A 72,089-nucleotide genomic window follows, 5' to 3' on the forward strand; every position below is an offset into this window, starting at 1 on the left:
GCTGTTACTCTGAAACCTATTATTTCAGGTGTTCTAAATCTGGGATGAGAAGGACCTTTATGTATATTTCCACAGATATTTATGGATAACATTGATCACTGACATCTCTTGCCTACAATTTTACTTCAACTGTGTGAAAAGTGTGTATACAAAGCTGTACATATTAGATAAACTGATGCAGTGGACCAAGTTCTGTCCAGTTACATTTAACACTTGAGACATCAGCTCTTCACCTCAGAAGCAGGACATCCACCCATTCTGAGGTTGTGTACAGTTTCTTTCCACTGGTAGCAAGAAGGAGGGGATAGGAAAGTCCTGAGCAGGAGCTCAGTGCAGAATAGAAGAGTGAGACACAGTAACTAAAGATAACAGCATTCCTTATTCTATTAATGTTCCTCATTAAGGTCTTATGTAGACAAGGTGAAAAGCGGTGTTGGAGTGTGTTATTGCATTCTAACTAGCATGTTTGCTGTGTGCACATTAGAGTCCAAACCAGGAATCTATGGACCTGGTGCTTTAAGAGGGACAGTTTCACAAAGTTGAACAGTTATGAGCCAAATCAATTGGGAAAATAATCTAGAGGGGAATTTAGGCTTTAACTCACCCACTTCACTACCTACTAAAGTATACGTTGCTTTGTCTACACTAGACTTTAGAACACCACACCTTTTATCCTACACTAGGCAAAATGTTAGAAGAAAGTGACTGTCAGGCGTGGGGGTGCTCTAATTAATATTTTATCTCATCTGTCATTGCCATGGTGTTTCTGCATATACCGTATAATGGAATGCTATTTCTCCATCGGCATCTGACTGGGTAGCAGAGCCTGCCCACCTAGAATGGGTGACTAAGGAAAGAATGAGGCCCTAACAGCTTACCCGTAGGGTATGTTTACAATGAAGTCAGGGGTGTAATTGCACCACAAGTAGGTGTAGCTGTGCTAGCTTTAATCTAGCTAGAATGCACCCTGGGTAATTTACTCAGGCAGCTAGCCTGCACAGAAGCCTATGCTGCCACAGCTTCACTGCTACTAGTACCCATGCTAAACAGATCAAGCCTAACTCAGGTATATCTATGCATGTTATAATCACACACCCCAGCTAAAGAGTAGACATATCCTAAGTACCGTTATCAGTGGTAGCTAGATTAGAGCTATCACAGTTTGCTTACCTGTGCTACAATTGCACCTAGCGTAGATATACCTTGTGAAGGTGTCTACACTGCTGTGCTCAGAGGTGCACCCCAAAGCATGGGCTGCACCCCAAAGAATGGGCTACACTCTGGCATGTTTATGCAGCAGCTGGGAGACATTACTGCCAGTGCAAATAGACATACATGCCCTAGCTCCCCTCAAGATGGCACCTAAAAATAGCTGGGTGGCCACAGCTGCACACAGGCAGTTAGCCCAAGCTGCCATGAGATGGTACCAGAGGGGGAGTCAGGCAGGACTGCACTCTAGCAGTCTGCTTGAACTAGCATGCTAAAAATAGCAGTGTGGCCACAGCAGCATGGCCAGTGGCTCAGGCTCACTGCCAGAATACAATCCCACCCAACCCCCTTGGGTACATAGTCGCAGCAACTCGGGCTAATTGCGGCACATGACCACATTGCTATTTTTAGGCGCTAGTTCAAACACAGCTAGCACATGTATTTCTAGCCATGTTGGGAATTACATCTCCCAGCTGCTGAGTAGAATGGCCACATGCTAGCCTCTGCTGAAGCCCAACCAGAGTATGAGCCCACAGGGGACTCTAGTTGCTAGTCCATGCTTCTATATCTACACAACTTTTGTTACTCATGCTTGCTAGATTGTACCTGGACTAGCTGTACCTACCTATGCTACAGTGTCACCTTCCATTGCAGTGTAGTCATACCCTGAGGGTCTCACAGACGCTCAGGAACTGGGTGAGACTTTTGGGGCTACCAAAGGTGTTGGGGTGAATTGCTACTACCTGCTCACACCAAGAGAAAGGCCCATCGGCCCCACCCAGAAAAAGCTCCCTAGCTGCTGGCAACACAACCCCCCCACACCAGGCTCCACAAGCCCCACTCATTCCCTCTGTAGGCTACCAATTTACTTAGCCCACTCTGTCACTCATGTACCCAAGCTGCTATCTTCTGCATACCTACCATACGCGCCAATCTGCTGTCTCCACAGAAGCAGTGCAGCCCCAGTTCCATCTCAGGTTTCAGAGTTGTAACTTTGTTAGTCTGTATCAGCAAAAATAATGAGGAGTCCTCGTGGCACCTTCGAGACTAACAAATTTATTTGGGCATAAGCTTTCATGGGCTAAAACCCACTTCATCAGATACATGGAGTGAAAAATACAGTAAGAATATATATTATAGCACATGAAAAGATGGGAGTTGCCTTACCAAGTGGGGGGGGGGGGGGTCAGTGTTAACGAGCCAATTCAATTAAGGTGGAAGTGCCCTGTTCTCAACAGCTGACAAGAAGGGGTGAATAACAAGGGAGGGAGAAAAAAGAAAAGGAGTACTTGTGGCACCTTAGAGACTAACAAATTTTTTGTTAGTCTCTAAGGTGCTACAAGCACTCCTTTTCTTTTTGTGAATATAGACTAACACAGCTGCTACTCTGAAACCTGTCATTATGCAAGGGAGGGGAAATTACTTTTGTAGTGTTAACTCAGTTTAACACTACTTAGCACAAGGCATTCAGACATATCCATAGTAAAACCAAATTAAAGTTTAGCAGAGCTTGAGATAGAAATTCAAAATAAAGACAAGTAAAATAATTTGGAAATATAAGTTTCCAGGTAAAATAAAGCTGTAGCCTATACTGTCTTAAGCAGGAGAGTGATTTGTCAATAAGTATCTCACCTAAATCAGTTCTAAACAGCACTTGTCCACTTGAGGAAGCTGGGATCCACCATTCATGAGACAATCCTCACCAGAAGAGTGACTCTTCTGTTATGGATGGCCACCTCAACCTTTTACAGAGAGGGATTATTGTCCTTCAACCAGGAGTCCCCTATTCAGAGGCTTAGTGGGGTTCTTTTGTCTTTATAAATGCCGAAGCCTGCATCTGGCCCAGACTGTCAACAAACTGGCTCAGTCAACAGATGTCTGTTCTCACATTGATTGGGTCAGCCCTCAGGTGACAGATTTCACTTCCAGCAGAATATCCTACATAACTTAAATTGCTTCCCATACAACTATGCTTCTCATACACCATGATGATGAGCTAGTTCTTATCTTTTGGCAGAGACCCCATATGACACCTGCCCTTCAGTGAAATATTAAGATGGTCAGACACAGGGGTGATGTACTGTCTGTGTCACACTGAGCTTTTGCTAGGAGACTAAGTTAGTTGAGTTCCGTTCCAGCAATTTAGAGGAAAGACTGTCTAACGTAGCTTGCTGTGAAGCACAAGGTTAGATGAGATTTTGTGTGTGTACACAGTCTGTTTTAAAGCTCTCTAATGCTTTGTTCTAACTGCTAACTACAACCTTTAAGAAGGCTGGTTGTGAGTCTCACTGGGCACCAGTTCCTAAAGCAAAGAAACAGGTGCCTGAAATCTTATTGTCCCTGCAGAATGACAGGCAGTTGGTGTAGAGGGGCAGCATACGAGCACCTGATCCAGGAGTGGAAGAGACTCAGGGTGAAATCTTACAATAAGGGCAAAAGGCCTGGCACCTGAGCTGAGTGCCTAGAAAAGGAACAGAGGTGCAGCTAGCCCCACAACTGATTGGGACTTCGTAATTCTTTACTGTTGTTACATAATCATCCCCACTACCTCAGGTGAGCAGATGCCTTTCCCAATCTGCTCTAAAACAAAGCCCAGAGAGCCAAAAACTCACCACCACCCCCTATCCTGGCTGGGGTTTAGTTTTATTAACTAAGAAATCCACGCAGCGCAGTCATATGAAACTTGCTCTAAGCTTGGTTGATCTTAGGGTTAATTACTTTAGGATAGTTCAGTCCACTGCTTTAATCATTTCCATAGATAGCCACTCCCACACCTCTGGGTGGGGCAATAAGCCACCTCCAGTGGTGAGTCAGTAAAACACTTGCTTCATGATCACCTTCTGCTTACTGAGAACCCCACCTTGTTAGCATAGTCAGAGATACTAGCATAATAGGACTTTGGGGCTCCAAGTTCATGAACTGCAGTGCAAAGGTGGGCTCCTATAGAGTCCTAATTAAGTGAAACCGAACAGCAGCAGAACCTGAAGAGAGGGGTTGAAATCTCCAGTTATGATGTTCAGTGCCTAGACACTAAGTAATGAGTACACCCGTGATAATTACATAATGTTTGGAGTGTTGCCATGGTATAGTGTTTTGGTGTTGCCACTTTTGACAAAAGTAATCAGTCAAAACCAAGCATGTTAGACTGGATATGCCTTTTGCTGATGACATACCTTACGTTTTGCCACCAGGGATGTTGTTGCATCCAGGCCCCAGTTCTACTTAAACACTTGTTAAGTATGAGAAGTACGCCACAAGGCTCCCCTACAATTGCTGAGCCTGTAACACTTGAGGAGCCCCATTAAAACTAGCAGCTACAAGAACATACACTGAAATGTTCATAAGCTTTCAGCTCAGAAAGGACCATTATGATCATCTAGCATGACCTCCTGCATAATGCCAGCCATAGAACTATCCCCAGTAGTTTCTACATCAAGCCCAATATTTGCATGGCTTAGGGTTGCCAACTTTCTAATCACACAAAACCGAACACCCTTCTCCAAGGCCCTGCCCCTGCCCTACCCTGCCCCCGGCGCTCGTTCTCCCCCACCCTCACTCATTCGTTCATTTTCACTGGGCTGGGGCAAGGTGTTGGGGTACGGGAGGGGGTGAGGGCTCCAGGGTAGGCCAGAAATGAGGGGTTCAGGGTGCAGGGGGTTGGGGTACAAGAGAGGGTACAGGTTCTGGGCTGGGGGTGCAGGTTCCAGGGTGGGGGGTTTGGGGTGCAGGAGGGGGCTCTAGGCTGGGCGGTGGAGCCAAGGGGTTCGGAGTGTGGGAAGGGGCTCCAGACTGGGGCAGGAGGTTGCCGTGTGGAAGGGGGTATGGGCTCTGGGCTGAGAGTGCAGGTTCCAAGGTATAGCCAGAAATGAGGGGTTCAGGGTGTGGGAGGGGGCTCTGGGCTTGGGCACAGGGTTGGAGTATGGGATGCAGGCTCTGGGAGGGAGTTTGGGTGTGGGAAGGGGCTGGGGCAGGGGTGCAGGCTCTGGGACGGAGTTTGGGTCCAAGCTGGGGCAGGGGATTGGGTTGTGGGAGGAGGTGCAGGGAGCAGGCTCCAGGCAGGGCTTATCTCAGGCAGCTCCCGGAAGTGGCAACATGTTCTTTGGCTCTGGGCAGAGGTATGGCCAGGCAGCTCTGCACAGCGTGCACTGCCTCCACCCGCATGCACCTCCCCGGTGGCTCTCACTGGCCGTGGTTCCCAGCCTCCACATTTATTTGACAAATAAAACTTGCAGAATTTTAAAATATCACGTGCATAATTTTTAATTGTTTTGGCACAGGATGCCCTCAGGAGTCTTTATCTGTGTTTGTACAGTGCTAGCACAGCGGAGCCCTAATCCATACTGGAGTCTGAGCACTATAATTTATGGCACCTTAGAGACTAACCAATTTATTTGAGCATAAGCTTTCGTGAGCTACAGCTCACTTCATCGGATGCATACAATATGCATCCGATGAAGTGAACTGTAGCTCACGAAAGCTTGTGCTCAAATAAATTGGTTAGTCTCTAAGGTGCCACAAGTCCTCCTTTTCTTTTTGCGAATACAGACTAACACGGCTGTTACTCGGAAACTACAATTTATGGCTCTTCTGCTTTGTCAGAGTCTCCGGGCAACTCTGGTTTCATTTGCAATTGACTTACTGGTTTGGGAGGCGCTATTAGCGAGACAGGCACTATGTGAAAGGGGTAGCTTAATCCTTGAGTCCCAGTGTCTTTGTGCTTCAAGGGATCCCTCTGTGCGCCTGTCTCAGTTTACCGGCAGCGCACAACAGACCACGGCACCAGTGCCCTTCAAACCAGCACTAGTGGAGCTGCGGAGATTTCCCTCAAATCCTTAATGTAGATGCAGCCAGTATGTCTTGACGGGGAAATGAAGTGGCCTCTATTCAAAGCGCTGCTAAGGGTGGTTTGAGCTCAACAATCTGCACGTGGACAGCTGACAAAGGGGACGGAGGATATGGTAGCGCAGCAGGAGCGGGAACAGGGGCTCGAGTTAGGAGGGTTCCCATGCTCGGGAATTCCCTTCCTTGTGTCCCGTTCTCATCGCGGATTTTGTTGGGGGAGGAGGGGGTTTAGTAGGTGGTTGAAAGTTTAGGGCCGGGGAACCGACCCCCGACTCCGTCCCCACGTGACTCGGCAGAGGGCTCTCCCCTCACTCCCTCAAACACCCGACGGGAGGCCAGGCCCCGACGCCCCCGTTTGCTCAATGAACGCCCAGAGGGGCGGGATTGTCAGGCCCACTCCCCGCACGCCCAGGCGGGACGCTCTGCGGCACTGCCCGTCCTGCCCGCCCGCCAGCGGGTGGATTTCTCCCCACGCCCACGGCGAGCCGATGTGGGGGGGGACGGGCAGAGGCAGACGGCCCCGGCTCCTCCCGGGGGCGGGAGGCTGCCGCATCCGGGCACCGCGGGAGGTTCTGCGGCGACGCCCCCTGTTCCTGTGGAGGCCCCGCTCCCTTCCCTGCGTTATGTAAGAGGGCGGCGCCGCCATTGGCCGGCGGGATCGGGGCGGCCGGGACCTGCCGGCGTGGGGGAGAGGAGGCGGCGGCGGCGGCGCGCGTGCGCAGTTGGCGGGGCGCTGACTCCTCCATCCTCCTCTTGGGCAGGCGGCGGCCGCGGCTGCTGCGGGGGCCGCACGGAGCCTTTTCCACTGCTCGCTCGCTCGCGCCCGGGCCGGCCGGCCGGCTAGTCCGGGTAAGCGGGGACCTGGCTGGGCAGGGCGCTGCTGTCGGTGGGAGCCGGACCCTTCCCCCGGGCACGAGGGCCGGGGAGGCCCGCAGGCGGCGAGCGGGCCGGGGCTGGCGCTGGCCCCGGGGTGAGGGCGTCTCGTCGGGCCGGGGCCTGCGCCTGGCGGGGGTGGGTGGCCGCGGTCGCTCTCTGCCGGGAGGGCGAGGCCTGAGGTGGTGTCTGGGGGGTATTCCCCGGGACGGCGCCAGGCCTGGCCGGGCCCTGAGGGCTGGGGGAGGCGGCGGCGGCTAACTGCGCACGGGGACGGCGGGGGGAGTTTCTCCCGGGAGAGGAAAGCGGCGGTGCCCGCACGCTGCATTCACGGTGGCTGGACGGTGTCGAAACCTGGCCCTGCAGGTGGACTCCGCGCTCCCGGTCCCTGCCCGCCTGGGCCCCGCGGTCAGGGAGGGCGGCTGAGCGCTGAGTTGTCCCTGTGCCCACGGGCTCCCCTCCCGGCTCGTCCCTTGCAGTCCCGTCCCGGGGGGCTGCGCTCGCTGCTTGGAGCCCGGCAGCCGCTGGCTTCTCCCCGGCCCTCGACTCTTCAGGGTCACCCGGAAGGGGTTGAGGTGCTTGTACGCTGTGCTCCGAGCCGGACTGAATTCTCCGTCTCCAACCAGGCTGCTGCCTGAGGTTGGTTCTGCTTCATCGCAAAGGGTTTGAGCCTAGGGCCCTTGGCGATCTTGCTGGAAACGAAACTGGACAATTTTAACCTATTTGTAGCCTCTGAAAGTTTCAGAGGAAGCAGCTGCTCCTGTCCAGTCTCAGGATATGAACATTCTGCTTCTGGTTTGACTTTCCGGTTTTGGTGACTTGTAATCCTTGTTGTTTTACACGAAAACAACTTCGTATGAGGTGTATTGCAATACCATGGGCGTCAACTGAGTTGTGCTATTTAGCATTTGTATCTTCTAACTTAACTGGGACGGCTTTAATGTTAAGAATCTCTAACAAGCTTTTTAAAGTTTCTTGTATGTCCTGTCATGCAAGTCTGTATTAAATCAAGGTTTTGGGTCAGTTTGCTAGGTTCTTGAAGGGTGTTTCTGTGCTTAAGAAAAAAGGAAAGTTATCATAGTATGTTACTTTAACTCTGACATGTGGAATTGGATTTGTTGTGGCTGAATGTAATTGTTTTAAGCAAACTCTGAAAGTGACAGCATTGTAGTATTCCAAGAGAGTTAGAAATATTTAGCTTGCCACTACACTTAATGTTCAAATTCCGCATATTGGAATTACGCTGTGTAATTTACAGTACTTTAAAACTAAAAGTCTGCCTGGGCCAAATCTGAAAGCCCCATAATTTTCAAAGAAATGCTTTTTTTAGTTAACTAGATAAAAGTAACATCTCCATACTTATGGGCAACCTCAATATAATGAGTCAGTGTGTGCTTGTCTAGTGGCTTTTTTAGCAAACTAATATCAAGGTACTAACTAAAACATATTGTAACACTTTATAATTGGGGTGCAACTGTTAGGAGAAATAACTGAGATTACTAAAACCCACTGTTTCCCACATCTGGATGTTTTTGTTTAAAAGGAATTTTAGTCTCTTCCTATCCTTTGTTTTAAAACAATCTTGACACTAGTATAGAGCAGAATTTAGATTAATGAAGTCTTCTATAATTTCCTAGTTAATTTAAAAGATTTTTATAGTTAACTGAATGTTTAATCTCCCTTGCTTTTGAAACAGGAAGTACACATTCTTCAGTGTTCTCTACATAAATAGTCTGAGGCCCTTGCTGGGATTACTCCTGAGGGAATTCTGCACCAAAACATTTACAATTTCTCACACACTATTTTAAAATTCTGAAAATTTTATTTGTCAGTAAATGTGGAGGTTCCATCATGGCAGTGGGGGGCACAGGCCACTGGCTGCATGGAGGTGGGAGATCACCCTTCACTTGGCAGTGGGGCTGCAGCCCAACCCTGACACAGTGCAAGGGCTGGATCTGTCCCAGAAACACCCTTGGGCCCTGCCCTTCCACACCAGATATGGGCAGGCAGGCTCTGTCCAGTAGGTTCCAAGTGTGGAGGGACTTGGTGTGGGGTGAGAGGGTTCTAGGTGGGACAATCTGCGTGTGGGCAGCTCAGTGGGAGGGTCTGGGTGCCGGGGTGGGTCTCAGCGAGGGGAACCTCAGGATGCAGGGGGTAGGAGGTGGGGGAGAGGGTTCAGGTGCCAGACGTTCTGGGTGTGTGGGGGGATGCAGGGGGTGAGGCTTCGGGGGGAGGGAGGGTCTGGGTATGGGGGCTCTGGGCAGATGGGGGAGCAGGGGAAGGGCAGTGCGGAGCTTCCTGCAGCCATGGGGAGGTTTCTGAGGGTGGGTCTGACCTGGCCCCGTCCGCTCCTTGCAGGGAAAGAGAAAATCCAGTCCTTGCCCAGTCGGGACTAGCAGCTGAGCCCAGCACAGGGTAGGAGCCACTGGCCAGGGTGTCCCTATCTCCCGCACCCCCCACACACGCTGTGGTGATTTACTTCACTGCTGGCTGCTCTGGGCACCCAAAATGACACGCCCACAGTTCTGGGGAGGGGTGCATGACCGCTCTTGGGGCTTCCCTTTGCTTCACTGTCAAAATCTTTTTTTCTGCAGGAGACATGAGTGGCACAGAATTCCCTCAGGAGTATAGCATGTATCAGTGTAATGTTAGCTTCAATTGAAACCACTAATAGTGAAACTGTGACAGGTATTTCTAACATCCTGAAAACTCATTGCTAATATAGTGTTTGTTTATTGCAATAAAATCACTGTAGCTTTTCTTTAAATAGTTTTGGTACAGAAATAGTTAAAACAAGCTCCTTAGATTTTTAAACAAAAATCTGTTTCATGGAAGTTGTTGAACATAAACCTATTGCATTTCTGTATCTTCTTTGTAAGAAAACTTGCATGGAATTTTCACTTCATGCTTTTTTCGTTCACCTTCTGACTTCATAATCCTTTTTTACAGTTGGTAGCTATAGAATAACATGGACTGTAAAAACTTTAGGGCAGGGACTGTCTTTTTATATTCATATAGTGACTAGCACTATGGGAGTGGGTTTCCAGGTACCTCTGCAATACAAATAACCATCAGATTTAAAAACAAAAAAACAAAACTTTAGATGAGGAATTAGCAACTAGAGTAGAAATTTGGAAGCAAGTTTTCCATGAAACATTCCCTGCTCCACTATATAGACTGTCCATTAATCCTATTCCCATGTCTCATAGACATCCTTTCCCTGATGGTGGATGACTTCAGTCCCTGAGGGCAGCTCCTGTCTCCTCCTCTTGTTATTCTGTATGTAGTAGTGGCTTCTGATGGAGGCAGCTAGCCTGGCTCCCTTGGATCTGATTTTATAGTCCTGTGCTCCTTGTAAGGAAGAGCCTGGACACCTGTAAAACAGCTTGCATTAGGGAGAGGCAGCACCATTTACCCAGCTTTCCACAGACCCCTAGCAAGTGCTCCATAGAAACCAGTGATCCATGGACAACAGCTCAGTAATCACTGTCTTGATACCTATGGCCCAATTCAGGTTTCATTTGGAAATGTTTAGGGCTTTATTGCTTAGAAAATCAATTGATTAAACCAAAGTGAGATCTTTAAATCAGAATTTCTTTACCTGGGCAGGAATTAGAAAATAAGTGCATATAAAAGGAAACAAATTGGTTTTACTGTTTATCCACTGAAAATACCTCTCTAAAAGATGGGCTTTGAAGTGTCATTTAGGAGGAAGCTTTAGAATGGAACCTACTAACCACTTTTCATTTAAAAAGTACAGAGGTATCTATGCAAGGAACCTGAACAGAGATGTCCACTTGTCTGCCTCATGTGAATTGAGTAGGCCATATGGAGAGAGCATATGACTCCCTGCTCATAAGGATACCTTCTGAGTTGGTAGCCACAACAGTCTCTTTCTCACTTAGACTAAACATCCTTCTTTGTTTGTAGATATGGCTCGTGGACAGCAGAAGATTCAGTCGCAGCAGAAAAATGCCAAAAAGCAAGCTGGACAGAAAAAGAAACAAGGACATGATCAGAAGGCTGCAGCCAAGGCTGCCTTAATATATACCTGCACTGTCTGTAGGGTAAGGGGGAGCAGAGACAAAGCATTACAGTGGGCAACTCTTCCAGCCTAGAGTAGGACTTTTATAGGAAGAAGTTGTAGAAACCACAACATAAATATTTCAGTGGTAATAGTGGGTTAACTGACTAGTTGCTCCAGGCATATTTGTAGTTTGTGCATATAATATGAAACCCTATTACTTTGGGCTCTAGATATAACCTTAGCTACATAGACAGCTGAGAAAGAGGGAAGATGGCTTCCTGTGGCTACATAAAAGATCAGCACTTTGTAGACCAATGGTTCCAGACTGCTTAATTGCAAGTTTTCATGTTTGCAGTTGGTATATAGTACACGGCTTCTCTAGAGGTCTGAGATCACTTTTCTGTTGTGTATTTTACTTCATCTTTAAATGAAAAGATGCTCCTGCCTTGCCATCATTGGTAGCTGATACTGTTGAGCATGATGCTAAGAGCTGTAGCCAGGGTTTAATAAATAGTTATATATTTCTGCCAGAGTAATTGTCTTGACAAGAGAACCGAAATTTAAGCACCTAATCAGATTCTGACTTTCCTCCTGACTGACTCTCCTGAAGCCTGCCTTTCCTCTTATAGAGTGCATTCATTTAAAGGGCCAGTCCTAGAACAGACCTGTCACTTGTAATAAACTGTAATGGAAAGCTTCCCAATGGAGGACTGCTCACTCAAATGCATGCACCCCCATTCTTTTCTGCAAAATAAGCCAGCTTTCCTACTAATGCAATCAGAAGTTGCAGTCTACACATTTCTAGAAACAATGGGTTGAGAGACTACAAATAACTCTTTGGGCCTCAGTGTACCAGTGAGGCTATAATAAAAATGAATTGGCTTCATAGTTCTATACAAAATAGATATTTATCCTTTGGCTGAGTTTTGAAGGGAGTAGGCTTCCCACCTAATTTATTTGTAAAATCCTAGATTGAATAAACTTGACTTCTGCAAGGAGGTTTCTAATAAAAATGAGCACATATCTTTCAGTGCATTCTTGGCAGGTGGCATAAAACAAATCATTATCACATACATGCTGAAAACAGGAGTTAAAAAGCAGAGGATTGTAGTTAATATAGAGCCAGAGATTCTCTAAAACTAGCATAGTAATGCACAATAGCATCTTGATAGCCTGTCTGCTGGAAGTACTATGGCACTAAGATTGGTGATATAAACATATGTTGCATTCATCAATGAGAAAAGTCAAGCCGTGTGTTGACCTTGGTGAAGAAAATTAAGGTTTGAAATGGGGAGAACAGTTCAGTGTAAAGATTTTACCTAACACTCTTCTGCCATGCATAAAGATAATTTTTTTTTTTAAATCAGACACAAATGCCGGACCCCAAGACCTTCAAACAGCACTTTGAGAGCAAGCATCCTAAGACTCCACTTCCTCCAGAATTGGCTGATGTTCAGGCATAAAATTGTTTACAGGTCATTACATATACTTTTTTAAAACTAAATCTGAGTTGTACTGTTTATCATCATAATGAATTAGCCTTGTTCACTGGCTATCTGAGAATTACTTCATTTTTCTCCAAAGTGAAAGTTAGCTTGAAACTAAAAACATCCTCAATCACTAAGCATGAGAAGCAATTTAATCATTACTACTGCAGCAGCAGGATGCCTGGCCCTTGATTGGACCACTGATACTAACTTAAAGGAAAAAATACAACCCTAGGTGAGAGTCTTGCCCATGGGGTTGATACAAACTAATGAATGCAAAGTATTATTCATGTATTTAGATTAGAAGCATAAATTATTATAAATACTTTTTCAAAGGATACTTTATTTGCTTCTTGCCATAGAAGACTTAATGAAGTTTAGAGATGTTTAGCACATGACCAAATATTTAGGCTTTGTTACACAACATACAAAAATATACTGTTTGGCATGGGTAGAGAAATTATTTATGAAGACACTAATCTTTTGAGAATATTTGCAGGGTAGCTAAACCAATGCCAGAAAAACCCTATAATCAAAAAGCCTTTGGTTCATAATTCAGTATAATTTTTCATTGATTGGAAGCTAAGCAGTAGTTAGAGCAGTGTTGTGCAACAGTTCAGTTTAACTGAATTCTTGTTTGTTTTTTTTATAGGTGAATTCATGGCACCTATTGACTCGTCTACAGTCAGACCTTACATAACAAATCTGCAGCTGCTTTTCTAACAAACTGTTGATCAGCAAAAATGAAGGGGTTACAGAAACATTCATATTTTTATGCTGTTCCCTCTTGAGCTTCATGCAAAGACAATTCTGTGTAAATGTACAGTTGTGCCCTATTTGGAAATCCTGAAAACCAGTCCATACTTGTTATAAACATTTTTTACAATTGTAATTATACTGATGTTCATATTGTGTAAAATAACTCATTTAATAAAGTAGTATTTTGATTTTTACAATATCACAGGTTAAATGCTTGTAGAAGTTCTGTTTCAACTTTCCACATTATCTGCCTTATAAAATCCTAATGAGGACAAAGTGGAATTCTCTCCATCCTGCCAGAAACTTGAGCAGTTTCATTCCACTGAAAGTAATGTGCATTACAATAAGCTGAGCTAAAGCTAACCTAAGAGGGGAAACTGCTTATGTTTACCTTCCAATGTTCTGCCTACTTGAGGTCAGTTACTAAAATTTAATTTCTTGACTCAAGAGGCATAGCGAACTTCTTAGAAGCTGCATTAGAATCATGGGACTTCCTCCTTTTTTGTTCTGTTTGTTAGGGAGCGTCAGTACTACAAGCCATTTAAAACAGGTCTCCTTTGCTGTAAGGGAACTTGTTCCTTCTATTCATGCACTGGAGAGACTCTTGTTAGACAAGTGAACCTTAAAGTTTGGTAGATGGCTGGCAAAGATGAGACACAATAGAATTTAATATTTCTGGACATGCTTATCTGAATAATGTTCACAAATGCTATATCAAGTTAAAGTAACTCTGCTCTTCATTGTAAAATTCAGTTGGAAAGATTGTAAATGCACATGAGCAGTCAGCCACACGTCTCACCCCTCCGCCCTTCAAAGTCTATGGCTGTCTTAGTAGCAACTTTTTTCAAGAAGTGTGCAAAGTAATCAAACTCTAATGATCTACTTATTTGACAACTAACTTAAAATAAGCCTGTTGGAGCCAAATGACTAACCGGAAGTGATGTAGCTAGTTAAACTTAAATCAGTCCTGACTTACCAACATTACCAGGGAAAATTTTAAGCTTTACCTAAAACCCCTAGATGAGAGCACTTGAGGATAGATTTAACCTTCATAAAATGTATCATGGACTGGATTCTAATCTCAGAGCACAAAGTGGGGGGGGGGGAGGGATTAAAAACTGGTATATTTGAATTGTGCTGGAGGGTCTGTGATATAGTAGGCATCCTAAATATATTTGAGGTGGTACTGCCAAAGAACAGACCTTCTGAAATTGGTTAGACATAGGGGAAATGCTATGAATTGCTGAGAAATTGGTTACAACAAACTGCAGCCACGATAACTAATCTCTTATTTCTGACGGACCAAGTAACCCTTGGTACATGTTGAACACATTCTTTGATTTATTGAAATTCACTTGAAATAAGTGGTATTTTTGGTATATCAAGTCAAATACAGCCTCTTTCTATGTCCACTTACTTTCTCTTTTAATGAATTACTTGTGTCAGGCTAGCCTCCCATACTCTTTACTGTAACATTAAGTTGTATCTCTCTGTAAATGTTCACTTTGGCCTAAAGTTTCATTGTAATATACCCACTCTGACATAATCTGTATACCACTGAACTTTTATAGGTACCCTGTTTGCCTGCTGAAAATAATTTAGTACTGCACTAGTACTTACATTAGAATGTAGCCCTTCATTTTTTCTTAATATTAGAAGTTAATTCAATAACTGCATTCTGACAGCCTGACTCCCACAAGACAAGAAATCTGCCTTTCAACTTGGTGCTGAGGGGTACTTAAATGTTCTGATACTGTAATTTCATCAAAAATAAGATTAATATACCCTGAGCAAAATGTTCCTTACATTGATATTTGGTAGTCTGGTCTTACTCAGGAGAAGGCTCTGAGATGCATCCTTACCCTCCCCTCCTCCTCCTCTTCCCCCCCCCCCCCCCCCAAAAAAAGCCCTAAGCTGAAAGACATGTTTTGTTACTTTAATTTACAGATTGTGTAGCAAACATAGTTAATGAGCAAATAAGGTGACTGGAAAGCGGCATCATACTGGTAAGACAAATTAACATACTTTCATAAGAATTTTGTTGCATTTTGAAAACTGTATAACTACATAACCATCAGTTGAAATCGGTAAAGGCCAGGGTGATCTTCAGTTTTATACACTAATAAACTCCCTTTGTACAGCTGAAATACTGTAACATTTTCTAATAAATTGAACCCAAAAGTATGGGGGGAACGCAGGACTAGTGGGGGAATTGTCCTCATTTAGTACTGTCTGCAAATACTCAAATGTATGGATTTAAAGAGTTGTGCGGGGGGGTAAGGAATAGGGGAGTTTCCTCACGTCTAAACTTGTGGATGGCACCCTGTTAACTCTGGCTAAAAAGACACAATTGTGCATTGTACTGTGTCTGATTAAAGAGCAAGTTAAAAAACCTAAAGTGTAAAATGTGATATTTCCTGCCTGTTAAAAGCAAGTGTTCCTGCATTTTTATTAAATGAATTTGATGCTGGCTGGACAGCTCTAAATCTTGAAGCTATCCAGCTACAAAAAGTAGCTGTGGCAGGGCAAACTTCCCACCTTCATCCTGCAAGTCTGACTTGTCTATGCACGGACTGCTATCTCTTTCTCCCCTTTAGAGACCTACCTCTGAGGATGTTGAAGAATCTGCAACAAAAAAAATCAAGGACATGTAAAAATGTAAAATCATGTAAAAATCAAGGATCTGTAACCTTAACAAAGCAATATTTATGTTTTGTGCAATGTTCTGGCAATCTCTCTTTGGAGACTTCCCCATCTCTTAATTCTCCTGTGAAGCAGAATGCTCTTCACTGCAAGATTGACCAAGAGAGTTAGTTATATTTGAAAGTTACATAGTGATGAAGATCTGGGTTCCTCCAAATTTTACTTTTGTTAAAACATAATGCAATATCACTAAAATCATGTTTAAATAAGATATGTAAATTCTATTTACTACATGAGTCAAGTTCTAATGCTGATTGACAAGTTGCAATGTGTTTATCAATTAAAAGTCAAAGCAAAGTAAAGGGTTGAATGCTGACACCATTTAAATCAGAAAGTTCTGACCAGCAAGCTGACTACTTTGTTAAAGAATACAGAGTAAAGGGTCAACTTGCTTTGTCTACTCAGTTCACTACTGCAAAGTGTTTTTGTACTAGAGCCTCCTGGCTAGTTTACCCATTTAGAACCTTTAAGGCATTCTTGCAATGGCTGTACCTTCAACCAAGTGTTGTAGGCTTCTGATTTCAGGTTTACACATTTAGTGTAATTATTACATATTCAGTGGTATCTCCAGAGAGGTCCCATAATTCAGAAAGAATGTTAAAGGCCCTGTCTATGCAGTAGCTGAAGTTTTGTTAGCAACAGCTGTTTTAAAGTGATCTTGATATGTCTACCTGCATTAATAGATAGCTGTGGGGGTTTTGTATTTAAAAAAAAAAAAACAACCTTGGTGCCCAAAATCATCTTTTAAAACTTTTTGATGGGGTTAAAAGCCCACACACAGCTTTTCAAAAGTGATCAGTGATTTTTTTTTGGATGCCTCCATTTTATGGTGTCGAACCTGAGACATCTTAAATATGGGGTCTGATTTTCAAAAGTGTTGAGCACCTATCCTCTAAAAATAAACCTTTCTTTAAAGATATTTCAAAAACATTAGTCCTTGAAAAACTTGGCTAGTGTGAACATGGCTGAAGTGTCTTCCATGTGCCTAGCTGTCCGTGGTGAGCATGTAAATTATCAAGAATTTTGCTTATGCAGAAGATGATCCTAACTATATTGACTTCTAAATTGGCTAAATGTTAGTTATGATGCCGTATTTCCTAATTTGGTCTTCCAGTCTGGACAGACACACACTCTGCTTAAACCATATTAAAAGCAGGCTCTGACCATGCCTTTTAAAAATGTTTCTAACGTAGCTTGGCCCTGTGCAAGGCAGGGAGCCAACGTATGTTTGATACAGATTTAGCTAGAACAATGTTCAGTTCTCTAAAGGTGGATCTCCGAGCCAGTGTAGAGAGGGCTCTAGCGTCAACACACTGCCCTTGAGGTGGTATCGGGTCTAATAAATCAAGCAGCAGAGCAGTTTACGTGACTGCCCTGCCTCTTTCTCCTTGAATGTTTTTTCCACTGTAAGAGGTATTAAAGCCATAAACACTTTACTATGATAAAAATCTATGGCAAATAAAAAAAAGTCAAAGCTGCGAACTTTCTCACAAAGGTTTAAGATATGCTAAGCATTTACTCTACATGCTGGGTATGGCTAAATTTCAACATACGAGGGAGTGTGGCGTTTGAAAGCATTTGCAGGGCAAGAGAATGCATCCTAGACAAGACTGTTCTAATAAATCTGTTGTGCGTTAAGTAACGGTTATGTACTCTCCAACACTGTATAACACTGATTTGTTCAGAATCTGAATTAAACGTGGTTCTGATTCCATTCTCAGTGTATGTCATTGTGACCATATTTCCTGAAATCCCTCCTCTGGCTTTCAAAGCCCTGCATAACCTTACCTCTTCCTACTTATCCATCCTTCTTTCTTTTCACTTGACACCAGTTCCTTCCACACTAGTGACGCCAGCTTCAATATATCACTTGTCTGTCTCCCCACAGTCATCTGTATGCCTTCATCTATGCCACTCCTTAGGCATGAAATGTCTTTCCTAATTGGTCTCCAGGGCTACTACCTTCTTATGCTGAATCTGCCCCATCACTCCGAGAAAGGTCTAGTTCAACCAGGATGCTTATAGCAAATTAACCAAGTAGTAATGTTACGGTTGAGTGGAAATTAGGGTGTAATTTATATAATAAATGCTAATATCAAGATATGGCCAATCATTACCTTCCCCATTTCGTTTCTGTGTTGTGTGTCTCTCTCTTCTACCCTTTGTCTGAGTTGGGCACAAACCAAGCCTTCCTAAGTGTTTTGTTCAGTGCCTAGTACACGGGGAGAACTACTGGAATATAAATTAATGTTAATTATATACCAACTTATTCTCTGCTTGAAAAGAGTAGGGTTTTCTTTTTTAAATCTCTTTAATTCCCAATGTATCTTAAAATACCAGTTGCTGTTATGTCTCTCTCTCTCTCTCTCACACACACACACGGTGTAATAGTCATTTTATGTTTTTGAATAAAACTTTGAAAAGCATGTTTTACTTTGAGGTATTTATGGATCTTAAGGATGAAAAAAAAATTGGGTATCAGTCTTTAACCAAAAGAATAGTTAATTTGTCTACTGGATAAAGTTTTAAAATGTTTGCTAATTTTGTGTTGGCTTGTGGAGTTCTGTATGCAATTATGATAAATTACTATCTGTATTGTGATAACACTTTAGAGACAAGGGTGCCATTGTGCTCTGTGTTGTAACTTGGATCAGATATCTGGGAATGGGTGCCGTGTAAGAACCTGAATAGAATAACTTCCTTATGAATGGAAGTGTGTTTTCTCTCCGTACAGGATTTGAGGATGGCAAAACTCATCTTAGTTGAGGAAGTTTTTATATTATTAAACTAAGAGTGGTTTTGGTTTGCTGAGTTTCTTTAACTATTTTATAGTATTGTAATACTTAGAGTATAAGTATTTATGGTTTGGTTTCTTTTGTAAATGGATTCTGCTGTACTTGTGTTGGCTCTTGTAAATCAGCCATAAAGAGGGTTTCTTTTGAAGAGAGCTAAGAAATATTTTATCCAATGACATGCCTCCATTGAAGAAATACCATGGTTGTTTTTCACTTAAACAATAGCAATATATAGCTCGCTCTTATATCAAATATAATGTAAATCCTTGTAGGGTTACCTGAAAGACTGTGAACACAGCTTTTCAGTTCTGTATTGAGGAAAACCCTTTAACTTCAGCTAGGGTGTCTCCTAACCTTATGCTGTTTGCTTACATTTCTTCCCAAGTAAGAGTTTGATCTTGCACCACTGAAATCAGTGAGTTTTGTCATTGACTTCAGTAGGCGCAGAGTCAGACTTTAATAATACAGTATTCTCTAAACTCTGTGTTGAAGAGAGAATAACTTTTTGAACCATACATCGAGCAACCAGAATTACTGCATGTATTTAAATGGTTCAGCATTTGATAAACACAGACAGGCAATAGCTCTGATACCCTTGTAAAATTTCCATTCCACCTCTCCCCCAACTACTTTGTCAGATTTCTACGAATTAGATGTAATGTCCTCTATTACAAAGATTAATTCAAGCAAGCTCCTTACCCTGAAGAAGACATGAACTGTCATGTTCATGGTACATAAGAGATAAATAGTTGTGCTAATCCCTAGTTTAATATTTACACAATATTGTATGAAACGTGTCTTGGGAAACTGACCTGAGGACACCCATTCTAAATGAACAAGGGCACATCTGGTATATTTCAGAAGCCATAACTCAAAAGATGGAATAAAGGCTTAGACAATTCCTAAATTTGATTTAACTTAATATTCTCTCACGGACTCACTACATGATTTCACAGGGCCCAAGTGTCATGTGTCCTCCCCTAACCCAGTGAGATCTGATTTGAAATTGGGGATGGTAAGAGTCATAGGAGACAGTGAAATTGTCAAATGCAAAATGGTTAATTGCTAAAAGTGATTTGGTTTAAATTTCTATTTTGAGTTATTGTTAGCCTAGCAATGTTTAGTGAGTTTAAAGAGATGCACACAGTCACATATTTAAACACCTACTAATGGGTTATATTAACTTATTGTTGATTTATTTAAGTTCTGAAATGAAAATAGAACAAGGATGAAGGAATTCCTTTTGGACTTTGTTGCTAGTATGTTTTGCTTGTTTAAAAGTGCCATGCACATATCCTCCCTTAAAACCTCTGTCCTTGTGAACACTAATAAGAAAATACATTTGAAAATCTTGGTCAAAGATTTGTGACCAAAATGACTAGTGATTTTGGATATTCCAGTTCTTGAGCATCCAACCTGAGATACTTCAGAAAGTGGGCATTCAGTACCTTTTTGAAATTCTAGTTCCTTTAACATGTCCCAAGTTGGTCACCCATAATTGCTGATCACTCTTGATAATCTTGGCTTTGTGTTTTCATCATTTTAAACAAACCTACAGCTGTTCCATTTAGCTTATGCTCTGCTCTGCAAATACTTTATATTTGTATTATGAAAGAAAATATTTAGTTTCTTTTTGCAGGGTGTCTAGCACAATGGGGCCCTGATCCCTGACTGGGGCCCATCAGCACTACTGCAATACTAATAAGTATGTGTATTTCCTTTATGTAAAATGTTTGCTTTTAAGCTCTTGTAAGAACTCAGGATTGATCAATAATGATGGCCATGATCTAGTCAAGAGACAAAATAAGTGTGTCTCCAAGAGTTTGTGTGTTTTGTGGCACCCACAAAAGATATTTTTCTTAAGGACAGACACAACAAACACCACCTAAAATTTAATCTTAAGGGAGGCAATCAGAAATGCCAACTAAAGAAACAGTAAAACTGCTATTACCTGGCAAACTCTCTGATATCTTAAGTCATAAAACAAAGTAATAAATATTTGAGCCTGCTTCTCTCTCTCCCTCCCTCCCCCGCCCCCCCTCACCCTCTAAAGACAAGCTTCTGTTTTTAAACTTGCACTCACAGTTCTCTTCTTCAGGTACAAATCTAAAATGAATAAGCAAATTAAATGGCATGCACCAACCAAACATAGCCAAAGATTATAAGTGATTTAATAAATGCTGCGGCAAGCCTAGAGGTGCAGGGGCTATAAACTGCCAAGCCTAGAGGTGCTGGGGCTCAGCCCTGGCCCAAATTAAGTACTGCACTGGTGGCATGGAATTGATATTTCAGAAAACAGACTGAAGAGACAAAGTAAAAAATTCAAATTGAGGCAAAGAGCCATTATTGTCAGTAAAGAAACTTTCAAATATGGTTTGACGAGAATTTGTTTCTAAGTGCGTATCCGTGAATTGAATAAGTTACTGGGAGCAGCCTAGAAAGAAATGTGCCAGTGGAGAACAAACACTGTTAATGTGAATCCAGTCAAACCCCTAAGGATATGGCTACATTGCAATACAACTCCCTCAGCTGACTGTGTCAGCTAACTTGAGCTTGCAGGGCTTGGGTCGCAGGGCTATAAAATTGCAGTGTAGATGTTTGGGCTCCAGCTAAAGTCCAGGATCTTGGACCTCATGAGAGAGGAGGGTCCCAAGACCTAGACTCCAGCCTGAGCATCTACATTGCAATCTTATAGCCCTGCAGCCTGAGCCTGAGTCAGCTGACACAGGCCAGCTGCAGGTGTTTGACTACAGTGTAGACATACCCTAAGGGGAGAGTACTCCATCTTCAATGAACTATGAGGAAGAAAATGAATAAAAAATGCTCATTGAAACAGATTTAAGTTCAGAGGAGAATACAAAAGGACAGGAAGGTGAACCATAAATGTAAACTCAGCCAAAGCAAAGACCAGCAACGGGCACAGGAGCCAGAAAGAATCCTTCCCCAGAACATCTCTACAAGGTGTTACTGATTTCAGACCTCAAGCAGGTTACAGAGTCCTGCTTAGTCACTACAATGAACGAGGTTGCCTTTATTCAGTGCTTAATTTATAACGAAAGAGGTGCTGGGGCCCACGCTGGGCAGCTGAGCGCCAAGCTCTGAAGGAAGCAGCAGCTCAGAAGTAAGGGTGGCATGGCATAGTGTATTGCTGCTCGTACTTCTGTGCTGCTGCTGGTGGCGGCGCTGCCTTCACAGCGGGGTGGCCAGAGTGTTGGCTGCTAACCGGGAGCTTAGAGGTGCCAGAGCTCAGCCCTGGCAAGTCCTGGCCCAAAGTAAGCACTGCCTTTATTGGCTGAAAATTGACTTGAAATTGTGCTCCCTGCAGCATTGGTGTGGTGAGCCCTTGTCCGGCTTTCCAAAGGAAAAGGTGTTCTTGCCTTCTTTAAGGGAGGCTTTCCCTTACCATGGGCAGTGGGGGGGATGGGGAGATGTTTACAGAGATGGAGCAGGAAGGAGCTGGAACAGGTCAGGGGCAGGGCACTGTCCTTCCTGCTAACCAGAAGAGTATATGGGGGTTTTTATACCTCGTGCACTTCTGGAAAATCCCTCTTTTACCTGGATCGGGCTAGAGGCTGTCACCCATGAAAACTGTAAAAGGACCAGGTATCCTCATGACTCACTGTGGGTGTTATGCTAGTCGCCCTTTTCTTTGGGAGATGGGAAAGAATTTTTTCCTCACTGCTAGGTTGACCGAGGTGGGGTGGGTTTTTTCCCTTTTCCCACAGCAAGTCTGGGACCTGGAGAGGTGTAACAGGCAGGTTAGTATGTAAAACCCATGGCAGATGTCCAGTGCAGGAACTTGTTGGGAAGAGATATTGTTATTGGATCAAATTAATTGGAAAAGGATTTCAAGGAAAGCATTCCTTCAGGGGTCTCCTATCTCTGATCCAGTTAATGAAAGAGATGAGCTTACACAGAGCTGTTCTTCAATGTACTCAGAGCATCACAGGTAAATAAGAACATAAGAATGGCTGTACTGGGTCAGACCAAAGGTCCATCCAGCCCAGTATCCTGTCTACCGACTGTGACCAATGCCAGGTGCCCCAGAGGGAGTGAACCTAACAGGTAATGATCTAGTGATCTCTCTCCTGCCATCCATCTCCACTCTCTGACAAACAGAGTCTAGGGACACCATTCCTTACCCATCCTGGCTAATAGCCATTAATGGACTTAACCTCCATGAATTTATCTAGTTCTCTTTTAAACCCTGTTATAGTCCTAGCCTTCACAACCTCCTCAGGCAAGGAGTTCCACAGGTTGACTGTGCGCTGAGTGAAGAAGAACTTCCTATCATTTGTTTTAAACCTGTTACCCATTAATTTTATTTGGTGGCCCCTAGTTCTTATGGGAACAAGTAAATAACTTTTCCTTATTCACTTTCTCCACACCACTCATGATTTTATATACCTCTATCATATCCCCCCGTCTCCTCTTTTCCAAGCTGAAAAGTCCTAGCCTCTTTAATTTCTCCTCATATGGGACCCGTTCCAAACCCCTAATCATTTTAGTTGCCCTTTTCTGAACCTTTTCTAATGCCTGTATATCTTTTTTGAGATGAGGGGACCACATCTGTACACAGCATTCAAGATGTGGGTGTATCATCGATTTATATAAGGGCAATAAGATATTCTCCATCTTATTCTCTAGCCCTTCTTTAATAATTCCTAACATCCTGTTTGCTTTTTTGACTGCGCTGTACACTGCATGGACGTCTTCAGAGAACTATCCAAGATGACTCCAAGATCTTTCTCCTGATTAGTTGTAGCTAAATTAGCCCCCATCATATTGTATGTATAGTTGGGGTTATTTTTTCCAATGTGTACTACTTTACATTTATGCACATTAAATTTCATTTGCCATTTTGTTGCCCAATCACTTAGTTTTGTGAGATCTTTTTGAAGTTCTTCACAGTCTGCTTTGGTCTTAACTATCTTGAGCAGTTTAGTATCATCTGCAAACTTTGCCACCTCGCTGTTTAACCCTTTTTCCAGATCATTTATGAATAGGTTGAATAGGATTGGTCCTAGGACTGACTGTTGGGGAACACCACTAGTTACCCCTCTCCATTCTGAAAATTTACCATTTATTCCTACCCTTTGTTCCCTGTCTTTTAACCAGTTCTCAATCCATGAAAGGATCTTCCCTCTTACCCCGTGACAATTTAATTTACGTAAGAGCTTGGTGAGGGACCTTGTCAAAGGCTTTTTGGAAATCTGAGTACACTATGTCCACTGGATCCCCCTTGTCCACATGTTTGTTGACCCCCTCAAAGAACTCTAATAGATTAGTAAAACATGATCTCCCTTTACAGAAACCATGTTGACTTTTGCACAACCATTTATGTTCTTCTATGTGTCTGACAATTTTATTCTTTACTGTTGTTTCAACTAATTTGCCAGGTACTGATGTTAGACTTACCGGTCTGTAATTGCCAGGATCGCCTCTAGAGCCCTTTTTAAATATTGGCATTACATTAGCTATCTTCCAGTCATTGGGCACAGAAGCTGATTTAAAGGACAGGTTAAAAACCATAGTTAATAGTTCCGCAATTTCACATTTGAGTTCTTTCCGAACTCTTGGGTGAATGCCATCTGGTCCCGGGGACTTGTTACTGTTAAGTTTCTCAATTCCAAAACCACCTCTACTGTCACTTGAATCTGTGACAATTCCTCAGGTGTCCTCAGACAATTCCTACAACAGATGGCTCAGGTTTGGGAATCTCCCTAACATCCTCAGCCATGAAGACTGAAGCAAAGAATTCATTTAGTTTCTCCATGATGACTTTATTGTCTTTAAGTGCTCCTTTTGTATCTCGATCGTCCAGGGGCCCCACTGGTTGTTCCAGGGGCTTCCTGCTTCTGATGTACTTAAAAAACATTTTGTTATTACCTTTTGAGTTTTTGGCTAGCTGTTGTTCAAACTCCTTTTTGGCTTTTCTTATTACGTTTTTACATTTAATTTGGCAGTGTTTATGCGCCTTTCTATTTACCTCACTAGGATTTGACTTCCACCTTTAAAAAGATGCCTTTTTATCTCTCACTGCTTCTTTTACATGGTTGTTAAGCCACGGTGGCTCTTTTTTAGTTCTTTTACTGTGTTTTTTAATTTGGGGTATACATTTAAGTTGAGCCTCTATTATGGTGTCTTTGAAAAGTGTCCATGCAGCTTGCAGGGATTTCACTCGAATCATTGTACCTTTTAATTTCTGTTTAACTAACCTCCTCATTTTTGCATAGTTCCCCTTTCTGAAATTAAATGCCAGTGTTGGGCTGTTGAGGTGTTCTTCGCACCACAGGACTGTTAAATGTTATTATATTATGGTCACTATTTCCAAGCGGTCCTGTTATAGTTACCTCTTGGACCAGATCCTGTGCTCCACTCAGGACTAAATCGAGAGTTGCCTCTCCCCTTGTGAATTCCTGTACCAGGTGCTCTAAGAAGCAGTCATTTAAAGTATAGAGAAATTTTGTCTCTGCATTTCGTCCTGAGGTGACATGTACCCAGTCAATATTGGGATAATTGAAATCCCCCACTATTATTGAGTTTTTTATTTTGATAGGTTCTTAATCTCCCTTAGCATTTCATCGTCACTATCACTGTCCTGGTCAGGTGGTCGATAATAGATCCCTACTGTTATATTCTTATTAGAGCATGGCATTACTATCCATAGAGATTCTATGGAACATGTGGATTCATTTAAGATTTTTATTTAATTTGATTCTACGTTTTCTTTCACATATAGTGCCACTCCCCCCCCCCCCCCCCCCCCCCCCGACCTGTCCTGTCCTTCTGATATATTTTGTACCCCGGAATGATTGTGTCCCATTGATTGTCCTCACTCCACCAGGTTTCTGTGATGCCTATTATATCAATATCCTTTAACACGAGGCACTCTAGTTCACCCATCTTATTATTTAGACTTCTAGCATTTGTGTACAAGCACTTTAAAAACTTGTCACTGTTTATTTGTCTGTCCTTTTCTGATGTGTCAGATTCTTTATGTGAATGTTTCTCGTCTGATCTGGCTCATATTTTGTCCTCTTTCATCCCCTCCTCCTGACTAAAACCTAGAGAATCTCTATCAATAGACTCTCCTCTAAGAGAAGTCTCTGTCCGATCCACGTGCGCCTCTGCAGCAATCGGCTTTCCCCCATCTCTTAGTTTAAAAACTGCTCTGCAACCTTTTTAATGTTAAGTGCCAGCAGTCGGGATCCACTTTGGTTTAGATGGAACCCATCCTTCCTGTGTAGGCTCCCCCTATCCCAAAAGTCTCCCCAGTTCCTAATAAATCTAACCCCCTCCTCTCTACACCATTGTCTCATCCACGCATTGAGACTCTGAAGCTCTGCCTGCCTACCTGGCCCTGCGCATGGAACTGGTAGCATTTCTGAGAATGCCACCATAGAGGTCCTGGATTTCAGTCTTTTTCCTAGCAGCCTAAATTTGGCCTCCATGACGTCTCTCCTACCCTTCCCTATGTCATTGGTACTTACGTGTACCACGACCATCGGCTCCTCCCCAGCACTACACATAAGTCTATCTAGATGCCTCCAGAGATTCGCAACCTTTGCACCAGGCAGGCAAGTGGTGGAACAGATTGTTTAGCATAAGTAGTTAGCACATATTTCAAGGGACCATTCAAGGTGAACTGGCCCATTAACATCCCTCTAGTCACAGGGGGGAAAGGAAGGGAGAGGATTACAAGAGGCAGCTGGGGCATGGGGTTGTTAGGACTAGCCTACACTGGCAACGCTAAAGCGCTGCCATGGCGGCGTTTTAACGTGCCTTTTGAGGTCGCAGTGCAGCTCTCCCAGCACTCCAAAAAAAACTACCTCAACGAGGGGTGTAGCTTCCAGGGCTGAGAGCGCGGCTCCCAGCTCTGGGGCACTGTTTACACTGGTGCTTTACAGTGCTGCAACTTGCTGCACTCAGGGGTGTTTTTTCACACCCGTGAGCGAGAAAGTTGCAGCGCTGTTAATTGCCAGTGTAGACAAGCCCTTAATGGGTTATAGATTGTCAGCATTGCTATTCAGTCCATGAGTTTTAGTATCTAGCAAAGCTATGAATTTAAGCTTCAAGGCTCGTCTTTTGAAAGTGTTGTGCAGGTTGCCTTTGAGGATAAGGACTGAGAGGTCACATACAGAGTGATTGTTTTGTGAAAAATGTTCACCCATGGGTGATATGGTGTATTTGTCTTTTATCATTTTTGTGTGTGAGAGAGTTCATTCAAGAGCATAGTGATTGTCTGGTTTCACCCACATAATTATTATTAGGGCATGTAGTGTACTGGATGAGGTACACCACATGATGTGATCGGCATGGATGGGACCCAGGGATCCTGAAAGGTGTGTTGTGGTGGGTGTTGATCATCATAGCATTGGAGCTATGTCTGCAGGTTTTGCATCTGTTGTTCTGGCAGGATCTGGTGCCACTTTGAGTTGGTTTATCCTGGTCTATTGGAAGCTTGCTTCTGATGATGAGCTTGGAGAGGCTGGGGCAGAGGCAGATTAAGCTTTGCTGAGGCCCTGGGCCAGAGCAAGTGGAGGACCCTTCCCCATCCCTTCTGCCTGCAGTCCCACCCCCACTCCCCCCCTTCCACCTGCGGCCCCACCCACAACCCCACCCCTTTCTGCCCCTTCCCTGGGGCCTTCCCAGGGGCCACCCCCCCACCCCACTCTGACACCCCACAACCTGTTTGCTCCTTTCTGCCCCGCCCCCAAGACAGGAGACGCACAGCCTCGGGGCGCAGTGGGGAGTGAGAGCGCCTCCAGTCTTGGGGCTGCAGCGGGGGTCCGGGTGCTGGGACTTCTCCCCCCACCCCCATGTCCCTGTGGGGGACCAGGGCTCTGCCCCCCCCCCCGCACTGCCCTGTGGCTTCTGACAGGGTTGGGGGGTGCAGGACGCATCCCCCACCGCCCCGCGGCTTCTGCCAGGGACGGGGTCAGAGGCCCCTGTGGCTTCCCCTGTCCTGCCCACCCAGCAGCTGTTGCTCCAAGCTTCCACCGCCCGGTGGCAGATTTTTTCCTGAGCCCCTCAGTTGGCGGGGGGCCCTGGGTATGGGCCCCATCAGCCCAGTGGCTAATATGCCACTGGGCTGGGGTGTTGTTTGAAGCCAGAAGAGGGGTTTCAGGAAAGATTTCTTTCAGGATGTGGTCCCCATCCAGCATGGGTTATAATTGTTTAATAAAACCCCATGTGGGTTCCAGTGTGGGGTGTAGGTGACAACCAGGGTTTTTATTTCCACATTGGTCAGAGGGATTTTATTTCCATGTTGAAGCAGATTCTCTCAGGGTAGATGAGTGGCCCGTTCCATGATGCAATCTACTTGTTTGGTGAAGGAGGTTTTAAGTGTGTTAAGGTGCATATCCGACTTTCTGACTGGAGCATATTCTGTGGTATCTGAGTGCCTGGCTGTAGATAACAGATTTCTTGGTGTGTTTAGGGTGGTTACTGGATCTGTAGAGGTAGGTCTGGTGATCTGTGGGTTTCTTGTATATAGTTGTCTGTAGGGTTCCATTGCGGAAACTGATTGTGGTATCCAGGAAATTGATGCTAGTGTGGGAGTATTATAGAGAGATTTTAATAGATGGATGGTGGATGTTGAAGTAGTGGTGGAAAGGGTGAGGGTGTTTAGGTCATCTGCCCAGAAGATGAAAATATCATCAATGTATCTCAGGTTTATCATTGGTTTTGTGATGCTGCCTTCCCCCCACCTCCTTCCACTCCCCACTATGACTGGAGGGGTGTTAATGGGTCACTTCACCTTGACTGGTCCCTTGAAATATGGGATAACTCCTTACACCAAACAATTTGCTCCATCTTGTATTTAACTGTGACACCCTGAGTACGCTTCCCAGACCTGAAGAAGAGCTTGGTGTAAGCTCGAAAGCTCATCTCTATCACTAACAGAAGTTGGTCCAATACAATATATTACCTACCCACCTTGTGTCTCTAATATTCTGGGTCCAATACGGCTACAACAACGCTGCATAAAATCATTTTTGTGCATTCTTAAACTGTTTTAGTTCAACTAAAATAAAGCAGGACTCACCTACTTTTAAACAACTCCTTTTCCCATCAGTCAACTGTATGGAGTATTCCACTTATTAATTTTGGGAATAATTCATTTCTTTGTCACGATTCACCTCGAAAAGAGTGTCCCATACAGAAAATATGTTTTGCTCCAATAGAAGTTGTCATCTCTGCTGAACTCACACACTCTTACTTATATTTGTAGAATAAATTATTAATAGCTGCAAGTGTCCTTGCTTGTCTAAATCCTGATGTTCCCTCAGGCAAAGTGAGAACTTTTGTGGACCAGTAGTGGGGTCACATCCCTGAATTTCTATCACAAGAAACAATTATTAATAATCTGGCCCAGCAGATGTTTGCTTCTCTGGACTATAATTTTAGTAATCTGGGAATATTTTTTGGCCCTCCACACCCTAGCTCATGCAGAAACACTCCATTCATGCCCACCATTCCGTCTCTGGTACCTTTCCTCCCTGGCTGGACCATACAGAAAATCTTTTTTAGGGACAGGGATCCCCAGGGGAAGGTGTGTGGGGGAAGGACTCGGGACAGAACCAGTGGTGGGTGTATGTCTTGTCCCCATGCCATTCTGCCCTTAAGCTTACTGCAGAATGCTTGGGAAAGGTAAGGCTATATAACTGTTTCTGCAATGCACCCCCCAGCCATGGCTGTGAAAGCACCAGCCCTTGAAGGGAGTCCCAGAAGCAGCAATTGGCACACTATCTCCATGCTTAAAACATTCACCATATTGAGCTTTATTGTTTTATAACTGATGACACAACCAACCAACCAAAAACATGGGCCTGGTTCCCTGCTGCATTTATTTAAAATAACTGGCTCTAGAATGAAAGCTTTCATCTCACATTTCAGCTACTAGCCCCTTCAGACTGTGTTTTGCTAAATGTCTAATACAAGTTTAATTGCAGAAAATCAGTACTGCAAACTCCACCTTCTAGCCAACCCATATTTGTTTCTCCACCCTCACAATGCCTCATCTCATTTATTCTCCACTTAATGCTTTCTTTGGGAGGAGATAAGTATTGTACATAAAAGGAAATGAACATGAAAAAACACACAGGCATGAAGCAAAACAAGAACTGGCAATGCACAGTCTGTAAGCGTGACCCAGATTAGTCAGCGTGAGCATTTAGGGCTTGACTCTGCAAACCTTTACACATGAGACTAATTACATGAGTAAAGGTTGCAGGATTTGACCCTTAGTTTTTATCCACCTTGGCAGTAAGCTGAGCTCTTTATTGCAGCCATTGAATTTATTTCTAAAGAACATTTTCTACCCCTCTCTTAGAACCATCTACTGACCATTAGTTCTCCAAACCCTTATAAACAGTTATAAATGTCAGAAGAAATTCAGATGAGTCTTCAAATCTAGCTGTATTATTTATTTTCTATAGTGCGGCTACTTTTTAGCCACTAAGAACCTGATCCTGCAGTCCCTCAAATAAATGAGAGCTTTGCCATGATTATAATTAATATATTCCTTTGTACAGGGCCCAAAAGTTGTCAAAAATGTGTACTAGATGCCTAGATAAGTGTCATGGGAGCAAGATTGCGTTCAACATTCCAAACTACTTGTACAGATGGCTACTTTTGATGTATGTTTGTTCTCCCATTGAGTGTATTACAGACTTTAGCTATCTTTAATCATGACCTTATTTGATAAAGTGATATATTAAATATTAGTTTCTCTTCATTTCCAGAGAGAGCTAAGAGGAAATACTCTCTTAAGCAACTATCAAAATATTACCCCCTCCTTGCTTTTTTAAACTAACCAGCCAATAATCAATTAAATAATTATCACAGCTACAAAAAAGTTAGAACGACAAAGCTTCCAATACTTTAAAAATGTAAATCTGAGTTAAACTGACTCATAAGAATCACATAATTAAATCTAGGAGCCAAAATCTGCTCCCCTGTCTCATCTAAGCAATGCCTTTGATTGAAATGGGACGAATAAGGACAGAATTTGGTTCTGTATTAAGAGTCCACATTTGCAGTGAAATGGAACATGCCGACAGCACAAACGAAAGCACCCTGGGGTAACAGGAAAAGAGCCTAAGCTTGATGCTACAAACTGCACAGGCATAAAAGTACATTTTGTTCCACTATTAAACAAGGAGATTTGGGATCTAATAGTGTCTCTTCCTGTAGCCCTTCCATTTTCTATTCATGATAAAATTGTCCACAATTGTAATTGTTCTGTCCAGCCCTCATAAGCCAAGGAGAATTAATCAAGGTCTACAAAATGTACTCCTCTTAGTTTCAAAGAAACATTCTTTTGTACTCTAAATATCTATTGACATTTGAATCAAAGCACACAAAAGACTCCTGTCCCTGCTATTGTGCAAGCAGTTTTTCAGAAGTTGACAATATAATGAATGGTGCATTTCTCTGTAGACACCCAGAGCCCTCTTATTTTTACCTAACGTTTTTGATTTTTTTTTTTTTGAAAATTAACTCATTTGAGAATGGAAATACTGATCTATGCACTGAAAAGCTGAAACAATTATATTTAAATTGCCTTGACAAGAATGACTGATGGCTTATTAGAATATGGTCCTGGCCAGTTAGGGCCATATTGTCTAGTGCCCTCAGGTCAGGTGTACAATGCCTAGCTACATCAATATGGTTGTATATGGCCCTGGATGCCCATTGCCAATATGTGACTGACTGTCAAAACTTTTAGATCACAAATGGATACCAGCTCCCACCAAAGGCACACTGGGACCTCATCACCGAAATATCCTGTAAAACTTGACAAATCTCATCTACAGTATGCGTCATGTGTTTTCTAACTTGAACTTGATTTGAACTTACTGTTTTCACATGTAGCCAGGTGTGCTTGCATGGGCTGATAAGTAAGTAGTGTGGATTTTGCTTATTTTTAAATCAGTGAAAATAGCAAGTCTAATCAACAATAAATACTTCAAATTTTGCACTATGTAATACTTAGCACTTATACTACCTTTTCATCCATATATTTGAAAGAACTTTACAATGCAAATGAAATAATTATGTCCTTGTCTAGCTTGTTCCTTGCGACCTCCTCCTGATGTTGCCTTATATATTAAAAATGTATAATACACTTGGAGTGAGGTTGAGATGAAAATAGGAGACAGACTTGTTGAACGTCTCTAGGTAAGCATAAAAGGGGTAAAAAAACAAGGGTGATATCATGGTAGGGGTCTACTACAGATCACCTAACCAGGAAGAAGAGGTGGATGAGGCTTTTTTAAACAACTAACAAAATCATCCAAAGCACAGGTCTTGGTGGTGATGGGGAACTTCAACTACCCAGACAAGAAGTGTGTTTTACCTAGACATCTGTTGGTAAAATAACACAGCAGGGCACAGATTATCCAATAAATTCTTGGAATGTATTGGAGACAATTTTTTTATTTCGGAAAGTGGAGAAAGCTACTAGAGGAGAGGCTGTTCTAGATTTGATTTTGACAGATAGGGAGGAACTGGTTGAGAATTTGAAAGTGAAAGGCAGCTTGGATGAAAGTGATCATGAAATGATAGAGTTCATGATTCTAAGGCAGGGGTGGGCAAACTACAGCCCAGGGGCCACATCCAGCCCTCCAGACATTTTAATCCGGCCCTCAAGTTCCCGCTAGGCAGCGGGGTCCAGGGCTTGTCCCGCTTCAGCTGGAGAGAAGGGTCGGGGTTTGGCCCCACTCTGCATGCCTCCCAGAAGCAGTGGAATGTCCCCCCTCCGGCTCCTACACATAGGGACAGCCAGGGGGCTCCGTACGCTGCTCCTGCCCGCAGCTCCCATTGGCTGGGAACTGCAGCCAATGAAAGCTGCAGGGGTGGCACCTGCAGACAAGGCAGCACGCAGAGCCGTCTGGCCTCACCTCCATGTAGGAGCCGCAGGAGGGACATGCTGCTGTTTCTGGGAGCCGCTTGAGGTAAGCGCTGCCCACAGCCTGCCCCTCTGACTCTCTCCCGTCCCCGCCAGCCTTGATCCTCTTCCTGCCCTCTGAACTCCTCAGTCCCAGCCCGGAGCACCCTCCTGCACTCCCAATGATCTCTCGCAGTCCACACTGTTATTGGGCACCGATAAACACCTCAGAGCTATTACGGCCAGACTTGGAAAGTGATCTTTTAAGTTGCACCAAAATTCCAGAATGGACTTTACCCAACTGGCAAGATCGGCCAAATCATTGGCCACCTTACGTGACCTGATTTTTGTTTTTTCATAAGCTATGAGAGTTGCCATTATTCTCGGTGCAAATGCTTCAATTGCTGCAATATTTCCATTGATTTACTTAAAGTGACCACATCTGCAACAGATGACCTACAGCTTCGCTCACACTCCTCAAAAAAATCCACATATCATAGAATCATAGAATATCAGGGTTGGAAGGGACCTCAGGAGGTTATCTAGTCCAACCCCCTGCTCAAAGCAGGACCAATCCCCAATTAAATCATCCCAGCCAGGGCTTTGTCAAGCCTGACTTTAAAAATATCTAAGGAAGGAGATTCCACCACCTCCCTAGGTAACACATTCCAGTGCTTCACCACCCTCCTAGTGAAAAAGTTTTTCCTAATATCCAACCTAAACCTCCCCCACTGCAACTTGAGACCATTACTCCTTGTTCTGTCATCAGCTACCACTGAGAACAGTCTAGATCCATCCTCTTTAGAACCCCCTTTCAGGTAGTTGAAAGCAGCTATCAAATCCCCCCTCATTCTTCTCTTCTGCAGACTAAACAATCCCAGTTCCCTCAGCCTCTCCTCATAAGTCATGTGTTCCAGTCCCCTAATCATTTTTGTTGCCCTCCACTGGACTCTTTCCAATTTTTCCACATCCTTCTTGTAGTGTGGGGCCCAAAACTGGACACAGTATTCCAGATGAGGCCTCACCAATGTCGAATAGAGGGGAACGATCACATTCCTTGATCTGCTGGCATGCCCCTACATATACATCCCAAAATGCCATTGGCCTTCTTGGCAATAAGGGCACACTGTTGACTCATATCCAGCTTCTCGTCCACTGTAACCCCTAGGTCCTTTTCTGCAGAACTGCTGCCGAGCCATTCGGTCCCTAGTCTGTAGCAGTGCATGGGATTCTTCCGTCCTAAGTGCAGGACTCTGATGAGGTTCAATAAGGACAAGTGCAGATTTCTTTTGGCCCAATCCTCTAATTTGTCTAGGGCCGTCTGTATCCTATCCCTACCCTCCAGCGTATATACCTCTCCTCCCAGTTTAGTGTCATCTGCAAACTTGCTGAGGGTGCAATCCACACCATCCTCCAGATCATTTATGAAGATATTGAAGAAAACCGGCCTGATAATCCTGCAGGTGGCTGGTTTGAAAATGGACAGCTTCAAACCAGTTCCACCATGTGATTACTGGGGTAGGTGGAATTGCAGGCACTTCTCCTTTCCCCCCGCAATGATTGATGGAACCATGCTTTGCGGGCAGGGCAGGCAGTGAATGCACATTTTACATCAATGACAAGTTCATTTACTTTTCCAAATGTTTTTCTCCAGGTATCGCCCACTAAGTTGAGAAGATGTGCAGTGCATGTTACATGCACTGCATCCAGAAAAAGCGCTTTGAGGCTTCGTTCCCAGATTTTGTTCATATATGCAGCATTGTCAGTGACAAAGACAATTATTTTATCAAAAGGAATTCCATATTTCTGAATTGTTTCCACCACTTTATGACTCACAATTTATAGTGAACAGTCTCTAAACATATACACTCTATTAGCAAAGACTTAAATTCCAAACTGCCTTCCCCTTGTCGGCTTGAAATGTCTGTAAAAGACAAACAGGGCACTGCCAGGATATTCAATATGTAGCGCCCTTCAGCATCAGTTGTTTCATCTGCTACAGGACTAATTCCAAAACATTGATTCAGCAGTTCGTTCAGCTCACTGACATGTCTTTCAAATTTTTTGGCAAGTATGCTCTTCGAAGATGATCCAAAGTAGGTATAACACCAATGTTTTTAGGGATCTTTCCAGATAGCTTTTCATAGCAGTGTTGTCTAGGACATGTAGTGGAACGTTAGTGGTATAGAAAACCTCTGTAAGTCAGTAAACTTCTGTCCTATGATGCTGCTGTTCTTCGGTCTTTACAGGAAATAGCTCACTCACTGTTCTTTGTAGTTCAGCTTTCTCGCTTGTGCCTGCTTCAAGCTCTTGTGCCTCACGTTTATGCAAAGCACTTTCTGTATGTTTCTCACAGCTTCCTTTTTGTGTGTAATATGCAGGAACATTACATACTGAAAAAAACATCAACCTGCCAATTTCATGAAATGTTCCCTTTGGGTATTGACTGCTTCTCCACTTAGCAGTGGTTTTTGCCACTTTGCTTTTCAGTGTACTTGGCGTCGCCATTTTTTTCTCTCAGCCTGCTAAACCTTATGCACATGCTCCTCGCACATCAATAAGTTTTTTTGTAATTAAACAGTGGCTAAGCAACAACCAGGACCTAGACTGGCCTGGGCCCAGGGCAGAAACTAAGGTGTGGGACAACTCTGCCTCCTGCCACCAGGGGCTGAAGCGGAAGCCCAGCGGCCAGTTTTCACCACGGGCCTGGCCTTCTGCCCATTCTGTTCCCCCGAGACCCCACCCCCCAGCCAGAATGGAAGCTGGATCCCAGCTAGGGTTGCCAACTCTCTACTCACACAAAACCGAACACCCTTGCCCAGCCCCTCCTCCAAGGCCCCACCCCCACTCACTCCATCCCCCCTCCCTCTGTCGCTTGCTCTCCCCACCCTCACTCACTCACTCACTTTCATGGAGCTGACTCAGGGGGTTGGCATGTGGGAAGGGGGTGAGAGCTCCGGCTGGGCGTGTGGGCTCCAGGGTGGGGCCAGAAATGAATAGTTCAGGGTGCAGGGGGCTCTAGGCTGAGGCAGTGGGTTGGGGTGTGGGATGGGGGACTGGCTCTGAGCTGGGGGTGAGGGTTATGGGGTGGAGCCAGAAATGAGGGGTTCAGGATGCAGGAGGGGGCTCTGGGTTGGGGCAGGAGGTTGGGATGCTGGGGTGTGTGTGTGTGAGGGCTCCCTCTGGGGGTGCAGGCTTCGGAGTGGGTCCAGGGATGAGAGATTTGGAGTGCAGGAGGGGGCTCCGGGCTGGGGCTGAGAGGTTCAGAGTATGGGAGGGAGCTCCGGGCTGGGGCAGGGGATGGGGTGGGGGGGTGCAAGGGCTCCGGCTGGGGGTGCAGGTTCTGGGGTGGGGCTGGAGATGAGGGGTTTGGGGTGTAGGAAGGTGCTCCAGGCTGGGACTGAGGGGTTCAGAGGGGATCAGGGCTGGGGCAGGGACTTGGAGCACAGGAGGGGTAAGGGGTGCAGGCTCTAGGGGGCACTTACCTCAGGCGGCTTCCGGAAGCAGCAGCATGTCCCCTCTCTGGCTCCTCCGCGGAGTCGCAGCCAGGTGGCTCTACACCCTGCCCCATCCACAGGTGCTGCCTCCACAACTCCCATTGGCTACGGTTCCCAGCCAATGGGAGCTGTGAAGCTGGCACTTGAGGCAGGGGCAGTGTGTGGAGCCCCTTGGCTGCCCCTATGCCTGGGAGCTGGAAAGGGAACATGCCGCTGCTTCCAGAGCTGCACAGAGCCACAGCAGGCAGGGAGCCTGCCTTCGCCCTGCTGCATCGCCGACCGGACTTTTAACGGCCTGGTCAGCGGGTGTTCTGGTCGAAAACTGGACACCTGGTAACACTAAGCCCAGCCCAGGGAGCCCGGGCTGCTGTGGGGAGCCACGGACTCTCCATGTGCCCTGGGCAGAGTGCCCAGGCCTCCCCACAGCTGCCCGGGCTCCCTGGGCCACTCTTACCTGGACCAGGCTCCAGCTTTTGGCTTGGCCGGGGAGCAGACCCTTGGAGGAAGAGGAGGAGCAGGGGTGGAGCCAGAGAGGGGGTGTGGCCTTGTGCACCCTCCCCCTTTTAGGAAGACTCTGTTGCCCCTGGCTCCCCCTATGCTCTCCAGCACCATCCTTCTCCAGCAGCAGCCAGAGCAGCAACTGGAAGACCTATCCACAGAGCCACAGGTAGGCAGGGAGGGAGGGGGTTGCAGAAGAAGAAAGGATTGTGTCTTGGTTAAGGGGCCTTGAATGTTGCCCAGGAGACCAGGATTCTATCCCTGCCCTGATAAGAGGGCTGGGGGCCGGAAGCTAGAGAAGTCTCTCTCTAGCTCTGGAGAGAGAAGGACCTGGCTGCCTGGGAGAGAAGGTACCTGAGGTAGAGTAGTGCTGGGGAAAGGCAAGAGGAGCTGGGGGGCTCCAGCCTGGGAACTCCCCAGGCTGTAGGCCTTGTGCAAGGCCTAAAAAAGGGTACTGGGGCTACAGAGGTGCAGCCTGGGAATAGGCAGAGGCAGCAGGTCCTAACCCCTTGCCAGTGATAAGTGGCCATTACACTGCAATCTGCCCCAGCGAACGGGGGCTAGATGATGACTGGCAGTAGCCACTGAGGCAAGGTGGGGATAGAGGGTTGGGGGGTCCCCTGGGACGGGAGACCCAGACTGTGGGTACTGCTGGGGCAGAACCCTGAGGTAAAGGGCACCAGAGTCTGGGAGGGACACCGGGCCAGCGGCAGGCGAGACACCAGCCTGCAGAGGGCGTTCCAAAGCTGGAGTTGAGCTAATTCCCTCGACAACTAACAGGAGGCGCCGTGGCGGTGAGTCTCGCTTCACTACAGGGTGGTACAGCTGCGCTGGACGAGCTGCCGGTGTGGGGCCGTCCAACGTTCTGCTCCTTTCACTGCTGCAGCTCCGGAGAGCCCTGCAGTTCAGAAGTCTCTGGGGTGCAGCGGCAGGAGGACAGAGCCCACCCCCACCAGGTAACATGGGATGGAACATGGGGGGGAGTGTGGGGTCCCAGGCTGGGGGCGGGGCAGGGTCACGTGAGGAGTCACGTGGTGGAGGGGTCCCCTCCTTTAGCTGGTGCAGCATACCGGTTAGAAATGAATTCTACTTGCACTGCCTAGAGCCACACATTGAACAATGAAGAGAAAACAATATTGAACAGCTGCACATTAAGTGGGCACCTTTCATTCTGTGCACTGATTGAGGCAGGGGTCCTATGGAAAAGATAGTATGTGATCATGTAGCTGGACTGTATCATAATTCATACAAACAAGGAGGCTGAATTAAGATTACAAAGTAGCCTTAATTATGGCATTTCCCATTTTGAAGGCTTAACTTTGCAGCCCTAATAATGTTGTTTCAATGTAATTTCTGTGGATATGTAGTTTATATAGTAGTTAATTGGTCCTCACATGGTCCCAACAGTGCTTCAGGCTTATGTGCAAAGTTGTGCTCTGTACCTGTCCTCTGGATTAGATTTACTTCTCTGCAAAGGGCTAATAGCTGGTCTTTGCACCACTTAAGTTCTATTACTGCAGAAAGGGAGAAATTCACCCCTGTTGCAGATGGACACAGTAAGGAGTGAATTTCACTGTCTATGCAGTATAAACTCCCACCCTCTGCCACCTGCAGTTTGCGTGGCAGTTTTGTATTGTGAACACATGCCCTCTAGGAAGTGGCCTGCGGCAGCCTTTGCATTCAAGAATTTTGATACAAAATGCTAGTATATTGAAAGGACACTGTCCGATAGCTGACAGTCTTTGTGAGAACAGACTTTCTAGTGGGTTTTCTTGTCCTGCCCGGTTCTGGTTGGGCCATAAATACAAGCCATTGCAGCCTCTCTCCTGGTATTTTTGCACTTGAGATTCCAGCTGGAACTGGCAGGTCAAAGGCATGCTATGTAACAGGTACTACAATATTTGGATGGAGGATCAGATTTAACCAAACATGTAATGTTTGGTTAGCAGGCAGGAGACAAGTTGGTTGGAGGGAATGTGCAGCAGATTTATTAACTAAATGAGCAATCAGTTAAGAGTAAGTCCACTCAGGGTTCTCAAAACATCTAGCTCACACTGGGCATGCTTGTACTTTGATTAGTTTCCTCATATATCCATGTTTTCTTTCTAAACAGCAAGAAAAATATTGCTTTTGGGCTGTAAACATGTATGCAAGTTTCAGCCTCCCAAAATGAGGAGTGTCATAGAGACACTGACATATCCTTACGTAGAGGAGTGCTGCATGGTAATGTAATAAATAATATGCAGCTTACTGAGCTTGACATGACAGATTTCCATTACCATAATGTTGTTGCACTGTGGACAAAATACAGTAGACTCCCTGTTTGAGTGTATAATTAAGGTTTGAATTGAAATTGCTCAGAGATATTGTTTTGGGTGATAAGATGTCAATCTCTTTTTAAGAGATTAATGTAATGGCAATGCCTTTCCCACACAAGGAGCCTGATTCTGATCTCATTTACACCAGTGTAATACAGAAGAAACTCCACTGAGTTACAGTGGTGCAAAAGAGAGGAGAATCAGATCGTAGATCCCTCACACTGCTCAACATTTGTGAAGAGAAAACAGTAATGGTTGTACCTGTAATGTAAGAATTTGCAATCCTTTGTCAGTCTTATTCCACTGATGCTTTCCAAGTCAAAGCAGTCCCTGCGGACCTTTCCTTCCTTTCAGCTCTTGTCAAGCTATAATCTCTTATACTTGGGGAAAGGTTGGACTGGTCCACAGGGTTGCAGGAAAGTGTCCCAGGTCTCTCTCTACTGCCTTGCCCTCCATCAAGCTTGTGAGAAATGAGGCTGCCACCTGCTATAACAGCCTTATCTGTCAGGTAGCAGCAACACCAGCCATCTCCAGCTCTTCTTCCTCCTTCTGCTCCCCTGCTGCTCCCCTCTAGCTCTGCAGTGTGGGGGAGGTAGAAAGAGGGAAGCAGAGTAGAGTGGTGGGAGGAGCAGACAGAGGAATGCTGTGGAGGTGGGACTGCAGAATGTGCAGGGTAGGTGGAAAGAGAGTGAGAGATGAGGAAACAGGAGACAAAAAGAAGAGCTTCAGTGGGAGGAAGGATAGATCCAAAAAGAATCTGGAGGAAGGAGGCAGAGAATAAAAGAGGCAGGGAAAAGAGAAGTTATTTAACAGGGATTAGCACAGTTGCCATTTTTGACCTTTCAGTGGCAGCAATGCTTCTGCAGTGCCTAGAAAGAGAAGTTAGGTGAAGAGAGTGAATGGAGTAAGTGCCCATTGCCTGTCAGAGCTTCATTGACAGGACCAGTGCTGTTCTGGATATCCTGCCCTCTCTTTTATATGAGAAGAAAGCCATGTACAGCAGGGAAACAAGGGCGGAAGGACAAGGGCTCAACTACCCTTGGAAGTCCTCTTCTCTACTTGTTTGGGAGTCCCAGTCTGACACTTTTAGAACTTGGGTATTTAGTCCTTTCTGATGAGATCAAGGAAGCTCTTTGGGGCTCTTCACTAGAATGTGCTATGCTCCAACTACACGCAGTTCTGGTAATTGGGTCCCGATCCTATATTTTGTCTGTTGACCATAGTTCTGAGGTTCCCTCTTGTCTGTGACTTCAAATTGCCCTTAACAACTGTCAGAGTGTTTGATTGCAGTCTCTTCCCACCAGGTTCCTGCAAAGGGAGCAATACTACTCCCCTGTCCTCTGGTGACAGGGCTTTGGAGTGGAATGGAGCCTGGAGCTGGAGCGCGGAGCAGGTGCAGGTTTTTGCCTGGAGCTGGAGCAGAGCTAGAGCACAGCTCCAAAGCCCCGTCTGGTGAAACAATTTCTGAAACAAATTCTTAAAATTTTTATCCTCCCATTTGTGAGCCAATTCTGCTGGGCTGGTTTTGGGGGTTGGCTAGGTTTATGGAAGGACCTTGGGACCAGTTGATAACTTGCTCTTCCACTGCTTGGTGGTGGTTATTTCATCTGGGCAGGTCTCAAAATTGCAGGCATTAATAGCAAATCCACCATACACCATCTTTTATAAGGACAAGGTGGTACACAGGCCTTATCCTAGATTTCTAACAAAGATCATGGGTCTGCTTCTGATCACACTAACACTGGTGTAAATCAGAAGTAACTCCAGTGAAGTTATTGGTGCTACTATGGCTTAAAAACAGGTGTGAGACCAGAATCAGGCTCAGTATCAGATCTTCATTTCAAATGAATCAATCTCTACTTGTATTTTTTCAAAACCCGGTAGTCCTCCAAAGGAAGCCAAGTTGTGCACTCCTGATGTTAAGAGAGCTCACTAGCCCATCATGGCTGCCACACTGTGGCTGGGAAGGTTATTGGTCTTTGATCACATGCAAAGACAAAAGCTTTGCATTAAGAGTGTAAGGCCTGGTCTACACTACAGAGTTAGGTTGACACAAGGCAGCTTATGTTGACCTAATTATGTAAATGTCTACATTAAAATTTTGCTCCCACTGATGTAACTGCCCTGCTATGCTGACTTAACTCCACCTCCACAATGTCAATGTAGTTAGGCTGACGCAGTGTTAGTGTAGACATTGAGTTGCTTACATCTACTGTTACGTCAGTACAAGTTCTCCTGCTGAAGCCACGCACCACCAATACAAGGGGTATAGTGCAGACACACAAGTGATTTAATTACTGCTGCGGCTGTATGTCGACATAACTTAGGTCAACATAATTTTGTAGTGTAGCCAGGCCCTTCTCAGCAATACTAATCCATCCTCTCTCCTTTAATATAGAATTCAAGTTCTAAAAGACTTCTAGAAATAGAGAGGAACTTAGGGGTGGTTACAAGGTCTCAGTCAGTAGGATGTTGGTCATGAGAGAAATACACATGCTCCTTAGTGGTCAGTACTGCTCTGTATTTACATGGCCAGCACTATGTTCCTAATGTGTGGCTCTGTGTTGTCAATGCATTTGGAGAACAAGTGTTACTCTGGGATGCTGCCCCATTTTCTCAATATTCCGGTTAGTTTTCCTCTGTTAATTTGATGTTTTCTTCTTTAGTATTCTTTTGCTGCCAAGAACCATGTCTGTGGTTATTTGAAGAGTTGCACAAAACATTTGCCTTTACCCATTTTACAAGGAGAGGCTGCTCAGCATCAAAAATGACAAAATTCCCCTCTGAGAGAGAGATGGCAGAGCTCAGCTTTGATATTCTGCTCTCAACTAACTTTCCATTGACATCAGTGAGCATTCTGTGCATGAAAGGGGCAAGGTTTCAGAATTGAAGTCTGCCATCCAACTCTGAAAAATGATTTTGCCCTTACTATACTATTGCCAAATATTGTGTTTGGAGTTTTTAATACTGACATTTTGCATTACTAGGCTGGTAGTTGCTATCTCTCTTCCCCCCCACCCCCTGCACCCCGCTGTGGCTGCCTCCTCTGTTCTAGCAAGAAAGCCTTTGAGGGACTTTGATGTAGTGTGATGTATTTAATGATTTAACCTCCTCTCCAAACTCTGCATCAAAAGGCCACAGTCACTGAGTCTCCAGGGTTGTTCTTCACCTTGAAATGTACCAACGTCTAGAATCCTGAAACCTGTATGGATCTCATGTCTTCTTGCTGTAGTACTCTTAAGCATGACCCAATATTCAGTCTGATAAATTAGGACTTGCCCAAGTTCTTATGGGGCCCCTTCAAGCATCAGAACAGTGATTCTTTCACCCTCCACATTATAATGAAAGCCTCTTCTATATTAAGCCTTCCTTTCTCTGAGGGGTCTCTGGAAATCAGAGGCTTCCTAAGGTTGTACTGTTATGAGAGAACTGGATTTAACATAACCTGAACTTGATACAACCGTAGCCATTTTGTGTACCCAACCATCATTAGTTAAAAACGAGAACACCACGTAGTTAGAAAGAAGTTGGCCTTTGTCTGAGTAAAACAGACAAATAGCTGCACAGCTGCAGCTTTGTACAGATTTATTAGAATAAAAGAGTGTGGATAACTGACATTGGATCTGTGTGTCTTATTGTTATGACTAGGAGTTGCTTTGCTGCTAAGTAGCATTACGAGGGTTTTTTTTTTGCTGTTGCTAGGGAAATTGCTTGCCCATTAGAGGTTACTAGAAGTTATGACTATGTGCTTTGTTTTGAGTAACTTATAAAAGATTAGTTGAGAGTGTGCAATTTGGAGCAGTTCAAGGAGGATTTCTAAGAGCTACCAGACTGACATTTTACTCCCCAGAAGCTGGAAGGACGGCTGATCACTGGAAACCTGCTATTGAACACTCGACACTACCTCAGACTTTGGGTAAGTATATCTGGGGTGCTCTAGATTATTGCTGTTGCACATGCACGTATGCTTGAGACTTAATAAAGAAGGAGCTTTGAGTGAAAGCACTCTTGTTTGTACCAATCATTTATCAGAGGAGCTGTGTCCCCCGCTGACTTAATACCTGACATCACCGGAAGACAGAGATTAGTTCTTAGAGTGTTGGGTTCAGATAACCCCGGGTAACAGAGTGTGCACAGGACTTGATCCTATGCTCTTTGACATTAATGGCAAATCTCCCATTTACTTTAATGGTACAGGATCGGTGCCCTAGAGCAACCACATCCCAATGCACTGTGCAAGTTTACATTTTGGTTAATTTAAATGACCAGAGAGGAGTTCCATTAAAATGTTTATCAACTTAGTTTCCATGTTTAAAGATCAGCTGGGGCTATTTGAGCATGAATAGAAAATAGCAAACACTCATTCTACAACCGTGTGGATAACTGATCAGAGCAATGCCCATGGGATGATGGCATGTGTGAGGCAAAACATTTTTTCCAGCAAAATAATTTTGTTGATTTGTCAGAGGTTATTTGCATGTTGTTCCACAAAATAGGAGTAACCCATTGGTATGTATAATATGTGTGTTTTTGTCAAATTACAAACTTCTGTAGATGTTTGAGATACTAGGAGGTGATGCATTTTATAATCGTAACTTAAATGCATTTGAAATTCAGCATTTGTCTTAAATTCCCACATTAACTAACACATTCTCTGTGGCTCACCCAGTTTATATGCTCTATTTAACAATTAGTGATCGCAAACAGCTGTAGCTCCCACCCTGCTCTTTGTGACCCAGGTTATTGGAGCTCCTTTAGTCACAGCACCAAGACAAAAATGTTCATTCTGGGTGCCTAAAGTTTGGCTCCAACATCCATGTTTCGGCACCGATAAAAAGTGGCCCCATTGTCAGAAGTGCTGAGCTCCTGCCTTCAGTGAGATTTTGCTGGTGCTGAGCACCTTTGCTAATATGGCCTCTTTTATTTAGGTGCCTAAATATGTATGTAGGAGCCAGACTTTAGGCACCCACATTTGAACATTTTAGCCTGTGCCTTTATATTAAGATAATATAATGGCTTTATATCTAATAGAATTATATTAAGATAGTGGCTTTATGGATCAAGCCTGGGTAACTCTGCTCAGTACCGACTGGGCTCCTAGAGCCAGATTCTCAGCTGGTAAACGGACATTGCTCCACCATGTAGCTCTGCTGAAGTCAATGGAGCTATGTTAGTCCATACCCTCTGAACACCTAGTTCTAAATCCTTAAAGGTATTTAGGCATCTAGCCACCATTTAGGCACCACTGTCATTTTCAAAGCTATTGCTAAGCTGCCACCTAACCCTGGATGTACCTAAGTTCCCATGGCACCTAAATTTCACTGTCAGCATCAAAAGCGCTGATGCTGCCCCACAGCAGATGAGCTTCTCAGAGTCCTAGCTCAAGCTGAGGCCCCAAAACAAGATCCTCAAACGAGGCAGGGGACAAGGGGGGAGGAGGGGTTGATCCTTTAGGCATGCTCTGAGCCCACATAATGCCCGATACCTAACAGAGCCTGCAGCAAGAGGGCTGAAGCAAGCCACCAATAGGTGTGGGGAGAAGGGCAGCATAGCATCCTCCCAAAAGATAGCCAGGGGTATAGGGAACCGTAGGGCAAGCATGAGAGAGGTATCGAGTGTGAGTAGGAGAAAGAGACAGTTTCGGCTGTTAGTGCATGGGCTGACTAGGTGGCTGGCCTGGCTTAAGTGTCTGATTCCAGGAGAAGATTTACAGCCGAGGATCCCAAGTGAAGGGAGGTGTCTGTCTCTGGCCAGTCATCCAGGTGCACCAAGTCAACTGCTTAGGCCCTTAAACCGCTCTCCATTTCCTGCCCTGCTCCTCAGCATTTCACTCCTGGCTAGCTTAGGTGGCTCCCCCATCCACTGGCTGACAATCCCTTCCTTAGGTGTGTAACCCTTCTGCCCATCAGAGTTGGCAGCAACAAGGGCCGCGTTCAGTATCTAGGGTTTCCATTCCAATAACACAATGCAAAACCAGCTCGAGACCCCACCCAGTGACCTGGGACAAATATATAGCACCCCCACTGGGTGCCTCCAAGAGGCAATACTTCCCCTCTCACAAGCACAGAGTCTGAGTGTAGCAAAAAGCCTTTTAATAACAGAGAAAAACAATGTGACATTATGTTGGGGAAACACCACCAACAGGATTCATAACACCACCCATGAGCAAAAAAACCCCACCCCAAGCAAATTGGGGCGTGTCCTTTCCCTTTGGTTCTTGAGTCCAGCAACCCAAAATCACCCAAAGTTCCAAAAGTCTCTGTCCCTGGTCAGGGCAGCCCCAGAGTTCGAAAGTTTATCTGCAGAGTTTTACCTCCCAACCTGGGTGGAGGTAGGGGGGTGGGAAAGAGGTAAGGGGCACCTGAAGCTGACTGCCCCACAGTTCCATAGGGCTTCACGCCAATCCGCTCCGCGTCCCACAAGCAGCTCCCGCCGTCCCATGAACTGCTCCACAATATATCTTCAAGCTCCCCCACTACTTAACACTCAGTGATTTTAGCTCTAAATCAGTTTAGCTCTTTTGTGATTTCAGCTTGTAGTAGGGGAGCCTCAGTGCTGGTACACCATTAACCCAAAGTGAATTCAGCTCAGCAGCCTGTAACTAGATTCCTAATAGAATCAAAATTAGCTCTGATATTCTACAGTGGCGAGAGGAGGAAGTGCAATTAGCATATAATGCCCTCACCAGGGGGCCCATACTACCAAGTATTAATACCTGTCCCCAACCTCTCTCTCTCTATTCACTGGGTTTTGGAACCCATGACCCTTGCCTAGCAAGTGCTGCTTAGTTGATGGTGAGTCCCTCCATCATAACAAAAGGCCAAGTACAGTTCCACTGTCCTTGATTCCCATAATCAGGGGAATAACAATTTATTCTTCCTGCCCCAATAACAGAGACACTGGGGATCCCACACCAGCCAAAGTGACCATTTGGGCAGCTATGGCCTCATTCTAGGCGGGGTGGGTGTGCCTATGCAAATGAGATTAGACCCTAAAGTTCTTCTCCACAACTTGCCACACCTCACCACCAGATGTCAGGGTGGAGCTCATCCTGACTCTGCTTACAGGTGCCAGCTCTCCCTATGCATTGTATAGGGAGCCTGGGCTCCTACCTCGGGGATGAACATTCACTGGGTTGCAGGGCACTTAAGGGATAGGCATTGCAATGCTAAGCAAAGCAATGCCTAAATACTTCTGTGGATCTGGGCCCGGCTCCCTGCAGTCATGTCTCAGTCAGACATGGGACTCAGAGAAAACACTGGACTGGACTTTTTCAGGTGGCTCCAGAATCCTGCTCAAGGATCTGAAGGACATCTTCCCAGCATTTTATATACACATTTACACACACACACACACACCTGCGAACACTGAGAAAGTGAACATTTCAGCTACATCACATGCTGCTCTGTCAGATTATGTGCAGTCATGTGACAGAACCAGGCTGCCTGACATATTTGTACCACAACTGTTTTCTCAGATGGATACAAGTAGGCCAGTAATTCCTAAAAGGCAGGTATTTTTATATCATTCATGTAGGCCATTTTTCTAACTCATAAAGGAAAATTTTGTAACATAAATGCCTCTACTTAAAACACATTATTATTTATAAGGCCAATTTTGCAGAGTAAGAGATTCTTTTCCCTTCTTGACTGAATAACATTTATGAGAACTATATGTGCGCACAGAGGAAGAAATCCGATGCAAAGACAGATGATATGATTTGCTTTGACTTATTCACACTTTCTGTGCTGTACAATAGAGATTCTTGGGGCAAATTCTGCAGTAATTTACATTCCCATCTAATAGTGGAGCTGAACAGATGTAAGTCAGCACAGAATTTTGGCCTATTTTGACTGATGACAAAAAAAAAATCAAAAAGTGGAATATCATGCAGCTTTGCAAATGAGGCTATGACTATTAACCTTATTGGGAACATGGGACCTCTCCAGGATAAGGATTCATAATCTGAGGCACTTCACATCCCTCTGACATTAAGGCACTGTACAAGCAAAAATTGCATAGCCAGTTCATTAAAGGAGTGACTGATATTCTGGCAAGTCACAGTGAGCGATTGCTCCACCCACTCGGAACGGAGCAAGATCTTCAGACCTTTGCACATGCGTGCCTGCACCTGTATCACTGAACCTCCAGTTCTATAGTTTCTGTAGGCTTCTAAGAAGTGGGAAGTTTGCCACAGAGCTGCTGAGTTCCCCCCATATCTCATGTTTCCTGTCCCACTTGTAACAATTTTGCTACCTTCCACCCTTGTGAAGGTGAGCATCTAGCCCTCTATACTTTTCCTTATTATCTAGCTTTACCTGCACAAATACATACACAGTTTCTCCTGAGTTCCTCCTCTCTGCCCTGGAAGAGAAGTAGATTTCGAGCTCCTCATAGAATCTAGCTTTTTCCCTTTTATTTTCCAGAAAAGGAATCTTTGCTTAATTCCTATAACTCAAGCACTTAAACTAGTGTCTAGTTGAGATTAGGGCACAGATGACGGTGAGCTGGCTGAAGAGCTATCTGAAGTTTAGCCCAGACGAGAGTGAGGTGATGATGGGTTGGGATGAGGAAGCAGCCAGGGGAGATGGTGGAGGTAATATTGATCCTTTTGATGGAAAGAGTACATCTGCCATTATTTACTAGTGGTGCTGTTGAATGATAATATTGCAGCATTAACCCAGAGTCTTTTACTGTCTGTCTGTCCAGGAAGTTGCAACCTTTCCTTTGGATGCATACCTTGCCACTGTTATCCATGCTTTTGTTATCTCACTATTGCATTGGGCTCTGTAACAGCCCATGCTGACCTTTCGGACGTGCTGCAGAAGCTGTTTATGTCATAGGACTTCTGGAGAAGGTTAGGGGTATGTTCAAGATAATAGAAGGGAAAGGAGCTTTTTTGTAGCTGATTCATTGGCTGCCAGAGCTGAGTTAATTTGTTCCTATATTACTGTTTGTTTTTAATTATGCTGTGCGTATTATGCTGTTGGAAGATTAAGTGTCAGAGTACCTATGTACAGCTCTGGTACTATTAGTTAAATCTAAATCTAAATAAATATAGTCCATTATCTGAACTCTCCAATTTAGGATTTGGCCAAATTCATCCCCGTGTAATTCTGCTGCAGTCAATGGAGTTACACTAGCAATTGGCTTCACTGGATTCTTTGTCTCCTTCGCACACTGCTGACTTCATCCCTTTTCCACACTGCCTCTATGCTGGGGAAAAAACCCTCAATTAATATATGCTAAGATTCCTCTCTTCCTTCTAAAAACTGCCAACAACCCCACCTATTCTGGGAAGCATTGAGCCAAGCCCCTTGGGCAAACCGTTTACGTGAGGTGGCATTCTATATAAAGTTAAAGCAGAGTTTCTCCCACGCTTCCTGTTCCTCTTTCCTTAACGCTTCCTTTGTCTCCTAGTCGTGATTCCATGACCTCTCTCCCAGGCATCAGTTCATGCCTTTTTATGCTGCCATCTATACTGCCCTGTGCCCCATCAAGCTACTGCCTTCTCCTTCATATCTCGTCTCACTTCTCAACAGCATTCTTCCTTTCGTCCCCACTCCAGGCCTGTCTGCCTACTCTCGTCCGTGTCTGTATTGAAAATGATGAAACAAATGACCTTATTTGTAACTTATGCTCTCCGAAGAGCAATTTCCTGTTGTGTCCCCTCCTTTCTCGTCTCCCACTCCAATCGGTTTAAGAGCTTGTCTACATGGGAAAGTTATGCCAGCATAAGCTAAATCATAAATTTAAAGCAAAGGAGAGGTTATGCTTTAAGGTTTTTTTTGCATTGTGTTGGTCTGTTAGTTCTGCAATATTCACATGCAGATACTTTATTCTTTATTTCTTTGGATAATGCCTGGCCACCACACTGACTGTTTGGTCCATTCACAGCATTTAGTTAATCCTTGATGTCTTTTATGAATGCAATTTAGGATTTCTCCTTTCATTTCATTTGGAATTATGATGCAATTACCTTTAATCATGAGTCAGTTAGACTTGCTTAATTGTGTACATACTACAAAGTAGTCTCTTACCTTCCTCAGTGTCCTTTAGATACTTGGGCCAGCCAGCCGTAATGTAGCTTAGAACTTCTTTAAGATGTGTGTCTGTGTCAAGGTTATTTGTAGTTGGTGTAGTCTCTTTTCTGACATTGGTCTGTATGCATCCACACACACCTTTATGTCCTCTTTGAGCTCATGGATAGTTCCATGCAATGCTGGGCTCCATGACAGGATTTTTCCCAGGAACATATTTAGCAATTGGTTAAATCACATGAACCTTAGCAATGGACGTTGGCATCTCAGTGGTTCTTGATCCAGATCTTTTCCATTGATGTGGGTTACAAACAGTTTATTGTCTGTTATCACTGTAAAAGAATCCAGTTCATACAGACGTCTGTAAAAGTTCTCACATCTCCGAACGCTTATGTGGTGGGCTGCACTTACCTCCTGAAAACCCCCTTGCCACTTGGGCAATGTGCTTCCATTCTCTTCAGCTCTTGGCACCCCTTGCAGGCTGCTAGGCCAGGCCACACAGTATAATCCCTTCTGGGGTATAACAAACTTAAAACAGAAGCAGTTCCTTGCCCTTCAGGGCCAATTATAAACAAACAGGGGCAGTAGGTTTGTATAATTTGTGGTGGTGCCCAGAACGGGTCAAAGTCCTGCCCTCCCCGCCGCCACACACACCTGCCTAAGGCTCTGGGAGGGAGTTTGGGTGCAGGCTCTGGGCTGGGGTAGGGGGTTGGAGTGCAGGAGAGGCTGCGGGGATGGTCTCTGAGAGGGAGTTTGGATGCAGGGTGCAGGCTCTGGGTTGGGGAAGGGGGTTGGGGTGTGGGATGTGGCGCTTACCTCAGGCGGCTCCCGAAAGTGATCCGCACACCCCTCTGGCAGCGGCTTCTAGGCGGGGCAACTGGGGGGGTCTCCACGTGCCACTGCCCGCAGGCACCGCCCCCACAGCTCCCATTGCCCACAGTTCTCGGCCAATGGGAGCTGCTGAGTTGGCGCTCGGGCGGGGGCAGTGTGTGGGGGGCCCCCCCAGGGGCCGTAGGGCCATTCTGGCTGCTTCTGGGAGTGGTGTGGAGCAAAGCTGGGCAGGAAGCCACCATAGCCCCACTGCGCTGCTGCTTTAAATCACCTGGAGGTGGCAGGCGGGGGTGGGAGAGACCCGGCCCAGAATATTGGTGGAGCTGGGCTGCTGGGCCCTGAATATTCCTGGAGCATGGGCACCACGGGTCCATATAGCTCACCACCCCTGTAAACAAAATAGTTTCTTACCCTTCTGGACTAAATTCCCTCTCTGGAATTGAATCAGCAGGGTTCCTTCTGGGCTCCTGCCACTGACTGTGGCCAGCAATAGGCCCTGGCCTCATGTTATAGCCTATGGAGCCTCACTCCTTTGACTCCAGCCAGGAACTGACTTGCTGAGAGCAGGCTGCTCCCTTTATTTTGGCCTGATGGGTCTTGATTGACTGTTGGTGATTCCCAAAATGGCTGCTCCCGGGATGCCTCTCTAGACAAGTCAGGAGGTCTAAGATTTGCTACTCTTTTCCTCTCAGAGAACTGTTTCCTGGAGCCTTGTGCAGAAGGGCCTCCAGCAGGGGGCTGCAAAGGCCTGGTAACCCTGTCACAGCTTGCCAAGCACTCATTTTCAGTCTGTGCAAATAGTTTTTTCCACTTCTGCAAGTGTGCAAGAGCAAAATATAACTGGCTTCCACACTGATTCATGTTGCTGTAACTATACACTGGAATCTGCCAGAATCCACTCGACACATGCAGCTTGGAGAATACTGTAGGCCCTTCACTTTGGGGAGGAAGTCATCCAGTGTTGGGAGGATATATTTTTCTCTCACAACTGCTTCATTAAGTCTTTTACAATTCACACAGATTTGGATTTTTCCATTTTTCTTTAAAGCCACTTCCACTGTGGCACACTATGCTGTTGGCTCAGAGATTTTTCTTGATTATGCTAATCAGCTCCATTCTCATTAACTCAGTTTTCACTTTATGAAGCAATGGGACAGGAATACTGTGAGGTGTACGTACACTACATGGTTCAGCATTGTCTCTTAAGGTTATTTATACTCGATCTCCTTTCAATATCCAATATCACCAAATACTCTGAATTCTTCCACTTTTCTCACTAGGCCTATCATGGCTGCTACATTGTGGCTGAGAAAGTTGTTGATCTTTGATCGCATATCAAGACAAAAAGGCTCTGAATTAAGAGAGTAAGGTGCGGTCTACACTACAAAGTTAGGTTGACACAAGTCAGTTTACATTGACCTAATTATGTAAATGTCTACACTAAAATTTCACACCTCTGCTGATATAACTGCTCTGCTCTGCTAACTTGATAACTCCACCTCCACAAGAGACAGAGTCAATGTCGATGTAGTTAGGTCAACGTAGTGTTAGGGCATGTCTTCACTAGCAAAGTTAAAGCGCTGCCATGGCAGCGCTTTAACATGGCTGTGTAGTCACGGCACCAGCACTGGGAGAGAGCTCTCCCAGCACTATAAAAACCCACCTCCATGTGGGGAGCAGTTACCAGCACTGGGAGCATGACTCCCAGCCCTGGTACACTGTCTACACTGCCACTTTACAACGCTGAAACTTGCAGCGCTAAGGGGGGGGGGTGTTTTTTCACACCCCTGAGCAAGAAAGTTGCATCACTGTGAAGTGGCAGTGTAGACAAGGCCTTAGTCTAGATGCTGCATTTCTTATATCTGATGTTACTGGCTTTCAGAAGCTGTCCCACAGTGCCCCACACTGATGTGCATCACCAACACAAGGAGCATAGTGTGGACATGCAAAAGCAATTTAATTACTGTGGCTACTGTATGTCGACGTAACTTAGGTCAACATAATTTTGTAGTTTAGACATGCCCTAAACTATTTTTGTGGCCAACGGGCCCTTGCAGTTCAGAATATGTTCCAAGCTAGTTAAGGCTGTGTCAGATTATTTCAGCTCTGGGAGGGGTTGAAAGTGGTAAGTCCCTTCTGAGATGACCATGATGTCTGCTCCTGAGTCAGTTTTAAAATCAATAGTCTTTCCATGAGTATTCAGTTTCATTCTCCAGGCAGGCTCTGTCTCATCACATGTGATAGATCCCAGAAACAATGGCTCTTGGTTGTTTACAAATATAAGTCAGCTCTCTGACTGCTTTACAAATAGCTACAAAAAGTTCATATTTTGTGCATTTATTACATAGAATCATAGAATATCAGGGTTGGAAGGGACCCCAGAAGGTCATCTAGTCCAACCCCCTGCTCGAAGCAGGACCAATTCCCAGTTAAATGATCCCAGCCAGGGCTTTGTCAAGCCTGACCTTAAAAACCTCTAAGGAAGGAGATTCTACCACCTCCCTAGGTAACGCATTCCAGTGTTTCACCACCCTCTTAGTGAAAAAGTTTTTCCTAATATCCAATCTAAGCCTCCCCCATTGCAACTTGAGACCATTACTCCTCGTTCTGTCATCTGCTACCATTGAGAACAGTCTAGAGCCATCCTCTTTGGAACCCCCTTTCAGGTAGTTGAAAGCAGCTATCAAATCCCCCCTCATTCTTCTCTTCTGCAGACTAAACAATCCCAGCTCCCTCAGCCTCTCCTCATAAGTCATGTGCTCTAGACCCCTAATCATTTTTGTTGCCCTTCGCTGGACTCTCTCCAATTTATCCACATCCTTCTTGTAGTGTGGGGCCCAAAACTGGACACAGTACTCCAGATGAGGCCTCACCAGTGTCGAATAGAGGGGAACGATCACGTCCCTTGATCTGCTCGCTATGCCCCTACTTATACATCCCAAAATGCCATTGGCCTTCTTGGCAACAAGGGCACACTGCTGACTCATATCCAGCTTCTCGTCCACCGTCACCCCTAGGTCCTTTTCCGCAGAACTGCTGCCTAGCCATTCAGTCCCTAGTCTGTAGCGGTGCATTGGATTCTTCCATCCTAAGTGCAGGACCCTGCACTTATCCTTATTGAACCTTATCAGATTTCTTTTGGCCCAATCCTCCAATTTGTCTAGGTCCTTCTGTATCCTATCCCTCCCCTCCAGCGTATCTACCACTCCTCCCAGTTTAGTATCATCCGCAAATTTGCTGAGAGTGCAATCCACACCATCCTCCAGATCATTTATGAAGATATTGAACAAAACCGGCCCCAGGACCGACCCCTGGGGCACTCCACTTGACACCGGCTGCCAACTAGACATGGAGCCATTGATCACTACCCGTTGAGCCCGACAATCTAGCCAGCTTTCTACCCACCTTATAGTGCATTCATCCAGCCCATACTTCCTTAACTTGCTGACAAGAATACTGTGGGAGACCGTGTCAAAAGCTTTGCTAAAGTCAAGAAACAATACATCCACTGCTTTCCCTTCATCCACAGAACCAGTAATCTCATCATAAAAGGCGATTAGATTAGTCAGGCATGACCTTCCCTTGGTGAATCCATGCTGACTGTTCCTGATCACTTTCCTCTTGTGTAAGTGCTTCAGGATTGATTCTTTGAGGACCTGCTCCATGATTTTTCCGGGGACTGAGGTGAGGCTGACTGGCCTGTAGTTCCCAGGATCCTCCTTCTTCCCTTTTTTAAAGATTGGCACCACATTAGCCTTTTTCCAGTCATCCGGGACTTCCCCCATTCGCCACGAGTTTTCAAAGATAATGGCCAAGGGCTCTGCAATCACAGCCGCCAATTCCTTCAGCACTCTCGGATGCAACTCGTCCGGCCCCATGGACTTGTGCACGTCCAGCTTTTCTAAATAGTCCCTAACCACCTCTATCTCCACAGAGGGCTGGCCATCTCTTCCCCATTTTGTGATGCCCAGCGCAGCAGTCTGGGAGCTGACCTTGTTAGTGAAAACAGAGGCAAAAAAAGCATTGAGTACATTAGCTTTTTCCACATCCTCTGTCACTAGGTTGCCTCCCTCATTCAGTAAGGGGCCCACACTTTCCTTGGCTTTCTTCTTGTTGCCAACATACCTGAAGAAACCCTTCTTGTTACTCTTGACATCTCTTGCTAGCTGCAGCTCCAGGTGCGATTTGGCCCTCCTGATATCTTTCCTACATGCCCGAGCAATATTTTTATACTCTTCCCTGGTCATATGTCCAACCTTCCACTTCTTGTAAGCTTCTTTTTTATGTTTAAGATCCGCTAGGATTTCACCATTAAGCCAAGCTGGTCGCCTGCCATATTTACTATTCTTTCGACTCATCGGGATGGTTTGTCCCTGTAACCTCAACAGGGATTCCTTGAAATACAGCCAGCTCTCCTGGACTCCCTTCCCCTTCATGTTAGTCCCCCAGGGGATCCTGGCCATCTGTTCCCTGAGGGAGTCGAAGTCTGCTTTCCTGAAGTCCAGGGTCCATATCCTGCTGCTTACCTTTCTTCCCTGCGTCAGGATCCTGAACTCAACCAACTCATGGTCACTGCCTCCCAGATTCCCATCCACTTTTGCTTCCCCCACTAATTCTACCCGGTTTGTGAGCAGCAGGTCAAGAAAAGCGCCCCCCCTAGTTGGCTCCCCTAGCACTTGCGCCAGGAAATTGTCCCCTACGCTTTCCAAAAACTTCCTGGATTGTCTATGCACCGCTGTATTGCTCTCCCAGCAGATATCAGGAAAATTAAAGTCACCCATGAGAATCAGGGCATGTGATCTAGTAGCTTCCGTGAGTTGCCGGAAGAAAGCCTCATCCACCTCATCCCCCTGGTCCGGTGGTCTATAGCAGACTCCCACCACTACATCACTCTTGTTGCACACACTTCTAAACTTAATCCAGAGACACTCAGGTTTTTCCACAGTTTCGTACCGGAGCTCTGAGCAGTCATACTGCTCCCTTACATACAGTGCTACTCCCCCACCTTTTCTGCCCTGCCTGTCCTTCCTGAACAGTTTATAACCATCCATGACTGTACTCCAGTCATGTGAGTTATCCCACCAAGTCTCTGTTATTCCAATCACGTCATAGTTCCTTGACATCACCAGGACCTCCAGTTCTCCCTGCTTGTTTCCAAGGCTTTGTGCATTTGTATATAAGCACTTGAGATAACCTGTTGATCGCCCCTCATTCCCAGTATGAGGCAGGAGCCCTCCCCTCACAGACATTCCTGCCTGTGCTTCCTCCCGGTATCCCGCTTTCCCACTTACCTCAGGGCTTTGGTCTCCTTCCCCCGGTGAACCTAGTTTAAAGCCCTCCTCACTAGGTTAGCCAGCCTGCTGGCAAAGATGCTCTTCCCTCTCTTCGTAAGATGGAGCCCGTCTCTGCCCAGCACTCCTCCTTCATGGAACACCATCCCATGGTCAAAGAATCCAAAGCCTTCTCTCCGACACCACCTGCGTAGCCATTCATTGACTTCCACGATTCGACGGTCCCTACCCAGGCCTTTTCCTTCCACGGGGAGGATGGACGAGAACACCACTTGCGCCTCCAACTCCTTTATCCTTCTTCCCAGAGCCACGTAGTCCGCAGTGATCCGCTCAAGGTCATTCTTGGCAGTATCATTGGTGCCCACGTGGAGAAGCAGGAAGGGGTAGCGATCCGAGGGCTTGATGAGTCTCGGCAGTCTCTCCATCACATCGCGAATCTTAGCCCCTGGCAAGCAGATACATCTTGTATCTTTGGCTGGAAATATATTACTTGGGCCTTGAATTTTCCTACAGCTTATGCATTTAGTCTGAAATGTTTTGCAGTTCCTCATAGCCTCAGTGATCTTATGATGATTATTTTTAGCACTCATGCTATGTCTATCTACAGCTTCTATGTGCTAGCTTCTTGTTTTTCAAGTTTGGCAAGATGCTCTTGGTGTTTCACCAATTCAGACTGATTTGTTCTTTGAATAGCTGTGTGTAGGGTTAAGTCTGTTTTTAATTGTAGTTGCTGCAAAAGATTTTTATCTGCAAGCCTGATGACTAATTGCTGATATTTTCATGTTTTGCGTTTCCAAAAGTCAGTTTTCTAATAATGCTTGCAAAACTGATGAAAATGTCACCATTTTCTCTTGGTTCCTGAATTCTTTGGTGAAAACATGTTCTTTCATAAACCATGTTTCTCTGAAGTATAAAGTATGCATCAAACATAGCCAGAATCCTTTCATAGGCATCTTTGTGACCGTCTCCAGTAAAGCCAAAGGATTTAAAGGTATACTCTGCCTGCTTCCCCATAGCATAAATTAAAGAGCATACCTGAATGTCTCCAGTTTCCTTGTGGAGTTTGTTTGCAGTTTGAAATCTTGCAAAATTTTGTCTCCAGTTTCTCCTTCTGTAGGTCTATGAAAACTGCAGTTCTCTGGGGCATTGACAAGTGACATATAGATGAGATCCTGTAGCCTTTGTTGCCTCTCTCCCTTGCAACTTTTGTTCATAGAATTATAGAATATCAGGGTTGGAAGGGACCTCAGGAGGTCATCTAGTCCAACCCCCTCCTCAAAGCAGGACCGATCCCCAACTAAATCATCCCAGCCAGGGCTTTGTCAAGCCTGACCTTAAAAACCTCAAAGGAAGGAGATTCCACCACCTCCCTAGGTAACGCATTCCAGTGCTTCACCACCCTCCTAGTGAAAAAGATTTTCCTACTATCCAACCTAAACCTCCCCCACTGCAACTTGAGACCACTACTCCTTGTTCTGTCATCTGCTACCACTGAGAACAGTCTAGATCCATCCTCTTTGGAACCCCCTTTTAGGTACTTGAAAGCAGCTATCAAATCCCCCCTCATTCTTCTCTTTTGCAGACTAAATAATCCCAGTTCCCACAGCCTCTCCTCATAAGTCATATGCTCTAGCCCCCTAATTATTTTTGTTGCCCTCCGCTGGACTCTTTCCCATTTTTCCACATCCTTGTTGTAGTGTGGGGCCCAAAATTGGACACAGTACTCCAGATGAGGCCCCACCAATGTCGAATAGAGGGGAACGATCACGTCCCACGATCTGCTGGCAATGCTCCTACTTATACATCCCAAAATGCCATTGGCCTTCTTGGCACAAGGGCACACTGTTGGCTCATATCCAGCTTCTCGTCCACTGTAACCCCTCGGTCCTTTTCTGCAGAACTGAAGTGCCTAGCCACTCGGTCCGTAGTCTGTAGCAGTGCATGGGATTCTTCCGTCTTAAGTGCAGGACTCTGCACTTGTCCTAGTTGAACCTCAGATTTCTTTTGGCCCAGTCCTCTAATTTGTCTAGGTCTCTCTGTATCCTATCCCTACCCTCCAGCATATCTACCACTCCTCCCAGTTTAGTGTCATCTGCAAACTTGCTGAGGGTGCAATCCACACCGTCCTCCAGATCATTAATGAAGATATTGAACAAAACCCTCCCCAGGACCGACCCTTGTTGCTACTTTCTGTTTCTGTTCTCTTCTCCTCTGGGAGTTAGGTTGTCTTTACTTTTGACACCATGTGATGTATCTCTTGCAAAGGAGCTGCTGGGCTACTACAAGCAGGTCAGACTTTTGTACCAGATATGGACTGGCTACAGAGCTTCCTTTATAGATATATATACTAGAATTGTGCCTTCTATGAGATCAGGGGTTCTCAAACTGGGGGAATGTGACCCCTGTGGGGGTCGCAAGGTTATTACTTGCAGGGTCGTGAGCTGTCAGCCTCTACTCCAAACCCCACTTCACCTCCAGCATTTATAGTGTTAAATATAAAAAAAAAGTGTTTTTAATTTATATGTGGGGTTGCACTCATAGGCTTGCTGTTTGAAAGGGGTCACCAATACCAAAGTTTGAGAACCACTGCATGAGATCCTTTAGTGTATTGTCCAGCTCTCGCTATTACACACAGTGCCACCTAATGGCTTAACATTACAATATGGCTTTACATTACATTACAAGAGGTAGGAGCGCTTTGGCCAGAGAGCCAAAGCACACTTCAGTCCTACCCCTTCCAGTGTGTTAAGGTCCAAAAGAAATCACAAACACAACTCAAAACAGCCATCCAACAAACCTTCAGAGGGACCCCACCCTTCTGTTCTGGGTTCATCTCCAGACAGTCTAGGCTTCCACCAATCCCACAGAGTCTAGTCATCCCTTCTAGCAGGAGCTTCTCCAGGCAGAAAGCTAGTTCAGTCTCTGGGCTGCAACCAGGCTTCTCTGCCACCAAGAGAAGCAGAACTCTGCTCTCCTTCATGGTCAGCTCTGAACTGAGCTAAGTCTCCTCCTTTTAATTCCCCTCTCCATGCCTGACATTGGCCACAGGTGTAGGGGGGTGGGGCTGAATGAGTTCAAAGGCTTTCTGTCACACTCCACACTGACAAGGAGAGGGTATCTGTTCCCTCACACCAGGTTATCTGTACTTTCTGCATTGTACAAATGGGATTTCTTTGGTTTTAGTCAAAACTGACATGAAGGACCTCATTTTTATATGCATGTGCAGCAAGTAATAAGCAGGAGCAGGCATGGCCCTAGGGTCTCACTTGATGAGAATCAGGCTCTCTGTGCATGTTAGCGTTGCAATTGGGAACCAAAAGATGGATATTTTATGTTGGACCTACTGTCTTACTCCTTAAGGCTAGCAATGTTGAATATCCTGGAGTGGGACAAACTCTGCAATTGCAAAGGGCAACCCTGGACTCTTTGGTCCAGAGACGCCATTACCCTGCCCCTTGTGTAGTCATTTACAGTAGGGCAAAGTAGGTGTCAGCTGCTCCTATTTTGATCTGGCAGTGTTTTTCACTCACTTTGCACTGTGTAAATGACTACACATAGCGCAGGGCAATAGCAAATTGGACCTTGGGTGGGTCTCCAGTACTACTTTCCCTAGAAATCAGGGAGCTCTTTTTGCAGGATGTGCATGATTTCACTAGTAGTAAGACTTGAATGTATTTTGTTTTTCCATCAACAAAGAACAAACATACATTCAGTCTGGTTAACATTAATTAGTTTAAATAGAAGAAAATATAAATGTAGAGGTCCTATGAGCGAGCACAGTGTGTGTGACTTGCTGTAGCAGCAGCCGTCTTGAACTAACTCCCAGGGAACATCTGTGCAGACAGGCTGGGGCACCATTTTACTCTTAAGGTGCAACATATAGAAAACCACCTTCCAGTTCCATTAACATTCCACCTTGTTCTCCTTTATTAATATCTTGCCCTGTGGGGCAAATTCCACTGAATAACAATGAGTTACTGAGTCCCCAGAACTGCAGTTACATACCCTATAGTAGGTAACACCTGTCACATTTATGGGACTATTCTAGTTGTGTGTCTGAGAGGACCTATAGGCAGAGTTTGTGTCGCCAATGTTTACCTGTTACCTTTGTGGTAACACATTGTGGAAAATGCCTTAGGATATTTATCAAACACTCAGAGGAAGTAAATAAATTAGCTAACAAAGCAGAAATTGGGAACCCGAATTCCTCTAGCTGAAAATGGACCCCTCACCTCCAGGGCTGGCCCCTACCTGGCCAAGGGTCAGGCACATATTCAGCAGGGAAATCACAGTGCGGGGAAGCTCTGCCATTTATATACATTTAACGGCAGGCGGGGGCTAAGGGGAGAGGGAATGGGGGAGGGGAGAAGAGTTCTTTCCAGTGCTTTCAATCTGAAACCAGCACTAAATTCACTTTAAATAATGTCTGCGTGTTTTATGAAAAGAAAATGTAGCACAGGAGATGTCAGTGGAATTGAATAACAGTGCAATAGATGAACCCTGCCAGCGTGAACAGAACAGGTTAGTTTATTCTTTGTATTTCTGTTACTAACCAGCCTGTCTAAGGTATTCATCCCTCTCATCACTGAGGAGCTTGCAGACTCCTTAGAAATAGCTGAGCTAATGGCACCTGGTGGGACACAGTGTATCCAGATGAAAGGGAAACACCTGGCTGACATGCCTTTACAAGTTCCCCATCCCTTTTAGAGGAGGTGAGCACATTTCTTTGCAGATCCGTCTCGGCAGGGGCAATTTAGAGGTGCTTTTGACCAGTTTAAAATGTGTCAGAAGGAGACAATCTCCACCCTTTGCAGAAAATAACCCATTATTTCCTTTCACTGCATTCCAAGGTGGAGGATGGTAGAGCTCTGATCATGAGTTAGCAGTTTCTGGGTTCTGCTGTTAATCTGTGTAACACAAAGGACTCCTGTGGTTGCATATGGCACAAAAAACAGTTTATTAATATCATCAGCATCCTGCTTGTTTTCTCCAGTGGCTATTTCCAACAGTCCTAAGGAGAGAAAACGTACCATACTACAGGGTCTGATTAACAGAAGTGGGCACTGCAAAATGCAGATTTCCCCCCGCCCCCACCCTGTGAATAGAATGCAGTGCAGAAAACACATTAATATCCTTTCCTTCATAAGTGTCTTTTTCTCCCTTTACCCTTTGAGGGGAATGTGAATTCCAAAATAGGGCAGGGCTCAGCAGACCTAAAGATATGTTTCTAGCACACAAAGAAGCAACTTACAACTATTTCCCCTGTTTAAAAAAAAAACCCAAAGCAAACATGGAGGGGCAAATTAATCCTCTGGTGTAACACACCACGGAAACCACTTGGGTTCCATCTTGTCCCCCCATGCATCAGTTGAAAGTTCTATTGTACAAAGCTAGCAGTGCTGCCAGTGGAAAGGTCTAACAGGATGGTCTCTATGTGGGATTTTACTCAACTCTGTTCACTAAGCAAGGTTTGTTGCCATGGTAACAAGCAAATCACATGACAGCCATGCTGCACAGTCTGAAATGTAAGAAAACTTAAAGGAAGGTGCAGGAAGGTTCAGCATAGAGTGTATTGAAGCTCAGTTGAGCCATTCAAGAGTATGTATTGGCCAATAGATTTCTGGTATTTATTAGCTTTCATGCGTTAGGCCTAACTTTGCCCAGAATATTCTTCTTTCATTTGTATCTTCTCTCTAAACATGCTATGAAACATCCAGAATGCAGGAGGCCCAATTTATAGCCTATTCGCAGGCTGCAACAGCATGGACTGTGGTTTAAATCTTCACCATCAACCCAGAGCGAGAGAATGTAACATTTTTGTCAAGCACTTGAATAATCTCTGATTAGAGACAGGCATGAGTTTGGAAATCTTATTGCAATTATATGATTCTGATCCTTCATGTGGTTGCACACTGCAGTAGCTGGGGAGGATGGCAGGTGTGTGGGAGAAGAGAACACTGATGTAACTTTTCTCCCATTCTCTCCAGAAAGCTGTGAGCAATCTTAAATTACTTAACCGCTGGGTTGATGGAGCTTCAAGATGTTGTTAAATAAGTAATGTTTTTTCCAGAAATTGCATTCTGAAGGCATGTTCCCAAAGATATGTGATTTGTGTATTCTATATGGTGAGTTCCTGCCTTGTCCTGAGAGACCTCCAGCAGCAGATAGCTGTCTTGACTGTTCTCTCACCACTCCGGGATCCGAACTGGTGCTAGGACAGTCGTGGTCTATCAGGTTATTTTATGTGTGAATGCTTCTTAACTAGAGCTGGTTGAAAATTTATGAAATTCACAATTTCAATGAAATGTTGTTATTGACATTTGAAATTTTAGATGAAAAAAGACAACGTTTTTGCGCAAGTTATATCCCATTTTCAACCAGATCTACTCAAAACCTAGAAATGAAGGGAAGTGGCAACTTGTTATGGGATTTCAGCAATGGAGAGGCTCCCTCTGCACTCTTCATAATCTGGGTATATCTTTTCCAGAAACTGCTTTATTGGGATGCTCATGTGCAAACCCCACAATACTGTGTCTATCTATTGGGGTGTTCTTTCATTGTAATTGTTTTTCTGAGATGAAAATAAAGGGCATCTATGTTTCTTCTTTCATCCAAAGATCATAAAGCACTTATTCAGAGATCACTGCAGCCATCAATGACATGCAGCCGCTTCTAGGAAGAAAGGCAGCAGCCTTCAACCAGCATACAGCAACACTGGAGAAGAAGTGCAACAGACTGCTGTATTCAACTGAAACAGCAAAGAGTTAAGCAGGAGAAATAATTAGCCAGCTGGAATTTGGTTAGGTACCATAACTACTCCCTACTCCTGTGAAAAGTGCTATGGGATTTGTACTCTTATGGAAAGTTCATGTAGAGCAATAGAAATTAAACCAATAGGATTTTACAGAGATGTAATAAGGGGATATAAAAATCACTCTAAAACCCTACAGAATTTAATAGAGAATGATGTCCTTGCTATAGGTTTTTAAAACCATCCCACAGAAGAATTCTGTGGCAGGGATATCATGCTTCACTAATTTCTATGGGATAGTTCTAAAGCCCACAGAGGGGCTATGATTTTCTGTTAAATTCCAAAAGACTTTGCAAGATACAGTGCAAGGACACACATTTTTATCCATATGGGAGAGTACACTGCACCTCACAAATGCAAGGTTTTTCCTTGGGGCATGATGATGGATGGATGAGATGAAGGAGAGTCTGGGGAGTTGGTTGGAGTTGAGAAGTATTTTCTCCTTCATTAAGATCTGTGGGTATGCTGTGGCTGGACAGCCCATTTTGCTTTTATCTAATACTGTGTAAAGGTCATAGGGTTTATTTATGCACAAGGCATACATTTAAATAAATACATGTTTATGGCTAGCATATGAATGGGATATCACACATAATTCTAGTGGTAACAATTGGTAATTTAGCCTTTAGCTGAAGTGCTACAGGGATTTGTTTTCTCAGCTAACAACCCAAGTTTTGTTCCCCAAACTGCAAGGACAGTGTTATGGTTTGTAATGCTGTAGTGCCTAGCAGCTCCAGCTAGGGATCAGGGCTCCAATATGCTAGACACTTCCCTTCTCTCCAGAAAAGATGGTCCCTGTCACAAAGAGCTTACAGTTTAAGTAATGAACTTTAGCTGAGATTGTAGCATCCACACATGGATGTAGCCATGGATCTGTTATAGTAAACATTTCCCATCTAAATGCTTTTTTGGAATTCTGAGCATTCAAATTCTGCACCAGAGAGATTTGCATACTTCATGCCTCAACCACATTTCAACAAGCTTTATTAGTATTCTTTGCAGTTGGATTGTTTGGCAGGAAATAACTTGGACTGATGCATCCCCTTGTGTGTCTGAAGTTATATGTAGAATTTATAATGTTATATTAATTAAATCATTTTAAAAGAATGAGCATTATAATTATGGAGGCAGAAAGTATAAAAGTCTGTCTGTTCCAATATTTTTAGCCTATAATTCTTGAAAACCTTTCACAAAAACAATCTAAAAAGTAGAGAAATTAAACCCAGGTCCACCAGTAAATGTCAGCCAGGAGTTGTGAATGCTCAGCATTTTGAAGGCTCAGGCCATAAGGAGGTGACAATGCATGAATATCTAAAAGGTTTCAAATAAATAAAAACAAAGTGTATTTTTGGAGTAAAGAACCAATTCTGAGTCTTAGCAGGAAGAACACAAATCTGCCTACACTTGCCTCTCCAAATGGCTGACTGACATAATCAGTCATGCCACCAGCTCAAACATAACACAGGAGAAGTTGAATTCACCTTTTTCCCTCCCTCCCGCTCCTTTTCCCATTATGATCAACAATTCCACCATCCTCTCAAACAGCTTTGCAGCCTAGATGTCACATTTGACTCCCCTTCTTAATCAGTAAATCCTGCTAGTTCTCTCTCTATATCATCTCAAAAATCTACGTATTTCTTCCCCACATGAGGATATTTGTCCAGAGCCAGGCATTTATTTCATGCCTTTACTACCACACCCATCTCCAGTCCATCCAGACCTCTGCCACAACAATCCTCCTCCTCTCCCAATGTTACGATCGATCATGGCAGGCTCTCTATATATTGCACTGCTGGCCCCTGCCACATCAAACTCAAACTCTTGTTCTTATTGGCAAGCTCCTCTGCAGCTTATCCCCTTCTTACTTCTCCATTCCATTTGCCCTGTTCCCATGCCAATTTCCATCCCTTCCTTCATGCTGCCCCTTATACCTGACACACTTCTCCTGACCCTGTCCACTACCCTTGTCTCTTTGGTAGAAACAAACAAATCTCCATAAAATTGTAATTCTCCTTAAAAATATACATCTAAAATCATAGATTATTTTTAGCATCTATGCATTACTTCAATCAATCATAAGAATTTATCCACCTGAGCATTGCTTTCCTAAGTGACTGCAAGTTCATGTTATCTTCTCATTTTTATACTCAGCCCTGTGTTGTTGTCTCCTTTGGCTGTTCTCATCTTACTTAGGCCCTGATCTTGTAATCAGACCCATGTGGAGTATCACTGGAAGTCCAAATGGGCATAACAGTCTGCCCTCGCAGACTTAATTGCAGGACTCCGTATTGTAAACTCTTCAGCGTAGACCCAGGACTAGTCTGAAAGGTGCATCACAGAAGGTGAACCAGAGGGAGTGAGGGCAAAAGTGGCTGTGTGCCATCTGGATTGTGGACTGCTATGGATGGTAGCCGCACACACTACCACAGAGCAGCTTTCCCAAGCTGCCTATGGTCTCCTCTGCCACCCTGAATCCCTGTAGCAATGCATCTGGCCCCTCCTATCCCTGGCACATTCCTTACACTGGGGCTAGGGAAGAGAGTGGGAGGAGGGCAGCATAAGGCCCTTATAATAATTGAAAGCTGGAAAAAAATTTTCAAGGGAGGATTTGGACGGAGTGAAACCTGGGCAGCACCACTGAGAGGAAGGGGCAGACGAGGTTAACTTGCCAGGCCCTGTAACTGCAAGTAACTGTTTAAATCAAAGCTTATGCCAGTATTCAATCCCTCCTTCCCCATTTTGGCAGCAGTGCTGGGAGCAATGCTGATGCTGACACTGCCCAGGCATTGCCAGATCCCAGAGATCAGAGCTTCACAGCAGCTGTAGAGCACGGTAACTAGGAATGGATTTGGCAGCAAGAACTGTGCGCTCTCCATTATGGAGGGATTGAGGGGAAAGGGCAGTTCAGTATTGGATTATCACTTACTGAGAGGGCCAGGAAAGAGGACATACAGGGGAATGGAAAGGCATGGATACATGGAGCAAAGGGACCTTGGATTTTCTAATGCCTCCTATACCGAGAACTTCTCATGGCAGCCTTGAATCTGAGACATGATATATTGGTTTTGATGGGTCTGATCCCCTCTCACTTACATTCTTTTCCCTGGGTGTAGATCCATTGACTTCTCTGAGTTAGTCTTGATTGATAGTGGTGTAATTAGAGGAGACTCAGGCTGTACCAGCATCGGTCTTGTCTGCAGTTGGCCATTTATCCTTATTTCTCAGTCTGCCCGATGAAGCTGTTTAAAATATTTTCTTACAAGATTACAGGCATGGATGTGTGCACAGCTATCCTGTACTGCTATGACACTATCACAGCTGGCAGGGCTGCAGGAGGAGATGGAGGTCCATTTTTCCATGAGTCATTTTAATATTGAAAGCATTTTTTATATACTGTATTGAAAGTACATTCATTTGTGGATATGATCTTCCTTTTATAAGATACTAATGAGATTCTTGTATGTAGCAGCAGTAACTTCTGTGGCAGATGGCGTTGGGTTAGATTTGGATTTGTTCTTGTGTTGCTGGTTTGTATTTTAAATGTGCTAATTCATGTACAGCTTGGTTGTGTTTATGGCAGGAACAGTCAGGGACCCTTTAAAAGTAAATAACGTCACCATTTATTATGCACTGTAGCTTCATCTGCAAGCCAGAGCATACATTCTTAGAAACTTCTCCCCAACAACTCCTCCTTGACAAATTTCACACTTCAACAACAACAACAAAAAACTTGGGGAAACGCTTTTCTTTCCTGCTTAAATTAAATAGGCTCTTGCTATAGTCTGTAACTTCCTTGTTTGGAAATCAATATCATGGATGATGCCAGACTTGATGGCAGCACAGCTGTAGGACTAAGAATGTGGTTAACTTGTGCTCACGCTGTTGGCTATCATTGCATTGCCAGCCAAAGCACAAGAAATCCGAAACTGTAGGGCCTACATAAACCCGGGCTTTTTAATTTCATAAATGGAGTGATAATTTTTTTTTTAAAGAAGGTTCCACCATTCCATAGGAGCCCATTTAAAAGCACTGAGTGAAGTGGGCCTGCACCACAGTATTGCTCTGATCCCATTAAAGGAAATCTTCAGTGAATGCGCACCAAAGCAGGCCAGTCCACTATGTGGCACGTAAAGGTGCTCCTTAATAGGCTTCCTGCCCTAGTATTCTGGTACTCAATTCAGACCTTAACAAAGTATAGGAAAAGAAGTGTGGTTAGTGGCTCAAATTCTGAATTGGTCTCCCTGTGAGAAATGATTGGAAATCCCTATCTGAGCTTATGGGGGTGAGTGACAGAATTATTTTGTCATTCAGTATGCATATTGTGGTAATCCTTAGAGCCTAACGAGATTGTGTTAGACACTCTACTGTTAAATAGTGACAGTCCCTGCCCCAAATAACTTACAATAGCATGGACAATATGGCTCCACAAGAACATCTGGTCCCATTTGACAAGATATATTCCAAACTATCAAGAAGAGATTTGTTACCTGCAGTTAAGAGCAAACAGATGGGAATTATACATGAATTAAGAAAGAGAATGAAATGGAGGTTCTGATTACGTTCTACAGTGAGGCTCTAAGCTGCTGGATAGTGTTCAGTACGACTTGACCCTTCTCCCCTTCTCCTGAAGCCAATAGCAAAATTCCCATTCACATACATGGTGCAGGGCAGTGACTATAACTAGTTAGCTTGGGTTGGATCATCCCCTCTGCTTCTGTCAGCTGATGGCGCCCAGATGTCAGTGCATCTCCTCAGACAACATGGAAGCAGGGAAGCTGTGACTCTGTGGCATTGTCACACCCTTGCCTACAGAAGCTCTTATATTAGGTGTGCTGTGCTAAAAGGCCTTTCTGTGCACAGAGGTGGCAGAAACAGAGCCAAGGCATGACTGGTCTCTCCAGATTTCCCACACTCAACCACACAGGCTGTCCCAATCAAAGATACTACAGAGAGCATCAGCTGTGCATTATTAATGTATTTACTATTAAGGTCTGACAATGGATTCAGAGCACAGTGAATCTCCCAGCCCTGATCAAAGTTGAAGGCAGTAGCCAATAAAGAAGCCCCCATAGCTCCTTGGAAAGGGACTTCGATCATCATACAAAGCTCTGCACAGATCTTGGAAGATCTGAGAGTTAGGAGAACCACATCCCAGGCCTGTTCCCAGGGGAGAAAACCCTCACAATGGGACAGTTTGGAGGAAACTGAGTTTCCTGTTCCCTGCACATTTTTCTCCCATGTACTGTTTAGATTTGGCATTCTACCATATGGTTCACAGGTGCAGTATCTGTCTAAGCAACTTCAGTTTGTGGTTGATTGACTGAATCTGCTGTGTCATTTCTTCCCTTATTTGCAAGCTGGCTGGTATTCCTACGAAGGAAGCTAGCAATTTTGGGTGTAGGTATGTGACTTGTTCTCTTCTGTACATGTCTTTACAGGCATATCCATAAAAGGGTCTCAGCTTTTATGACAGCTTCTGTCTAGCTGCTTGAGACAGTGTTTGGCCCATCTGAGATGTTTATGGCACGCCCACCTGAATAGAACCTTTCAGAAACACAGCACCGTAAATGTACTGAAAGAACAAAACCCAATTAAAACTGGGCTTGTGTATTAGTAATGGTTGTGACAGTGAAGCTCTTGGCCCCATATCTTAGAGACTGCGGATTAAGAAACACTGCATCTCTCAATAGCTATTCTAATTTCAACAAAGGTGACCCCTTTAATTGCACAGCCCCCAGAGCAGGTTCACATCTGAAGATTGCTTTCTGTCTCTGTTATAATGCTAGATTGCACCCCAGCAGCCCAGAAAGATTCAAGGAGAGAGAAGGGAATTATTCATATCACATACACTTCATCTGAATTAATGTGTAATTTTGCAGAGTAAAGGGGAAGCAATAAATGTAACCTAACAACCTGTTATGCTGAACTGCTCCCTGCATATTGCATGCCAGTGAATGCCATGCTATCCCCTCTCTTTCCCAATGCAATTATCTATGCACTCACATTAAATGCTTATTTCTCTACTGAGAGAACAGGCTGATTGACTGATTCATCATATGGTAGATTCCTTATTTTCCTCTGGTGTTTCTATTATTGGCTTGAAGGGATTAATCCATCTCTCAAACCTCATCTAGCACTATGATCCCAGAGCCCTTGTATGCAGTTAATAATTAATATTTGTATTTCAGTAGCATTCACTAGCTCCAGTCAGGATCAGGGCCCCCTGTGCCAGATGATGTACAAACCCATAGGACAACATGATGCCTTCTCAAAGAAGCTTACAATTTAACAAGAGATGAAGGCATGTCTATTGTAAACCCTGTTTTTACAGGGATTTATATCTCACTGTTAAATATGTGTTCCAAGCTCAAAGTTACTACCCAAGATTTGGGAGCTATCTTGAAAGGATCCTTCTCTAAAGGAGCTATTTCTGTTGGAAGCATATTCTTTTCAAACAAAGCTGTTGCACTTCAGGTCACTCACAGAACTCAAGGGAGGGAAGATGCTTTGTTGTTTTTGGTTTTTTGCATTCATTTTTAATGTTTAAAGTGAGTTTAGTGCTGGAACCAGAGCCAGTACAACGCCTGTGTTTGTTCAAAAAGGGCCAGCACAACCAGTGGTATTGCAACTTGTCCTACACATGAACTTCAGCCCTGGCTGGCTGGTTTGAGTCTCCACACTCATTCACTCCTTAGTTGATAGTGACAAAAATGATAACAGTTTTCATGACATGGATCCCAGTGAACCAAAAGCATTAAGCACACGGCAGCAAAACTCCTCTCATATCATAACTTTGAGACACTACTGACCACAGCTGGATTTGAAACAGAGAACTAGGTGTCAAAGGCCCTATGTCCATTACCAGGCCCCTGAGCCTCTCCTTTTCATCCACCTCAGATTCTTGTTTGAAAGCCCTGCTGCCGCTCCCACCGAAGCTGTTCAGAGTAATATTAACATAAGAAACATATATTCATTGTTATAAAATTTGCTTTAATTCCACTTTACTTCATCAGACAGGATGAAGAAGTCCCATCTGCTTAAAGAGACAGAGATTAGTTGGATGTTACTGGGTAAATCACGGTTGCTTGTTTGAAACTCCAGTCTTTAAAAAAACAAAGCCCCCAAAGTTTCTAACTATTGGTGTGTGCAGTGTAGTTGTAGCTGTGTTGGTCCCAGGATACTAAAGAAACAAGGTGGGTGAGGTAATATCTTTATTGGACCAACTTCTGATGGCGAGACAGACGTGCTTTCAAGCCACATCGGGCTCTTTTTCAGGTCTGGGAAAGGCACTCCCCAGTGTCACAACAAAATGCAACATGGAGCAGATTGTTTAGCATAAGTAATTAGCACATAGTGTGAGGGACCATTCCAGGTAGAGTGGCCTGTTAACTTACCTTGGGAGCATAGCAATTGGTTTCACCTACATAATTGTTACTGGGGCAGTTAGTGCACTGGATGAGGTACACCACATGTTGGGACACCTGCACTACAACACATCTTTCAAGACCCATGGATCCTCCACATGCCTATCACATGTGGTGTACCTCACATAGGCGTCAACTCCATGGGTGCTCTGGGGCTGGAGCACCCATGAGGAAAAATTAGCAGGTGCTTGGCACCCACCAGCAGCCAAGCGCCCCACACGCCCACCTCACTTCCTCCCCCCCGAAAGCATGCCACGTCCCTGCTCCTCCCCCACCCTCTCAGCGCTTTCCCCCCAACCCTCCCCCGGCCACCCAACAGCTGTTTGGCGGCACTTAGGACATTCCCAGAGGGAGGGGGAGAGGCAGGGACGCAGCATGCTCAGGGGAGGACTTGGGGGAAGGTGGTGGAATGGGGACAGGGCGAGGGTCGTGCATAGGTGGGAAGAGGCGGGACGGGGCGGTCGAGCACCCACCCGGCAGAGGGAAAGTTGGCGCCTATGATACCTCATCCAGTGCATTAAATGCTCCAATAGCAACTATGTGGATGAAGCCAGACAATCACTGTGCTCGCAAATAAACTCACCCAGGAAAATAAGACAAAAATACCCCATCTCCTGTGTATGCACAGCGATCACTCTATGCACAGCGATCACTCTATATCTGATCTATCAGTCCTCATCCTCAAAGGAAACCTGTACAACACTTTTCAACAGATGAGCCTGGCAGCTTAAATTCATTACTTGGCTAGACACTAAAAATCCTGGCCTGAACTGAGGCCTTGTCTACACTGGGAAGTTTCTCCGCAGTTAAGCAGCTTTCTATGGTAAAACTCCTGAGGTGTACACATTAGCAAGCCACTTTGTGTGCAGAAACTGCGCAGTTGCAGCGCTCTAAAAAAACAACCACCCAGACAAGAGGCGTCCAGCTTTCTGTGCCGGAGCTACAGCACCACGGTGCCAGTGTGGACACCCTGGTCGACTATAGCGCTGCAGTTGGCCTCCAGGAGGTGTCCCACAATGCCTGTTCTCTCCTCTCTGTTCATCAGTTTAAAGTCTGTTGCCCTACCCTCAGGTGACCAGCCATCAGCACCACCCTTTAAATTCCTCGGGAATTTTGAAAGTCCCCTTCCTGTTTGCTCGGCAACGCATACATTGGTCTCAACACATCTTTCCAGGTGGCCATGGCTGCTTTGCGCACCAATGCTGAGCTGCTGGACCTCATCAGCATTTGGGGAGAGGAGGCTGTCCAGTCCCAGCTGCGCTCCAGCCATAGGAATTATGATATCTATGGGCAGATATCACAATGCATGACAGAAAGGGGCCATGACCGGGACATAATGCAATGCAGGGTCAAAGTGAAGAAGCTGCAGAACGCCTACCACAAGGTGCGGGAGGCAAACTGCTGCTCCGGTCCTGCGCCCATGAGCTGCTGGTTGTACAAAGAGATGGATGTGATACTGTGTGGCGACCCCATCTCCACTGTGAAGAGCCCCCTGGATACTTCAGGAGCTCAGGTGCTAGTTGAGGTTGGACCGAGTCAGGAAGAGGAAATCTTGGACTAGGATGTGGAAAGGGAGGGGGACCCAGAGGCAGAGAACGACTTGGTGTTCAGAGATGCAGCCAGGAGCTCTTCTCTACCTCGGAGGTGGCTAGCCAGTCACAACGGTTAGAGCTTGGTGAAGCGGAAACGGGAGAGGAGGCCCCTGGTAAGTGGCTCTGATTTTGGGAATCACTGAAGCGAGTTTTTGGGGAAGGAGGGTTGCAGAAGGCCAGCTTGTTTCTGTGTGCTGAACTTGTGGGGAGGGATTTGCAGAAGGCAGGCTTGTGTCTGTGTGATGCACGTACCACCACATGCCTAGTCAGAGTGGCAGAACGGGGTGTTGATGGACTGCCTCACTTCATGTGAATCTGCCTCAGAGATCTCCATGAAACTCTCATGGAAATACTAGGCAATCTGCTGCCGCAGGTTCTTTGGCAGAGCTGCTTTGTTTCTTGCCTCATTAAGGGTAACTTTCCTGCACCACTCTGCTGTCACTGGGGGGGGAACCATAGCTGCACACAGGTGAGCTGCATAAGGGCCAGGGTGGAAGCCGCAGTCTTGGAGAAGACTCTCCCATGATTCCCTGCTCACCCTCAGCAGCGAGATATCTTCCATAATGAATACAGCCTGTGGAAAATGTGGGGACAGGAATGATTTTAATGCCGCCCTTCAGGGCTGGCTCTCCTCAAGAGCCACTTGCCAATGGCACAGTACCATCCTGGAACACTGAATTCCCATGCCCCTGCAACTACTCACCATTTTGGGGGTCTTGTGGCTCATTTGTGCTTGCCTGGGGTCAGCCAGTTAGTGATAGGTATGTGAATAGTCGTTGTGTTTTAAAATACTGATACAGAGGTCTGTGTGTTGCAAACAATAGTGTTTCTGTAAAATGTTACATTATGGCTTCACAGATATGGCTTTGGGAGCCCAACTTCCCTCTTTGTTATCGCTGGCTGAACGGCTGTGCAGGATTAGAAAGCAGCCACGAAAAAGTAGAGAGGACCTTCTGCGTGATGTCGTGCTGCACTCTGCAGCAGAAAAAACAAGAATTGAAGGAGTAGCAGGACAGCGAGAAGAGGGAACAAAAGGATAACGTGGCATACCAGAACAAAGCCATGGAGCGGTTCTTAAATGTTATGGAGTGCCAAGCGGACATGCTCCAGGTGCTACTAGCACTGCAAACCGATCAGCTCCGTGCCCGCCCTCCCCTGCAGCCATTGTCACAAAACTCTTTCCCATGTGCCCCCC

General features: G+C 45.0%; 1 protein-coding gene across 3 annotated transcripts; it reads left to right on the forward strand.

The window, feature by feature from the left end:
- Positions 1 to 6,245: 6,245 nt before the first annotated feature.
- Positions 6,246 to 17,611, forward strand: ZNF706 (zinc finger protein 706). 3 transcript variants are annotated; one of them, XR_006288404.1, is made up of 5 exons: positions 6,246 to 6,900; positions 10,855 to 10,991; positions 12,319 to 12,426; positions 15,145 to 15,203; positions 15,795 to 17,611. XR_006288404.1 is itself a non-coding variant. In XM_043539263.1 (4 exons), exons 2-3 carry the CDS (start codon positions 10,857 to 10,859, stop codon positions 12,412 to 12,414), a joined length of 231 nt encoding a protein of 76 aa, XP_043395198.1. In that variant the 5' UTR covers positions 6,246 to 6,900; positions 10,855 to 10,856; the 3' UTR covers positions 12,415 to 12,426; positions 15,145 to 17,611. The 3 variants fall into 3 exon arrangements, 2 of the variants coding, with proteins under 2 accessions (XP_043395198.1, XP_037748115.1); XM_043539263.1 differs by having other exon boundaries at positions 15,145 to 17,611; XM_037892187.2 differs by lacking the exons at positions 15,145 to 15,203; positions 15,795 to 17,611 and adding an exon at positions 13,091 to 13,396.
- Positions 17,612 to 72,089: the final 54,478 nt, after the last annotated feature.

This window comes from Chelonia mydas, chromosome 2 (genome assembly GCF_015237465.2).
Source record: "Chelonia mydas isolate rCheMyd1 chromosome 2, rCheMyd1.pri.v2, whole genome shotgun sequence".
In the NCBI taxonomy this organism is placed as follows: domain Eukaryota; kingdom Metazoa; phylum Chordata; order Testudines; family Cheloniidae; genus Chelonia; species Chelonia mydas.

Coding starts and splice junctions, on each gene's coding strand:
- ZNF706 (XM_043539263.1), top strand. CDS start 10,857: ATGGCTCGTGGACAGCAGAAGATTCAGTCGCAGCAGAAAAATGCCAAA. Junction 10,992..12,318: donor ATACCTGCACTGTCTGTAGG/GTAAGGGGGAGC, acceptor TTTTTAAATCAG/ACACAAATGCCGGACCCCAA.